Here is a 60948-nt window from a genome sequence, read left to right as displayed (position 1 = left end):
ATGGGAACAGGCGGTTCAGTGTTATAGATTTAAAGGATGCCCTTTTGGTCTTGTCCATTGGATCTGAAAGCAGAGACATATTTGCCTTTGAGTGGGAAGATCCTGAGCGTGGGCGGAAACAACAGTATTGGTGGACAGTTCTAGCCCAGGGGTTCACAGAGTCACCCAATTGGTTCGGGCAAACCTTGGAACAAATATTAGAACATTTTCGGCCACCAGAGGGAGCATAACTCCTACAAGATGTAGTTGACCTCGTGTTGTCAGGGTCAGAGAAGGTGGGAGTAAAAAGAGCCACAAATGAACTGCTAAACTTCCTGGGGAAACAAGGACTGAGAGTATCAAAGAATAAGCCACAGTCTGTGGAAAGAGAAGCCAAGTCTTTGGGACACCTGGTCTCTGAGGGAATGTATAAAATAACCCCAGGGAGGATTCAGGGAGTTATCGAGCTACCCATGCCCAGAACAAAGAGGAAACTGAGAAAATTCCTGGGGGTAGTAGGATATTGCAGACGCTGGATAGAGGCATATGCTCAGAATATCAAGGGCTGATACCTTAAGTTATTAGATGAAGAACCCAACATGCTTAAGTGGACTACTGAAGAGAAGGAACTAAGAAAAGAATTAAAACAAGGCCAAATTACAGCCCCAGTCCTAGCTCTTCCTGCCTTGAAGCCCTTCCAGCTTTTTGTTACTGTAGATCGAGGGGCAGCACTGGGAGTGCTAACCCAGGAATGGGGACATAAGCGTCAACCAGCGGCATACCTATCTAAATTGATAGATCCAGTATCACAAGGGTGGCCAGAGTACATCCAAGCCGTAGCAGCAACCGCCCTTTGGGTAGAAGAGAGCAGAAAATTGACCTTTGGAAGGCAATTGGTAGTCACAGCCCCAGACCAGGTTAGAACTATTCTAACTCAAAAACTCATCCTCGCGCTCCCCAGCTGCATGCATACATGCACCACCATTCTTGCACTCCCTGCCTGCACACACACACACACACACACACACGTACCACCCCGTCCCTGCACACACACACACACACACACACACACGTACCACCTCATCCTTGCACACCCTCCCACATGCATGCACAAATCTCTGCAGTGCATGGACACACCTGTGCACACCCACATGTGTGCAGCCCCAGCACTGTCCACAGCTCCGTGCACACTCATTTGTGCATGAAGAGGAACGTCTCAGTGGAAGCGTGGCTGTTCCTCCCCTCTGACGGGGCTGGTGTGGGACAGAAGAGGAAAGCAGAATGCGGCCACATTTTCCTTGTGGCTCCTAGTTCCTGTCTCACCATGGGAAACAAGATGAGCAACTCTCCCTCTCTGTGATGCTTAGCTCTGTACCTCTGCCATCATCTCTATACTCAGATGCTCCTGCATGTAATGCTGCACACAGTGAACCTGCAGGTCCCAAAGGAATCCTTGGCTGCTCTCCCTCACCTGGAGGTTGCAGGGTGCTGGGCCTCCTGCCTGTACCTCCTTCCAGGTGTCATTTGCCAGACCCTGTATGTCCAGCTGGTTGGAACTGCAGTCAACTAACACAAACAAGGTGTATGAAAGTAGTCTTTCCGTTCCCCAGGCATTCATCTTTATAAAAACATGTTGTGCTGTGAAGCACAGCAGGAAGCAACTCAACTGTGCAACAAATACTTGGAGCCTTGTTTCATCCCTCCCTAACCTCACTGAAAGGCTGACTGACACCTGCTTGCCAGCGGTGACTGTGGGTCTTCCCTCAGAGTCCAGAGCACATTAATCTCTTCTGAAACTCACACTCATTCGTGTTTCTTTTGTAGTTGCTGTTGCATTCATCAGGAAGGAAATGCACTGCGCTTATTCTGGTGCATGTGCAGGCTCACTCTGCAGTGCCCAAGATGCCTTCATGAGGAGGAAAGGCAGCAAAGCCCTCTGCCAGCAGGGCCATGGAATCGTATGTCTACGGCATGACATTTCGGCAGAGCACTCACTGCGCCTGCTCCTCCCTGCTGAAATACACGGCCACATCCACAAAGCTCGAGTCTCCTGCAAGCAAGCAAGAAACTCCAGTGCCAGTGGCTTTTCTGTCCCCGGCACACAAATGCTGCTGAGAGCATCTCGCTGTCTCCCTGCGCTCCCATCTCTTGCCCCTTGCCTTCTCCAAAACCTTCCCTGGAGAACCAGGCTGATCAAGTCCATGCTCATCAGCATCTCCCACAGGTACTGTTCCAGCTCTTGCTGTCTTTTTGGCCTTCTCATCCACCGGCATCCCTCTGTTTGAGTCTCACCAGCTTTGTCACCAGAAGAGATTTCAACACTCGAGAATGAAGAACGCACATCTGGCTCCAAGGAATGTAACTCTCCTGTCTCCCAGAGATCCACGCCCTCTGTGTGCCATCTCACCTGGTCGTGAGCATCCCTCACAGCCAGCCAGAAAAGCAAGCAGAGGCTGAGACCAAGGAACCCCTCCCTGATGTGCAGCTCTCTGACAGTTTCTCTTTACACAGAGTGCTGGCCGCAGCCGCGTGCATTATCACACGCACTTGTATGGGCAGTTGGTGTCTAGACGTGAAGGAGTCTTGCTAAGTGCTCTGCTGACATGTAGGGACAGAAAGAAAATTTCAAGGGGGAGCTGGAACATGTACATAAAGGATGTACGGACCTACAGTTAAGGATGTGGATTTGCATCTGAGTCCATGCCTGCAGACAATGCAAGCGCTATGCATTGTCACCCAGTGGAAATGATCAAACAGCTGCTTTGGGACAGACTGTCTGTAGGGCTCAGGAAGTGTGGCCTTCCAAGGTGCTTAAGGTGTCCCAAAGAACAGAGGCAAGCAGTGATGATTCCTTTCTCTCTTCATTCTAATACTTGTAGGTAGAGCGCTTGAGAAAGACTTTGGAGGCTTTCCTCAGCCTCTACCTTTCCTTGTACCTTTACAAAAGCAGACTGTCTAAAAACAAGAAGACTGGACACACTTTTTGGGTTTGGTTATTTTTATTAGTATTTTTTTAATATTATAATATATATAATATAATATTATTTATCATTGTATTTATTATATTATATATATTATGTATATAATGTATATTATGTATATTATAATATATATATTATATAATCATATATTATAATATATATAATATATAAATAACATATAATATATAAATTTTTTTAAATTGTTTTGGTGTTTTTGGTGTTTTTTGTTGTTTTTTGTTGTTTTATTAAAGTCCAATGTAATAAATTCTCAGTCTTACAAGGGATGAATTTTTAAGGCCTTCCTGCTGATGGACCACACTCCACTTGAACATCAAGTGGAGCATGAGGTAGCCTTCATCCAGAAAGGTGGAATCTTGATGGGATGTTGCTGTCTTATGGAGAGGAATCTCGGCGTCCCCCAGGCTGAGCCAACACACGGACACAGATTTCTGGATGGTGACCATCACTTTCTGCCCCTGCTCCTGCTGCCTGGTCTCTCTTCATCATCGGTATCCAGCAGGAGATCACGAAGCCCTGGAGGCACGGTGGTATCCAGGTCATCATCTGAAACTTCTTCCACCAGATTGGAAGGGACCAGTCCTCTTGTGCCGTCCGTCAGCTCTCCCAGAAACCAGCCATCCTCATCCATGTCTCCACAGATGTAAACGTATTGTCCAGCTGTCAGTGGAAGCTCGTTTTCTGGGTCCTCATTAGGGCCCTCATAAGGATTTTGTAGCTGTGACGAGCTAAGAATCTTCGTTTTGGTGGTGATGGTCTGCGAAAATGTAGATGCAGACTGCCACTGGCCACTCTTTTGACTCCCCCGGCTTTTCCTGGGGATTGGGGCATTCCTGTTTGGGATTTCTGTGTGGCCTCAGCTTTTTCCCCATCTCCTGGAGCTGTGTGCATTTTTCCTCCAGACGCTTGCTGAGCGCTCCAAGCTTGATGTCAGCCTGCTGGAGGTCTCTCAGCAGGTGGTTCTGGGCCTTCAGGGCCTGGCAGTGACTCTCCATGTTGCTCAGGGCTTGTTGGAGGTAGCTGCACTGCTCCAGCAGCTTGCTGCTTGTGCTGCCTGGGAACCCCGGGTCTTCCTTGGCCATCTCATTCTCCTTTTCCAGATGCTGTCCCTGCAGCTGGTTGATGTCCTCTGCCTTCTCTGTGGCCTCTTTGGATGTGGAAGAGGCCTCCTTGAGCTGCTGGACTATTTCCAGCAGCTGCTGGGTACGGAGGCAGAGCGTACGCATCTTGTCCTTGAGCCACTCCACCTCCTCCCACATCTGCTGAGAGCTTCTGCTCTTCTCTTCAAGGAGGCTGCACCGTCTCTGCAGCTCCTTCAGCTTACTCAGCAGATGGGTGTTCTGCTCCTGCTGCTCCCTGCGCTCAGGTGGGCAGGCCTCTTGTTGCTCTGTAGCCTGAACACCCACCTCTGCTACAGCCCGATGGCAGGCCCTGGCCCTGTTGAAGAAGACGCGTGGCTGCCCCTCCACGTGCTCCAGGATGTACTGCAGGAAGCGTCTTCTCTGCTCCTGCAGCTCACACTGGAGGCGCTTGCTCTCCACGGCCTGCTCTGCACGGGACTTCCAGCAGAGCTGCCGCTGGACTTCCTGCTGCATTCTGCGGTCCGCTCTGCTGCTGTCGCTCCTCAGCAGCGCCTCCGCCAGCTGCCGCTGCAGTTGCCATGCCTGGCAGATGGTGTCGTTGCGCCGCTTCTGCAGCAGCTCCTGCATCTGGCGCAGCTGGGCCTCCTTCTCCTGCAGCAGTTGGCAGATCTCTGCTTGCCACTGCCTCAGGCTCTGCTCCTGCAGGCGCTGCAGCTTTGACACCCGCACCCGCTCCCACTTGGAGCGCAGTTTGTCGGCCAGCAGCTGCCGCTCCCGCTCTGCCGCCTCCTGCCGCTCACGTCTCTCAGCAGCGCAGCGGCGCTGCAGCTCCTGGGAGCGGAGCCGCTCGCCCTCCAGCTGGGCCTGCAGTGCCTTCAGCTCCTGCCTCTTCTCCTCCCGCTGCGCAGGGCAGGTGGGGGGCTGTGCCGGGCCCCGGCGGGGAGACGGCCGGCTGCCCGGGAGCCCCAGGTCTTCCTTGGCTGTCTCTGGCACCTAGAACCAGAAAATCATAGAATAACAGAATGGTTTGTGTAGGAAGGGGCCTTCAAGACTCTCCCGTTCCAAGCCCATGCCAAGGGCAGGGACAACTTCCACTAGGTCAGGTTGCCCAAAGGGGTGTCCAGCCTGGCCTGGGGCACTGCCAGGCGTGTGGCAACCACAGCCTCTCTGGGCAGCCTGTGCCAGCGCCTCTGCCCCCTCATGGTGTCCTGTCTTCTTATATCTCATCCAGATCTCCCCTCTTCTACTTTCAGGGCATTGTCCTTTGTTGTATCACTACCCTCCCTTACAACCAGTACATCTCCAGCTTTCCCCAGTTCTCCTTCAGGCACTGGAGGGCCGCTCTGTGGTTTCTCCAGAGCCTCCCCTCCCCAGGCTGAACAATCCCCACTCTCTCAGTGTGTCATCTCACCTGGACATGAGCATCCTTCACGGCAAGTCGACTGGAGCCCTGCTCTGCACGGTGGCGGCGCAGAGCTCCCTCTTTTTCCTGGGAGCAGGACATTGCGTTACGGAGCACATCTGCCCAGCTCCCCACGATGTAAAAGGTGAAGAGCCTCCTCTCCAGCTCCAGCTGACGCTGGAGGTGGCGGATGCAGGCGGGCTGCTCACCATCCGTCTCCCAGCGCAGCTTGCTGAGGACGTCCTGCAGCTGGGCATGGGCCGCCTCGCTGCTGGGGGGGTTCCTCAGCACCTTGGCCAGCTGCTGCTGCAGCTCCCGAGCCTGGCGCAGGGCTGCATCGCAATCACGCTGCAGCAGCTCCTTTGTCGCGTGCAGCTCGGCCTCCTTCCAGAGCAGCAGCTGCCGGGTCCCCGTCACCCACTGCCGCTGCTCCCACTCCTTCAGCTGCTGCTCTTCCTGGGCCTGCTGCTTCTCCCAGGCACAGCGCAGTTGGTCGGTCAGCAGCTGCCGCTCCCGCTCTGCCGCCTTCTGCAGTTCACATCTCTCGGCAGCCCAGGGTCGCTGCAGCTCCTGGCAGTGGAGCCGCTCGCCCTCCAGCTGGGCCTGCAGCACCTCCAGCTCCCAGCTGTTCTCCTCCTGCTGCACAGGATGAGCTCACATAGTGGTGCAGATGAAGAGGTATTGTACAAGCCATTCACTGTGCGGGCTATATTCATCTCTATAGCCGAACCATGCCAAGTCAGTGAAAGAAATAACTTGCTGGATTCTAAAATAGTTTTGCTTGAGAATGGTGCTGTTGCCAACTCTAGTTGTTACAAAATGAACTACACCAGAGAGAGAAGGAAAGGGCAGCAAAGTTTTATATTTCTTTAGGCAGATCTGACTTCAGCTAACCCAGCACGAGGTACGATCCCAACAACTGAACAATGCAGGGCAGCAGCTGCTTTGAAAGTTGCTTTACCAATCTGCCGATTACTTTTTACGTCTAATTGCAGTCTTTATCTTCCGACCGAGAACTGAAGATCCGGAGGCAGAGAAAATATTTTTTCCATTAGTCCTATGAATAGAAACCGGTAGCACAGAGTTAGGACAACGCAGAGTTAGCGCAACGACACATCATCAGTAGGGTAAAACTAACCTGTCTCACGACGGTCTAAACCCAGCTGACGTTCCCTACTGTTAGCTGACAGTTCAGTAGCAGCACTGAGCAGATATTCCAGAACAACTGTTTTATCATCTGGCTGCTCACTGCTCAGCAGCTGGCAACAGAGAACGTATGATGAACGGGAAGAGAGTTCCAGAAACCAAAAGCAATGAAATCTCTCTCATTCAGCAGGTAAGCAGCAGCGTAACAGCTCAATTCAGATCTTATTTTTCAAGAACACTTCTCATGGCTGCATGATATTTCTGAGAGCTGTGCTGCTATAAAGCCATCGTTGCCTACTTAGCCAGTCACACTAACAGAGCGAGGAGAGATGCTGTCCTTAGACATAAATTCCGAAGTACATCTGAGCACCTCACAATTTAACATCAGTAGAGGCTGCCTGCGCTCCACAGATAGTACCAAAAGCTCAAGTGAAAATCTGATTTGGTCTCTTACCCCACTGTGAACGTTGCAGGTTGGCTGAATGAAAATCCTGAAGAGCCGGAAGGTTGTACTGATGCTGCCGGTGCAGGAGGATTTGCACCAAAAGTAAATACTTCTGGGTTACTCGTGAAGTTGAAATTAGAAGTACTACTCCCAAACTGGAATACGGGACCTGAGAAAGACAGGGTAGAAGGAGAAGGGAATAAGAAAGTTGAAATTTGAGTTTGTTCTTTCCAGGAAAGTCCTCCCCTCCTTCCTCCCACCACTTCTAACATACATTGCTTAGACCTTGCTCAAGGCGGCACAGCTTGGGGTGGGAGGGAGGTTTACCAGAAATGCTAAGTTACAACAGGAACAACACCTAGACAACATCATTTGTTTCAGTAGAGCATCATAAAGAGATTTTTAGACTGCTGGCAAATTGCTAAGGAACTGTCTGCTGCTACCTGTACTGCCATTAGTCTATGGCTGCATGCACACAATATACAACAATGTACAACCTATTGGTGAAGGTAGTGTACCTCTCCGGCAGTAAGGAATCAGATGCAAAATACTTAACCCTGTGTCTACTCCCTCTATGGAGGGCAATTCTTACAGTAGAGTATGTACAAAAGGCAGAAGTAATTTCATTCACTAAACTTCAGCTGCACTTCATGGAAACCAACTCACTGACTAACCAAGCTCTCTTTGAGACCTGAAACGAAAAGGATGGTCAACACTCACCAGCATTGGAGGCGCCGGAGCCAAAACCTGGCTGTTGGCTCGATTGCTGTCCAAACACAGTACTGCTTGTCACAGAGCCGAAGGCAGGAGGCGCAGGCTGAGAGCCAGATGAAAACAGTGAGTCGACAAAGATCCAAAGCTGGGAGCATTTGGCTGGCCAGGGCCCTGGCTCTGGCCAAATGCTGGTAGCTGACTGGCACCAAATGCTGGTCCAGCAGCAGGCTCTGAAGACCCAGACCCAAAGACAAATGTAGAGGATGACCCTAAAGGAAAAGAAGAGAAATTTCAGTATGTGCTGAGTTGTTTTGTTTGTTACAGAGCTTTATGTTTGCAGCCAAGTAGGTAAAACAACAAACAGCACCTCATTCATGATAGGAATCCTACCTTTTCTTGTAAGTTACATGAAAAACAGCATACTTAAAGGAGTCAGACAACGCACACCTCAAACACGGGTTGTCTAGACTCAAATTACTGTTAGCCATTCAGGCTCTAGAAGCAGGCTCCCACAAATAGCACAGGCTAATTTGTATTACTAAGATTATTTATACCACGGGTAAAGAACACTCACTCACTTATTTGTATTATTTTAAGCGTTCAAAACACAGCTCCTGATCTACTAGAATGAGGAGAACGCCAATCTTTCCTCTCATAAGCAACTGCACCCCTTCCTCATCCAAATGTTTACAATTATCAGTTTCTGGAGACCACATCAGGCTTGCAGGGACCTAACTGAGCTACCAGAATAATTCTGTCTCTCCATATAATAGCAAACAAGCTCATTCACTTAGCTGCTTTGGTTCTGCATGGCCAGCAGAAATAATGAGAAAAAAATACAGGACTGAGCTGTGACTTCAAACATACACACATCTGCTGAGCAAAAAGACCTTCTAAATAGCGCTATTAATCTAAATGCAATTTAAGCAGACGTCACGCAACATAAAAATACCAACTGCTGCAACGTAACTCGGAATGGCTGATTGTTTTTCCAGGAAGGAAAACAGAAGTTAAGACGGACTAAAAGGCATTCCAGTACTTTTATGAAGATTTGAAGATTATGAAGACCAAGAAAATGAAGGACTGGCTATCGTGCTCATTAGAAGTCACGCTTTACAAAGCAGCAGCTGCATATATCAATACTGTGTTTGTAATATACACCTGTGAAGGGTGGATAGTACAAATCTTGATGTTATTTACAACGCTTGAAGAGTTTTAGGTATGGGAGAGAAAAATTCAAGTTAAAACTAACTTTTAACCTTCAGCACTGGATGGATACTGAGAAGAGGGAAATTCATTCTCACAATGACAAGTTCCTATGCAAATGAAAGCCAGTAAAGAATTATCCAATGCACAAAATATCACCACAGCCAGTTGATCCCTAAACTGTATTTCCCAGACTGCCTCAAAACTTGACCTGAGCCCCAAGCAATAGCACTGTTTATATATTGTTGGATGTAAATATTCACTACTTTTCTCAATTTCCACGCATTTTCCCTACCTGTTCTCCAGGAAACACTCTTTCCCTGCTCCACTTTTGTGATCTAAGAGCAAAAACAAAAGCACCTGCTTAAATGTACCTGTTGAACTCGATGTGGCCGTGGCTCCAAAGGTAAAGCCAGAACTTGCTGCATTGCTACTGTTGGCTCCTGAACAGAAGACAAATGGATTAACTGCAGCACCAGTGGTGGAAGATGTGGTGGTGGGTTTGTTTTCTTGAGAGAAGCCAAATGACTGAGATGCTGTAGATTCTGCAGAATTGCCAAAAGCGGTGCTGCTCACAGTGTTGCTGGCTTGCCCAAACACAAAGGGAGTGGGAACTGGTGCAGGGTTGGAGGAAGAAGTGACGCTGCCAAACAGGCTGCTGCTGTTGGCTGAAGTGGCAGGTACGGCTGCGCTGGAGGAACTAGAGCTCAAGAAGCTGAAGGATGGCTTTGCTGCTCCTTGATCTGAGAGGGAGAACAGAACATAAAACGCTGCAAGACGGCAAACCAAGCGCAACAGAGAGACCCTGTTCCAGCCACTGTACAAGGAGAAATGCTGGACGATGTCTCAACTATTATCCAGCTACTGTGGATTACATAAAATCCAGGTTTAATACACTGATCGCTGCCATGTGCAATTAAAGGAATGGGAGAATTGTGAAGAATGATGACACCACCACAGTTCTAGGCTTTAGTAGTTACGGACACCAAGCACTGGCTATAACAACTGGAACCAGAATGAACCAGTACATCTCAGCTCCTCAAACAAAACTATTCTTCAGATGCTCTGAGAAGAACAACATGCATTACCTGCAACACTTCTGTAGTTTGCTAAATAACACAGCAAAAAAAAAACAACCCACAGTGGTACAGCTGCTTTTGTAGCCTCTCCTGAAATTACAGCCCTGTGCCTACAGCCCTAAAGCTGGCTAAGCCCATCATCCTGCAGCCTCACTCTTTTGGCTTAAGCTCACTGTAATTCAGTACTTTCAAGACCTGCTTTTGGGAGCCACAGAGAACAGCCCCCTGTTACAGAACTGTCACAAAGTACTGAGTGCAATTTTACATTTAAAGTTATCTTTTAAAGTATGCAGTTCTTCAGCTTTCCCTAAGCTTCTGCTCTCTCATTATTACACCTGACCCTGTTCTTGATTTCCCACTGCTGTTTTTCCAGAAGTTACGGACCCTTTTCATCTATGCCACTTTTAAGGGACTCTCTACTGTGCTGAAGAAGGCTCGTTAAAATCTCATTTTTACACAAGGTGTTTCATCAAATTTCCATGGTTAAATAAAACTCCAGAACTTCAACTCAATCATAAGAACCATAACCCCATGCGTTGCTTTTATTCTCTCTGTTCCTTCCCTTATAACTTCCAAAGTTAGTAGAAGTGAGTAATGAACGCTGTTCTGCAAACCATGGCTGATAAGTCATGAAATCAGAATCAGAATTCTTCCACATGGCAATTGTTACTAAAATCTTTCAGCCCGCTCTTTCAGAAGGTTAAAGATGCACAAAACTGTGTAGTACCTATTAAGCAATTTCCACACCTTCATGGCAGTAAATTGCAGCAGCACAGCTGCAAGAACACATGAATGAGACACCTCCTCACATCCCCTTTCACTATGAAAACCATCGCATGAGACCTCTGTCGCCATGCTAAAGACTGTACCACCAACTATGCTGCTAGCACAGAAACCATACAAACCATCCATGCTCATGTGGGATGCAATACAGGTTCCTTAATGTGTGACAATATGTATATATTTTTTGTCTAAACCTAGTCTTAAAACTCACTGAAATCAAAACAGGAATTCTACTAATTGTCTATACGTCAACAACTGGAACACAAATCACACTGCACAGAGTAATTAAGCTTTTTCTAAAGCTCCAGTACATGAACCCAGCAACTCCTACAGATTCTGTAACTTATGACTTCAGAGGTACCATCTGAGGGACTTAGACAACTGAAGACAAAAGATATTCTGCTTACCTGAAGTATTGGCTTGGGCCCCAAATGAAAAAGTTGGCTTTGCCTGCTCAGTTTCTTTCTCCGATGGTTTAACAAAGCTGAAGTTGAACATAGGTTTTGCTGTGCTTTCTTCTTTGGTACATTCAGGCTGCCCAACGGAAAAGACAGGTTGTGCCTTTGACTCTTCATTCTCAACTTTCTTCCCAAACAGTAACGGAGGAGCAGAACTGACAGAATCCTGTTTCTCTTCTGTCCTTCCCAAAACAAACTGCGAGGCAGGAGCCGACTCCGCGTTACCAAAAGAGAAGCCTCTCTTTGCTGCAGGAGTTTTGTCCTTTTTCTCATCTGATTTCTTAAATGCAAAAGAAGCTGATGCAACTTCATTTTCTGCCACAGTTCCAAAACCAAACCAGACATTTGCAAGTCTAAGACTGACAATCAAAAAACTGCATTTTTCTCTCCAAACTGCAATACAACTCTGACTTACTCAACTCAGTATGAACTAACACCAGTTAATTTCATGAGCACCACAGAAGTTAACTTGCAAAAGAGCAGATACAGACTCATACAGGAAAGCATTTATAGCATACAACATAGATTCAACTTGTTCATCACTGATGTTGAAACAGTGCTTGGTGACGATGAGACAGTACTGCTAGTCAGAAAACTAAAGTTGAATGGAGCCAGAGATGCAGTACTGATGGGTAGGGATATTTTTGGGAGTACCGGTTCCTCCACTTCCTAGAGTTGTAAAGTAAAATTTTTCTCTTTAAAAACATGCTACTTTCTCATCCTGCTCCGCTCTGATTCGCTACAACAGCGAATTTGGAACAAATATAACATTTAAAGTATTGTGTACTGAACCCACACAACAAAACAAAATACCTACAAAGAAAACTACAGATGAAAGAACATTTACTCTGGTAAATCCAGCCTATACCACATGTAAGGATGCAAATCATATATCAGTACGTCTTAAAAACAACAGCGTTTGTTCTTGCCTTTTAAGCTATTTGATAACCAAGACTGAATGAGTTAGGGTTTAAATGAGAACTGCCAATCTAATCACAGGCTGCACAGAAGCACCAAGATCTAAATAGAAATGAATGACTAAGCAGAGGGATAAATTGGTACTACAGACATTCAAGCGTATCCTACGACTTACAAGTGTTTCACTATTATGGTCTGAAAAGTTAATGGAACTTAGCTATTTTTATCTGCATCACTATTTTATTTGAATTACATAAACATACTCCATTGTTTATGATTTCTTTATATTGCATCAGCTAAAAGACCAACATAAAGACTGACACTAAAGATACAGTCATAGGCAGCTCAGATAACATCCAATCAGAAAAATAATCTTGAATATTTGTGGCTACAGTTTGATAAAATAGATCTTTTCCCCTTAAAACAGGAAAAAAAACCTTTCACTACAAGTTCAGTAAGTATCAGCAATCCTAAGTCATCATTAGCAGACATGCAGAACACCATTTTCTAATTCTCTTTTGGACTCCTGGCCCGTACAAGACTTAAACAGGAAAGAATAAATTCAATAAACTTTGTTTACATACTTGACACTTGTTTCAAGTATCGCTGCATTATAGAAACCATACAAACCTCCACCAAAACATTCCTACTCTTAGGATTCATTCATTTAACTGCTAGTGGGAAACTTCCTAGTACGAGGAATCTCCAGCGTAGCAGAACTACCAATTCAGAACTTCATAAGCAAGGTTCAGAGTAAGTAAATACGAGTTTGCTCTGAAATCCACAAGAAAAAATCCTAAGGCTGCATTCTTATCATTTACTATGAGGCAATAAAACTGATATACTTCAGTCATCTCAAAGACAACAATCAATGCAAGAGTCACCTACCTGTTCTTGTCCAGACTTTGACACGTAGTGCACTCCTCTTACCCTTCTCATCTTGCCAACACCACTTACTCCTGAAGACAGACCATTGGATGCAGGAGTACTGAATTTGGGGTAGGTCGAATTGCTAGCACTGAATAACAACACATGGGATGGGGTTTAAAAAAAAAAAAAAAAAAGGAAAGAAAAATAAGAAAAAATTGTCAATTTCTTTTTGAGCTATTGTAGCCATCATTAGTCCTTGAAATGAAACCTCTTCATCAGAATCAGAAGAAACAGTTAAGCTGCTTCAAAAGTTCCTAAATGCCGGTAAATACAATTACTGCTATATAGAAAATCAAGTTTTAAAAAAGAACAGGAAGGAAAATGACATACATAAAGTTGCAACATCCATATGGAAATAATGACTAAGCCAGAAGACCTGAAATAGAACAGCTGATTCATATCGATAATTTCTAATGTTTCTTTTAATTAGCCCAGACGTGGACTGGTTCTCCAGTTCTGTGATAAACATTAACTCTACAAGGATATAAAAAGAACAACTCATGAAAATACACAAAAAGTGCACATATGCACATAAGGGAAACACCGCCAACAGCAGAGCAAGCCTTTAAGATGGCAAGAAGTTTGAGAAGCAGCTCAGGCTTTTATGTGGCCATCAGCAGGAACAGCAGAGGTGTTTGGCTATGCCAACATTCCAGAAGTCTTTTCAGACACGAACACAGATCCCTTTTGTAATGCATACAAAGGCATTTCTCTGTTTATTATGAAAGCCTAGATCAAAACCAGAAAGATTTCCCAATGCAAGTGGTTAAGAGAAGAAAACGTACCCCAAACCAGAAGTGAAATAAGAAATAACATCTGAAGTACTGTGGCAACAAAATGAAATATCCCTGGGAAAAAAAAATAAATCATTATATCAATGCTTATCCCATCAGTTGTTAAAGTAATCTATTAGTTGACATTGGAAGATACCAGGTCCAGTTTCTGGAAGACTGAGGAAAAGAATCAGTCTAAACTTGTCAGACACTTGAAAGCAGCTTGATTAGCACTGTAACTATTGAGGGGAAGCCAGATCCCTAAGGCCATAAAGCTCAGGCTTTTCTCTAAACCAAACTGTCAGTCAATCAGAATTCTGAAAAAAGTCTTATGTCAAAATAGATATTTGTACAGACAACTATAGCCTGCATATAATAGTCTGTTTCCCTCTTTCTCTTAACACGTATCAGCTTCAAGGGGCAAAGACATTTGTCAGGCTTCAAGTAAATCCATCCCACAACCAGGCAAGTTTAAAGAACAAATAGCCCTTTGTAAGTTGAAAATAGTTTAACCAGTATGCCAGCTTATCTACTCTATGGACAAAAAGTAAGACACTGCAACATTGCAATAGTGCAATAAACATTGCGTACAAAATAAAATGCAGTATGTATTCTGAATCTCTACATGGAGGAGTAGAATGGATTTCAACAAAAGACGATTCAGAGCTGTTTGGAATGAAACCACAAGTCAAAGTGAACGCCTCTTTTCATTAAGACCAAAACCTTAAAGCCAACCTCTCACACCCCTGACAAGGCAGCTGCTGTGAAGTCATACTTTTAAATGCTAAATCAAAGCGTTGAGGTGTTGTTTTGTTGGTTGTTTTGTTTTGTTTTTTATTATGAGCCAAAGAATGCCCCAGGCCACACTGGAATTGCTTGGCAGATGAACAGAGCCCTGTTACTGTTGTTTGAAGAGAAAAATCCACACCCTAAAAGGTAACCTTAGAGTGCAAAGTGCCTTCAGTCAAGCTTTACAGAACAAACTATCAGTCCAGAAAGGAAAGCTATTGACGTTATCTGGAGAACTCATCCTACCTACCTAAACCAAGTAAGCAGTATAGCACAGATCAATCTCCTCTGGACAATTACAACTGTTAACTCCCTGAGAACTTCGTTTTAGGAACAAGCTGGCACTTGGCCTCAAAAGGTTCTGTAAAGCTCCGGGTTCTCATCCTAACTAAAACTAATAGGTCTTACTCCAGAGAATATCAAGATGGATAAATGGTTCCATTGCCAATAAGTAAACTGATAAACTACAGAATATCTGCCAAAGTGAAATTTCTTACACTGTAGACTTCATTGAAGTGAAAACTAAACTTTCTTTACTTCCTAAAGAAAAAAAGGCCTCCAATAGCAAATACTCTTTCTGCAGATACAGCATCGTAATTATAATGCTACAGTGCAACGGAAAACACAGCAATGACAGCAGGGTAGCTAAGTTCTAGGCTACAGAAAGTGAAGATAATCCCAAATGCAGCAGCCATGGATGTAGAAACAAAGTAAAAAAGCTGCTTGCCCTTGGAAGGCCTCAGGCAGGCAGGGATCTCCAGCAAGATACCCTCACCTCCACTGCCAACCCTTAAATAAGGTCTGGCTCCACACTCCTTCTGGTCACTGAGGTGCACTGCAGGTACCTGAGCTCACCTGGGTTGGCCCTGCCTCCCCCATCAGGTGCTCAATCACTGCTTCAGGCTGTGACTTAGCATTTCCACTACAATGACATACCTTGTTTCCAATCTTCCTATCCTACTAAGGATACAGACATGGGAAAGAAATCATTTCTGATACATCACTGATAATCTAATTTTCTTCTTGTTTATCTTCCTTCCAATCTTAAAAACAAATTTTTTTTCAAACTTATATTGATCTTCAAATGTGATTTAGACTTTACAGCTCTCAAAATACAGAATTCTTGTTCCCATTACTGAGAACTGTTACTGCGTTTTCTAAGAGACATACAGGCAGAACATAGTGACAAAGGAGACAGTTTTCTTCATACAAGTTAGTCTTTGTCATGGTTTTGTAATTTTGTAATTTTGCTATCAGTATTCCACATCATAACATCATGTCAAGTATGGATACTTCTGTTGAATGTGCAGTCCACAGAAGAAGACTACATATCCCAGAGAACAACAGGAGTAACAATAAGTCACGGGACCAGGACTCTATATAATCTCGTTCCCAGGCTGGAGTGCCCTCCTTCTTCTCTCGAACTTCTCGGAGAGTGGGAAGCGTTCCAGCCGTGTCGCCTAGAGTTCACAGTAGGCCTCTCGGTTTTCGGAGACTCTCTCTCTCTGTTTCGTTCGATTTTGTTAGCCTTAATTATATTATATTGTGTTATCTTGTATTTCGATATCATATTTAGTAAAATAAGTTTTTCCTCCTTAGATTGTCGCTGTTTTATCCCACTCCCCTTTTCCCCCTCCTTTCCGGACCCCGGGGGGGGGCGTGGGGTGGCTTCCCCTGTCACGGGCATAGGTAAATCTAAGTAACCCGTGACAGATTTTTTGGTGGAGGATGCGGGCATAGAGCTTTTTAGCTTTTAGAACGACTCTCTCTTTGCTCTTAAAGAGCTTCGTTACGGGAGTGTTGGGAGTGTTATCTTTCCGTAGCTGCTCACAGAGAACGTGACCTTGAAATACCAGACAAATTGTCAACATTAAGGGCCGCTGAACTATGGAAGGACATTGCTTCCCGAACAAAGAATATGGTTGTAAAGGTGCGTCATGTGGATGCACATGTGCCCAAAAGTCGGGCTACTGAAGAACAACAAAACAACCATCAGGTAGATAAAGCTGCCAAAATTGAGGTGGCTCAAATTGACTTGGACTGGCAGAATAAGGGTGAATTATTTCTAGCTCGATGGGCTCATGAGACCTCAGGTCATCAAGGAAGAGACGCGACATATAAGTGGGCCAGAGACCGAGGGGTGGACTTAACCATGGATGCTATTGCGCAGATTATTCATGATTGTGAAACATGTGCCATAATTAAACAAGCCAGAAGGATGAAACCTCTCTGGGAGGAAGGGCGATGGCAAAAGTATAAATATGGGGAGGCGTGGCAGGTTGATTATATCACCTTGCCACGATCTCGCAGTGGTAAGTGTTATGTACTCACTATGGTAGAGGCAACCACTGGGTGGCTTGAAACATACGCAGTACCCCATGCTACTGTTTGAAACACCATATTAGGTCTTGAGAAACAAGTCCTGTGGCGACATGGCACCCCAGAAAGAATTGAATCTGATAATGGGACACATTTCAAAAATTCTCTTATAAATACTTGGGCCAAAGATCATGGCATTGAGTGGATTTATCATATTCCCTACCATGCACCAGCTTCTGGTAAAATTGAACGATATAATGGGTTGTTGAAAACTATGTTGAAAGCAATGGGTGGTGGAACATTTAAGCACTGGGAGAAGAATCTGGCAGAAGCCACTTGGTTGGTCAATACTAGAGGATCTGTCAATCGTGATGGTCCTAGTCAATCTAGCCCCCTACACACTGTAGAAGGAGATAAGGTCCCTGTTATACATGTAAAGAACATGTTGGGAAAAGCTGTTTGGGTCCTTCCAGCTTCTGGAAAGGGCAAACCTATCCGTGGAACTGTCTTTGCCCAGGGACCTGGGTGCACTTGGTGGGTAATGCAGAAGGATGGGGATGTTCAATGTGTGCCACAAGGGAATTTGATGCTGGGGGAATGCAGTCAATAATTTTATGTATCTATATATATATATATATGTTTGCATGTGTAGTGTATTTTAGTTATTATAGTTGTACATTTAGTTATGTTACATGCAATTCTACTATTTAGCTATCACAATTTTACATACGTGTATATATATGTATATATATGTATATATTAACCATGATGTAATAATGTAGAATAAGGGGTGGAATGTCATGGTTTTGTAATTTTGTAATTTTGCTATCAGTATTCCACATCATAACATCATGTCAAGTATGGATACTTCTGTTGAATGTGCAGTCCACAGAAGAAGACTACATATCCCAGAGAACAACAGGAGTAACAATAAGTCACGGGACCAGGACTCTATATAATCTCGTTCCCAGGCTGGAGTGCCCTCCTTCTTCTCTCGAACTTCTCGGAGAGTGGGAAGCGTTCCAGCCGTGTCGCCTAGAGTTCACAGTAGGCCTCTCGGTTTTCGGAGACTCTCTCTCTCTGTTTCGTTCGATTTTGTTAGCCTTAATTATATTATATTGTGTTATCTTGTATTTCGATATCATATTTAGTAAAATAAGTTTTTCCTCCTTAGATTGTCACTGTTTTATCCCACTCCCCTTTTCCCCCTCCTTTCCGGACCCCGGGGGGGGGCGTGGGGTGGCTTCCCCTGTCACGGGCATAGGTAAATCTAAGTAACCCGTGACAGTCTTAAATTAATAGATCTGTCATACCTTTCAGATGGTTCTACACGCTGTTCTAAAGGCAAACTCTTCTCTTTCATTTCCTGCAAATTATTTCAAGATTTAGCTGAAGATATATACTATATGCAAAGTAAAGACAATGACTCGTATTTTTTTTTGTATTTTTGTTTGCTAGCTTTTTAATTTATACCACTAAATACACCTCTAGCTAATAAATCTCGTTGCCTAATTCAGTATTCTAGGTACAGCTCAGCTACATTTGGGGGCTAAAACAAGTACTGCTGCTTCTCTTTGCATCGAGGATGAACTGACAGAACAGTTAACCACATCTGTCAAACTCTCTACCAAAGAACATAATTAAACAAAACATAACGATAATAGTATTGCATGGTAGGGAATCAAATCAAGTTGTTAATAAAGCTAGTGCTAGTTTACCGACCCTTAAAAAGGGCTTCAGTTATATCATTTATCAAAGAAGAAAACAGAACAGTACAACCTTCCCTCCCCAAAAAAACCCAAGCAGTTCCAGCTATGCTCTTTTTTAGAACTCTTCTAAAGAAAGATTATGCTGGCTAAATGATACAGAGATTGAGAGGTTTCAAAGCAGTAATTAATCAGAAATGACCGTCCACTTTCATCTCTTCCCTATAAGGTCCACAGATTTAACACCGGGCCATTTTTACACTCAGACCAATACTGGGAATGCGGTGGTTTTTCAGAAAGAAAAACATAAAGAAAACTTTGTGTACAGGAGGATACAAAAGGAAAATGTCGCTTCTGTCTTTTAATATTCTTTCACTGAAAACAACCTGATCCTACAGTACATCATTACACTGTGAAACAACCACAAGCCACTTAATCATTCCAAAAATGTAATTTAATCCAGAAAAACTCAACCTATTTCTCAGTAGTTCCCACAGTTTTAATGCATATCCCAAATGTACTAGCAGTACACTCTGCAAAGAAAGAACATCTCGGTATAGGAATTGGTCAGAAACATTCCAGGCAGGTAAGGGCTGCAAAATTTACTTACTTTGTGCTTTGTATCTACTCTCTGGTGAATTTTGCTAGAATCAGCAGATGGAGTCAGAGATGGCTTGACATAACGGGCCAGAACTCCTGACAGAGAGATTGCCTTTGGTGTCACCACTCTTTGAACAGGTGGATGCTGAGATTCCATCTTAGAAAGGGAAGCGGTAATCAATTTATTCTTTCATGCACCAAAACTAACTGCAGTATTTATGGATGAAAACATTTACAGAACTATAAACATCCTATTAGTATTGGAACTCAACTCTAAATGCATTCAACTCACAGAGGGAAATCACCAGAAAACCAGAGATCAAGTCCAGAAAGCTACACAGAAGCTACATAGAAGTAGCCAAAGCTTGACTAAATCTCATTTCAAACTTTGGCACTTAGTTTCATAGACAAAACAATTCACACTACCATAACCAAAATAACTCATGTTCCTACAATACTCCCCTCTTTTCCTCTGCCTACACTGTGATAGTTTTTACTAGCTTAACCCATTGATTTATCATTCAAAGCATTAAGCAACTGATAGGGCCTTCTGAGCTACATACTACATAGATTTTCCTCCTACAGAGCCAAACAAACAGTAGAGCAAAAAGTAAAAAATGTTGTCAAATAATATTAAATTAATCTCATTCACTAATATGTCATCTAACATTTTAGATTTGTACTAGATAGATTTAAAGTACTTTAACTTCCCTGTTCAAAGTATTGCCCAGTTAGCTGTTCAGTACACCAAGAGCTATTCTGTCTGGTGCAGATCCTTGAAATAAGTGAAATGCCACATACATCACTGCTACCCACTGCAAAAGTTTTGCCTGAGCGTACAAGAGCTCTGTCAACCACACGCTCACTTCAGCAGGAAAACGGAGAGCCATGTCCTTCACAAATAATTGTTTTCATCACGGGCCACCCTTCTCCTGCCAATTATGAATCCTAGTATTGTGAACAGACAGTCTATCTCCTTTTACCCAGTGACAGCTGTGTGCAACATTCGTTTACTGCCTGACAACTTCAAGCTCCCTGTTGCAAATTTGGCAGATCTTTCTTAATGCCTTATCACAGGTGTGGTTCTACAATTTGACTGAGAATTCACACCAGATTTGCTTGCAGTTAATTGGGTAACAAGCTGTACTTTATTTTCAATAATCTTGCAATTTAGCACACGGCAAAAAGAAGGTGCAGGAAGTCTCAGATGTTTGGAAACTCTGAAGTGATTGTAAACTTAATTTTACACCGATCAAGGGATTGTATAAAGGACAGAAATTAACAGTTTTCTTTCTCGTTATCTGGATGGTGATAGTAAACAGAAGTATTCTTTTTCTGTGCTTGAATCAACACAGAAGCCTGCACAAAATCTGTATGACCACTCAATCATTACTTTGCTATCTGTGATAATTTCTTTAAGATCAAGCTTTCCTAAATAGGAATTTTAACACACAGTTTCACTCCAAGATGCAGAACAAGACAAAACCACTTTATGCACTCTAGGAAAGTTGTTTCTTCATTTGACATATCAAGACACCACCACACAAAGATCACATAAATGTTTAACCTGAGTAATCTTCACAGCTCCTCATTTAGTGCAGGCAGAATGGCACTTTTTAGCTACACAACCCAGACATGAATTTATAACTGTAATGCTAACATTAACTTGTACTCATGCATACATTGCCACCGAGGTTTGTGAAATTTCTTGTGATAGCACTGAAGCAAAGACAATTTCTCAGCTTAAGACGTTCCTGGTTCTTACCTGTTTTCGTGGGGAATGGAAACCCGTGATACACAGCACGCTTCTGTCCACAGGCTAAGGGAAAAAAAGAAAGCCCAAATATTAGAGTTGTTTTTTTTTCCCTGAGAGAGGGTTTCATGCAATAGGTTTGGTGGTCAACTTACAGAAGACAGTGGACTGGTAACAGAAGATGGAATTCTTTTAGCATCCTGTGGAAAAAATAATGCAATAAATTAAACAGGGCTCAACATAGGGAAGACTTTCATTCTTTACTGGCACATCTACTAAGTTTTACTAATATATTAAAAGGAGTGCTGCTTACTGCCAGAGGACTTGACATCTTCTCTAGTGACTGCAGGATGCGCCGTGCTGTGGAACTCGTCACACCATAGGATTGCACGTTTGCTTGTTTAGCTTTCATTTGCCTTACTGGTGTCTGAAAAAACAACATTGTAATTGTCATGCTGTTCAATTCTGAGTTAAACACACGTGTATTTTATGGCCCCAGGCTACACGAACAATATAACCAATATTCTCCGATGACAGAGAAAAACGCATTTGCTGGGAGCTCAAGACAATGAAAAAACATTCTGAGTTATAGCAGTTTAACTGGGTCTCCAATACATCTTGCACACGGGATAAAACAAAAACAAGAAGCCCATATGTGTAGAAAGTAAAGATGGAAGATGTTATGACTGCCGGTGTCTCTGAAGCAGTAATTAGGAAAACTGAACTGAAGCAAAGGCTTGTGATCCAGACAGCGCTTTCACTAACAACACAGACCTCAGGAGTTTCATGATGGTACAATACCATCTTTAAATCAGTGTATATAACCACAACCAGGAGTTTTTAGTTCTACTTCTCTCTTGCCTGCATCCAGACATCTTAGGGAGACCTCCAAGGAAGAGACTCGACAGCCTCTGAATAGCCTGTATCAATGTTCCATCACCTGCACAGCACAGAAGTGCTTCCTGGTATCTACATGGAACCTCCAGTGTTCCAGTTTGTGCCCAATGACTCCTGTCCCAGCACTAGGCAACACTGAAAAGAGACCAGTGCTTCACCCTTTTGGCATCCACTCGTCAAGGATTTACAGACACTGATGAGATCTCCCTAAACAGGCCCGGCTCTCTCAGCCTCTTCCCACAAGAGAGGTGTTCCAAACCCCTCATCACCTTGGTGGCCTTCTGGACTCTCCTCAGTATGTTGCTGTAATCCACAGCATACAGGAATAAGTAAGCTACTGTCTCCTTTTAAAGCCTAATATTTTGGTTCCTATTTTCAGTATAACCTACAGTTACACTGCAAAAAGTTTAAATAACTGATCATAGAGGGCTCCCAGCTTTCAGGAAGTTTTAAAAACAAGTTTTCAAGGTTTCCCATACATCAGAAACTTGCACTCTAGCTATTAAGAGTTGTCAGCATTCATTTACAGCTTCATTTCAGAACACCAAGAACTCTTATGGGCAAATAACTCTCTTCAAGAACAGTGCGAAACATTAAAAGAAAAAAGAATGCTACTGTTCACCTCGAGATTGGCATTTAGTCCTGCATGCTCCTCTCAGTATTAGAACAAAGGATCTGTAATGCTAATTCTAGATACAGTAAAGAGCAAACAGCCTCATACAATTTATTCATAGCATGAGCACAGATACGATTGTGTAATTTCTACAGATAAATATCAGACAGGTCTGACCACTGCAGCTTTTGCTACTATAAGCACAAGTTTTCAGTGTTGTGCTGTCATTGTTCTAATTGCATGACGTTATTTTAACGTGATACAGTTAGAGGTATACAACAGCACTCAAATGGAATATTTTTAAAGACTTAACAGAGGAAATCCCAAGTACAAACATCTAGCTTTAACAGTCATTCTCCTTCATTCCAACAAATACTTACATAATAACCATTAAAATAATTTGAATAACAATTGCCATTTAAACTTCTACTCTTGTAGGCAAAGAGGGAAGAATAGGAGCTGTTGCCACATTCTTGGCTCCCCTCTCAAAGCTACAGTGCTACTTTAATATTTCAACCACAATTTCTTACCACACTGTTTTTCTCTTACCTGATAAGGAGCAGCTCGCACTTTTGTCTGCCTTGCAGCTGCAGCCCTTCCACCATAAGTGGTCTTTCCAGGGTAAAATGGAGAGTCTCCAAGCTGGCTTGTCTTAAAGACAGAAGTGTTTCCAAGCGTCTATAGAAATATAGCATGGTAACTGATCAGTAAAATGGGTATGCATTTCAAATGATTAAAACAAATACTGTGCAGTACTTACAGGAGAGAGAGCTCCAAAAGCAGATAAATTGAATGCAGGTTTCTTTGAACTAGACGCAGAATGTTGGGTGAGGGAATGAGATCTTTCAGCTTCTGCGGACCAGAGCAGTGGTGCTGAATTATTTTTTGAAAGTGCGGTATCTGCCAAAAAGACAAACACTGGATATAAAAGCCTCGAGGACAAAAAGAACTCCCGTTATTAAGGATCACACTGACCTAAGCTCTTTAATACAAAAATCATTCCTTAGTGAACTCGGCATAAAACACGGCAGCACTGACAGCTGAAGCCTTCTTTCAAGAAAGGCCAGAAAAGCAGCTCAAAACTTGCACAGTCAGAATAGTTCCTTTATCTGCTCTTTGTGAAACACAAGAAAACAACCTGCATTGCCATTTGTCACCTGTAGTTACTCACTAGCTGTCTGTTGGACAGTAGCTCTTCCTTCTAAGCAATAAACCTAGTTGTTGAGCTAAAGCAATTCACTTTCACTTGCTACCATCCCAGTTCAATATTTACATACAACTAGCTGAGAGTGGGTAAATCAGAACTGATTTTTTTTGTAATACCAAGGTCTCATAATGCACTTCTGAACACAGTTACATTAAAACGTTGACTGAAACAAATACTTCTAAAACACTAAAAATAAAATGCAATTCTCACTTCCAAAGTTGACATTCACTTATTTACTAAGTTGATGAGGAATATGAATGGATGCAAAGTATTTAACATGATGTAAAAATTACACTAAAGCCTAAAAAAAATATGAAAATTACCTTTCTCAGATGCTCTACAGGAGAAGCCACTAGTTGTTGCGATGTTATCATCATCGTGCTGAGAGGTAGAATCTTTTATTTCTTTTACTAGAGACAGTCCAGGATTGCCAATGCCAAGTGAAGAAGATGTAGAGGGCTGACAGGGTGGCACAGTGGAATCTGACACGTTACAGTTCAAATGGCCCCGATGAAGAGAGGGCCTCGTTAATACAGATGAACAGTTCAATGCTGATCTACTCGTGGATGGTTCTAAATACAAACAGGGAGACGATTAGCTTTCCTATAGACGAGCTCATAGAAGCCAAAATCTGTTTTCTATCAACAGTCAAGCTATTGCCAAGATCTAAGCACAAAAATAGAGAAGCCAAATTTAACTTCTTCCTCATCCAGATAGAGTTTCAACTGTGTGACTATAACAGCAACACTACTTGCAATTCTGAGTATTAATATCACATTAAGAAGAAGTTAATTACGGGGCTTTACAACACCGGGCCCTGACTTCATGCTCAAGTACTTCAACACTGGATCTTTAACTAAATCAAACATACAGACTCCTTCCTCTTGCATGAAAAGCTTGCAATAAACTTTCCAAAATTTGAGACCATGCAGCAAATTGCAGACAACACTGCCGTTTACATAATCTCAGTACATTAGTTTGAATACAACATGAAAATGAATGTTTGCAGTACTTTTTATTTTTCCTTCCCAAACAAATCTACAAATCAGGTCATGCCACATGTAAACATTATCTCCTATCCATAAACTTTGGAGATTTTAAGTCAAGAAACAAGTAAGCATGTTTTCCTCTGGAACCAAAGGGTCAACAAACACTGCCAGTGGCATGGAGGGGGTGGCCTCACAGCTCCAAGTTGCTGAATGAACAGGACTACTAATAAATATCTTGCCTGATGAAAGTTCACTCTCTCAGGAATCCTGAAAATTCAAAAGATTCTGAGCCGCTCTCCCCTTGATACTTGCACTGAAGCTTAAACTAGCTAGTTCAATCCTCATTACCACTGCTGTAGCACTAATCAGTTCTCTGAAACATTAGCAGATTATGAGGACAGTATTGCTTGACAGTTTATTGGCCAAGCAAGGAATACATGCTGTAGCACGTAGGTATCTCAGAGCTGAAGAAATACATATTTCTAAAATTGCAGTAATAACTAATCTTAAACAAAAAACTGAAATATAGCAAGTAACATACACAGACAGCAACATAAGCTAGCAGAGGTCCCACACGGTCCACCTGCTTCCGATATTCTGGACTTAATAAGTTTGCTGTGCAGCTGTTCTTACTAAAAGGTCCTTTCACACAGTCCTGTAGAAAAGCCAACACACGCTCCTCAGCCATGAAGACATTATCTATTCCTTTATTCATACTTATTTCCTCAGGTCCTGTTTGTCGCCTGGGAGAAGAGGCCAAACCCCTCCTCATCACAACCTCCCTTCAGGAAGTTGTAGAGTGCAATGAGGTCTCCCCTGAACCTCCTCTTCTCCAGGCTAAACAATCCCAGCTCCCTGAGCTGCTCCACATAAAACTTGTGCTCCAGACCCCTCACCAGTTTTGTTGCCCTTCTCTGGATGTGTTCCAGGGCCTTGATGTCTTTCTTGTAGCGAGGAGCCCAAAACTGAACACAGTATCAAGATGTGGCCTCACCAGTGCTGAGTACCATTGTTTACAATTACATGGCATTGGAGGCAAAGATACTTCCTCATTGTTTTTGACTCTGACAACAGAAGCAACCGACTTTCCACATTATCTACGATTACCTTTACATGCTCAGACTAAACTACTTTCCTTATTAAAAGATAAGTTCCCCCAACAGCTATCAAAGAGGAACCCAACTGAAAGCACACGCAAATTCACACAGCACGACTACAGAACCAGTGGGAGGAACCTGATTTAAAACAAAGATGAATTTTTAACATAGTACAGAGGCTGCAAGTCTCTGCCAAGAGTCCAAATATCTTTTCAAAGACAACAGCCTAGATACTAACACATATCTTAATTTTACTGAATATTCTAAAAATAATGTAATATATCACATGCATGAGTTCCCCAGCTCGCTATTAAGCTAACAAGGAGCTTTACTAAATCGATCAAAGTCCAAAAAGTAATAAACAAATAAAAAAATAAATAAAATTTTAAAAATCAAGACATGAGAAGAAATGTTTCCTCTGCCATTCTGGAATCTACTTTTTGTTTTCAGGACTTCAAAACAAATTAATGTTTTTAACTGCCTAAGGCAGTTAGACAAAGTCTAACAGGTCTTCTAAAAAATAAAACAGAAAATACAATTTAGCACACTTGTGAGTATTTTCAACGTTTCCTCCCTGACTAATAGAGTACATGAAGTCAACGGACGGCTTCCAAGAGTTGTAAGTTCTGTGCTTTACAACTCTATTTACAGTTTAAAGCTAAGAGACAGTTTCACAAACTGTTGTTTTGAGGTTTGGGTGGTTTTTTTGTTAACTTGCGGAGGAGGGGCTGATTTTAATTACATCAAAAACCCTCTTAGCAAATTCCTTTGGTTATTTAGATTTGAAACCAGAAATCTGTGAGGAAATAGAGATAACCAGAACACTACATGATTTTTCACATACCTTCCAGGTTAATTCCTGCTGGTTCAGGCGTGACTCTCCCATCAGTCATTATGGTATCTTCATCTCCACAATCGTGATGATAATTTACTGGATTCTCTTCCTGGTTTGTAGATTCATTTGTATCTGCACATTCATCTTCACTTTTATTAAAATACTTCTGTAGCCATCCTGGTACAATGTTTTTCACCGACTCCGTCATTCTGCTAATGATTCCCTGCTTGAAAGAAGAAATGCTTCTTTAATTACAGAAACAGACAACAGCATATGCTGGGATACAATCTTCCACAAACCTCAAAGACAAGAGTAAGATGCAAGAGTTTGATCCTAAGTGTAGGATTGCTATGCTTCTGGGATGCCTAAAATTTCCCTAATATTAATTTCTGACTAACTATTAATATTCAAAGTTCCGAAGCTTCCATCAGAGTCAATTCACAAGGCCACCAGGAAACTATTTCTACATAACTCCTCATCTACATACTTGTTTCACAACTCTTCCTCCACACACTCCATTGGAAACCACCTAAAACAGAAGCTCAGCAGTTATCTGCAGTGATAGTGAGGATCATTGTATCTGCTATCATTCCCTGAAAACTTTAGCATCCCTTTCTGTCAAATCTCAACCACAGGCAGACAATCACTTGCAGCACTCCTTCTCGCACTGCTGACAACCATGGAGCTGCTTGGCTCCTTACACTACAAGCAAACATGAAGGCTGACTCAGCAACTCCAACACTGAAAACCAAGAAGTGACACAAGCAATTCAGCAAAAAAAATCTGTTGCTAACGGGCACATCCAGGTTTTGGCTGGTTCTGTACCAACAGGCCTGCTCTACCACTTTTCTGGGTTTGGGAAATAGAATTCCCCAGCTGAACTTGTTATTTGGGTGTAGAAAATTGATAATATACTTTGAACGTGCTGAAGCTAGCTACAGTCTAACAAAATTCTGAGATAACAACCATGCACACACATAACAACAACAACAAAAAACCCAAATAACCAAAATAAAACCCTGTATCATTGAAGTATTCCACAGAAGACAGTGCAAAAACCGAGATACAAGAATTATAAACACCGATACATCCTTGAATCCAGAGCTGAGAGGGAGGTAAGAGAAGAGGAAAAAGTAGAAAACAAAAAGCCTTTTCGCAGGAAGAAAGTCATCCTAATTCACAATTAGACATTTTTCCTAATGATCTGTAATTCTATTGTTTATTTGCACAAGGACAGAATAAATACCCGTGGACAGTTTGAACCACACAGGATACCATGGAATGAACACATCCATCACAATTACTACCTTAAAATGCACACGACTACGAAATGCTCAGAATGATGCTATTCTCTTATATGCTAAGCCTCAGCTTCCCTGCAGAAACCACAAATGCAGATGATGCCAGAGTTCACAAGCAGTTCAACGCAAGGTGTCAGCAGAGCGGCTCCTTCTAATCCCCCAGCCCCTTATTTACACCCTTTTCCCTGACACACTTCACTTTTTACCAGGGCTACCAATGAAAGAGCATTGGGACAAATCAGACGGGATAATATTTGCAAAAAAGAGCAAATGCAAACAGCACAAACAGCACCCAGGGCTGCGTTCCTTCACAAAAGGCACTGCTTCATGTAGTCAGTAGAAACTGACTCAACAACTTGAGTTCAAGAAAGAGAAGAACTGGGTCCTGCAGAGGCAGGGCAATGAGCAGGTTTACCCGCTTCCCTTCATGGCATCTTACTGAGGAGAGGGTGCACAACCACCAGAGGCCGTTGTCAAATACTCTGTTATCTTCTAGAACTCCCTTGCTGAACAGATGTGAGGGACCTGCCACCTCAACGGCATCCTCTAAACGACTGGAATACTTGATGGTGAACACACACATTTTGTTGTTGGTTGAGTCTCCACCCACAGAGCAAGGCTCCAACTCAGGACAACACTGGATCCAAGAATGTGGTGGAAAATCTCTTTCACCTTTGTTTCGTCTATTCTTTCACTGTTTCTCCCCTCGATCTCTTTCCATTTGTTTCCATCACCTCCAGGGATAATGACTCCACCACCTTCATGGACAGCCTGTTCCAATGCCTCATCACTATTTTAGAGGAGAAATTTTTCTTAATATCCAACCTGAACTTCCCCAGGTGCAACTTAAGACCATTACCTCTCATTCTATCACTAGTTACCTGGGAGAAGAGCCCAACTCCCACCTGGCTACAACGTCCACTCAGGTCACTGTAGAGAGAAATGAGGTCTCTCCTGAGTAGCCTTCTCCAGACAGAACAATACCCAAGTTCCCACAGACATTCCCCATAAGACCTGTGCTCCAAATCCTTCACAGCTTTGTTGCCCTTCTCCGGATGTGCTCCAGGGCCTCAACATCTCTCTTGTAGTGAGGGGCCCAAAGCCAAACACAGTATTTGAGGTGCGGCCTCATCAGAGAGATGATCACTCCCCTACTCCTGCTGGCAACGCTAGTTCTGATACAAGCTGGGATGCCATTTGCCTTCTTGGCCACCTGGAGACACTGCTGGCTCACATTCAGCCAGCTGTTGACTAGCACTTCCAGATCATTTTCTTCCTTACAGCTTGCCAGCCATACTGCCCCAAGCCTGTAGCACTGCATGGGGCTGTTGTGAGCAAAATTGGTCTCAATGAACCTCATACAACTGGCCTGAGCCCATCAATCCACGTGGTGACCAATGCATATGGTGAAGTAAATCAAATACAAGTAAAACGCTACCTGTGTTTATTTCACTTACAACTTCCAAGCTGATTTCATTACAAAAAAAATACATAATGAATCTTACAATTCCTGGAATATACTGGGCAATGCATGCAAAGCAGAAAAAAGGAAACAACCCAAGAAACAGACGTGCTTCATTTTATAACAAGACTTACTTGTGAAATGCTCACCCCTCACCTCTTCACACCACAGTTACTTACCAGGCCCTCCCTCGTCACCTGAACTCACTAGACATACGCCCAATGTGTTGCCGCACAAAAACTCTTCTGGTGCCAGCCCTGTGCTCAGAGGAAGGGCAGCTCTGTAGTTCCTCATTGCTACTGGCCTGGGAGGCTCTGAAACGTGATACGGTGACAGGGAGAATCCAAACCGTGAGTAGCAGCAATTTGGTCAGTGAATACGTTTTGGTCCTTCAGCAGATTCAGAATTAACTCACTGATTTCAGCAGTTTGAAAGCTGCTCTCAGTTCCAGCAGTTGTCTGCTGATGTTAAATGCACTCACACGCTAAGCTCATCTGAAAACAGCAGCGGCAGGAAAGCAGAACAAAACACAGAACGTGGAGAAGAGATCCAATAGCTTATGAACAGGTATTTACAACAGCTCCTCGAACATGGTACCCCCCAAGCACCTGCAGCACTGCTGGGTATGTCTCCACCAACACATACATGCACCACCACAGCAACAGTAACTACAGCTGCAGCTCAGAGGCTCGCTGCCTTGGGATGCGACTCCAAACAAATGATGTGCTGTAGGCACCCAAGAGTAAGCAAGCAGGTGGCCTAATTTACTACTTTGAAACACCATTTTCTGAAATGGTTGATATAAAGAAATAAAAGCCAATAGCCAACAGAACTCAGGCTCCTTCCATCCCCCACATTACCCGGTGCCAGCTCTGGCGCAGCAGGCTGCTCTCCTTACTAGCTGAATTTGTTAATCTGGCAAAAAGCGCATGTTTCTCTGCTGGACTAATGAGTTCAGCTGGCGCAGTGCAACGAAAATGGCTCAGGAGAAAGAGAAATATCGGGCAGCAGGACAAGATAAAGAAGCAGCAAGACCTTCCTTTGAGCAAATATCCACAGATACACAACCATGAACAGCCGTACCAGGCCTGCTTCAAACCAACTCAGCCAGAATTTCACCTTCAGCTTGCAACAGCTCACTATTTAGTTACAGTGGTGATAATGCAAAAGCAAGGACAGAAATGGAAATGTGACATGGTTGTCTCCTGCAGCAGCACAGATGCAGAATGGCTCCGAACTCGCCGTGCTCTTTTTCTTTAGGGAGTGGTTTAAATCTGGATGTAGGACAGCAGAGTTTGATATTTCATTTAGAAAACAGACAATAAAACTTATGACTTAATAAGAACAATATTTCATAGTTTCATAGTTTCGTGCGGGTTGGAAGGGACCTTAGAGATCATCGAGTCCAGCCCCCGGAATTCGAGCCTCTGTGTAGCAGAGCGGCACTTCTACCACTTGCGCCACAGGGGGGATTCGAACTCCGGGCCCCAGTGTTGCAAGGCGGCATCTTTAACCACTGCGCCACCGGGGCACACATATGTAACAATATGTTACAGGAATGTCATCAATTATACGACAGTGGAAAAAAACAACTATTTAAGGCAACCGGACTAGTACAACTTTACTTCCAAAGACCACGAAGAAGGGTTTACACTTTCAGATGCCAGTACTTCCTTCTTATAGTGATAAACGAGCCTTTCTTAGTCCAGCTCTAGAATGAACACCCAGGGACACTGGTGCTGTTCTGCATTCTGGCACTGCCTGCAGATTTCCAGCAGGAAGACGACAGCCCATCATCATCACTTCCATCCAAGTGCAAAAAGCCAGTGTATGGTGTGCTCCTGTATGTAAACCAGCATGTAACTATAGCTTAAATCCTAGTGACACCACGGATGCCCCGTCCTTGGAGGTGTTCAAGACCAGGTTGGACGGGGCCCTGGGCAACATATTTCTGGCCACGTGCCTTCTCCACAGTTCATCTGACAGAATCAAGAGCATCTCTCAAACGTAAGTGGATCTCTAAATACCATTATCTTACCACTACCAAACAAAAAAGATTGTCACTGCACAGAGATTTACTCAGTGGCTGTAGATAACAGCATACAGTTCTACAAATCTGTATGTATTCTGCAGCTTTGCATACTATCATAGTGAATACTTAAGGCTGATATTACAGCAGCTGTGATATTAGAATGACCACATGCCCGGTGCAGATGAAGAGTTTTAATCTTTGGTTGATACCTTAGAGACAAGCAGAGGTAGAGCACTAAGAGGGGAAGGAGCCACGAGACCCAATTCACACAGAAAAAAGTTTGTCTCAAAGCAGAGCTACAGCTTCAAAGCAAAGTCAGCTATTTTTTCAGGACACACTTGCACAACTCCTTCCAACAGCAGCGTTATGGAGACAATAATAAACAACCTTACCAAGGAGAAAGAAAATTTTCTGCTGGCACAGGTATTTGCAAAGCAAGCGTGTGTGTTAAAACTGTAGCTTTAAGCCTAGTTCCAGAGGTATAAATGTTAACACACACATTTTTTTCTGCAACAAAAGTAGAGATTATCATGAGCCTATGCTTACTTTAAAAAAGATCACAGAATCACAGAGTTGTAGGGGTTGGAAGGGACCTCTAGAGATCATCGAGTCCAACCCCCCTGCCAAAGCAGGCTCCCTACACCACATCACACAGGTAGGCATCCAGGCAGGTCTTGAATATCTCCAGAGAAGGAGACTCCACCACCTCCCTGGGCAGCCTGTTCCAGTGCTCCGTCACCCTCACCGTAAAGAAGTTCTTGCGCACATTCGTGCAGAACTTCCTATGCTGTAGTTTCAACCCATTACCCCTAGTCCTATCCCCATGCACTAGATGGCAATCACAACCATGCCAAGCACGCACAGAGACACTATAATTAAATGCCAAGTGCAATTAGAAGATGAGTTACAGAATCTCAAAAGGAACTGCCGCCCTGAAAACGTCAGTGCTACCGCCCCACCACAATAGCTTTAGTGCTGTGCCACTTCCTAGACAGCAGAAAAATGACTTCAGGTCTTCTCTTGTCAAAAGAAGGGGAATATATCTGTATTCCCTCCAATAACAACAAAGAAAAGCAAACGTTATAGTTGAGAGGATCTTTTAATTAATGAGTGTTTTTTGTAAAATAATCTAGAATACCACTATGACAAACACTGCATCAGCAAGTTGCAAAATGACTTACGCTTCAGGCAGTCAAACAAGCTAGTTCCTGCTCGCCTTGGCCCCATTTTCAGATGACCCATCTGCCTTGGCTTTAAAGGGCTCTGTAATCTTCCAGTCCCTTTCACTAACAGAGGTGAGGGAGTAACAACCTGAAGTGGTGACGCATAGAAGTGAGTACGAAGCTTATGCAGACCAGGATGTCATTGGTGTCCTTGGCCACACTGATGGCTCATGTTCATCTGCCCGTTGACTAACACCTCCAGTTCCTTTTCTGCTGGACAGCTTTACAGCCACACTTTCCCCAACCTGTACCACTGCATGGGGTTGTTATACCCCAACAAAACAAGGTTCCTGTCAGCCCACTACTGTCAAGAAACACTGCAGCCTTGCCCTTCAGCATTCGGACATTGCCCCCTTAAGTTTGCTGTCACCCAGGAGCCAGCTGGGGCTGCATGCCCTTCTCTTGTCCCTGTTGCTTCCTAAAGACCTAAAACAGAATTAGTCCAAATATCAACCCCCAGGAGATTCTTAACAATTGGCTGTCAGTGTCCCTCAGCAGCACAGATCACAACCCTTTAAGGCCAATGGTCCAGCTAGTCTGGCCCAACCACCTGGCAGTCTACTTGATGAGCATGTATTTCACCAATCTGTCTACACAAATAATAGAGAAGACCATGCTGAGGTCCTTGCTGATCTCCGGGTGAGCCATGCTGACTGAGCCAGCCATCCATCCTGCTTATGTTAAATTTGTTACACAGTGCTGCCGTAGCAGTCGTGCTGATCCAAAATAGCTCCGCTCAAACTTCTTCAGGTAAGCAGAAGAAATGTGGTGCTCTACCCTCAGTCTTCTGAATCAGCAGCTCAGTTCCCACACAGCAGGGAAGCAAGAAGCAATGCTAATTACCGACTGGAGGAATAAACAACACGGAGGAAATGATGAGCCGCTGGCAAATGAAGGCCGTGTCAGTGTCCCAGCTAAGGGACCATTCTTTCATCTACTTTAAAATCTTCTGTCTGAAGACACCGCTCACTAAGATTGCTCTCCTCCAACACTTAGCCCCCAAGGCTGTCGTGAAAACACTTTGCAAGACAGAAATCAAAATATTCATAAAATGGGACAGCAATCAGATTCTACTGCTTGTCGTACCACTGACAGCACTGCCAGCTTCAGTGAGGGAAAACTGTCAGCATCTCAGCTAAGGTCTTCCCAACCAGGATACGACGCCGCTCCAAAGCCAAGTATTAGCTTTAAACACCTGTTTTGCTAATACAATTTGATATTGTTGGAACAGAGACAAAACATCATTTAAGGATGATGATTCAATTAGTTCTGGAAGTTCACAAACATTGAGCCCGATGTGCTCACCTGCTACTAAATCAAAACCAGCAGAGAGACATACAAGTGTAAACACAACCACTTCAGCACACTTTGCGGTATAATCCTATTGGTAAGAATGAAACCGATAGCCATACTTGCTTAGCTCTCCATGGACATTCTTAATAGATTAAGTATTTTTATAGATTAAGATTTTCCCTCCTAAGATTTACAAGAACTAACTTACATTACTCAACAGGATATTCTAGGAACTTTCTGCATGATTTCAAGATCTCATCCCCAAATAAACCCAGCAGTTTATAAAACTCCTGCCCACTGCTTGCAGGCACTGCACACCACGGAAATCCCAGACATAAATCAAGTGCGAGTTTATAACTGGCCCATGTTCATTATAGAATCTAGTGATAATGCAATGATTCAGGCATTGCTGCAGACAGTGGAAGTTCCCAATCCCATAACTACTCTGTCCTTACGTGACATTGCATGTGACACTAAACTTCATCCATCCAAGCAGAGCTGCTTTACAATCAGCACACACAGAAAATGCACCTCTCATCTTTCTGGTATCATCCCAAGGACGTCAGAATCAGACTGATCACAAATATGTAGCAACTCCTGCTGTTTTCTTCCACGCTAATCAGTACATCTACACAAAACAGCAAAGCTAAACCTAAAACTAACAATAAGAACACAGAGATATCATATAGATATTTAATAAGTTAATAATGTCAACAGATATCCCATTAACACACCCACCCTAGTAATTGCAGTCATCATCCTACTTAAATGACCAGGACAACCCAGCATTTAAAGCACTTCCAGCCACATCCAGGAGATGAAACCCACATGCCAGGAACAACAGGTCCCTTGCTGTACCATACTGAGCCCTCAGAGCAAATACATGACTTTAGGCCAAGTGTCCACACTCTTCAGGTAGTGCTGAATGAGGATGGATGTTTCAGCACGAGGCAGCTGACTGAACAGGTCGTTTGCCAAGTATGGCGTTACCAAAAGTCAACACAAACAGCATGGAGCTGTCGTCATTCAGCCATTAGGAAAACCCAGTCGCTGAGAGGAACTCCTAAATGTTACCTGCAGAATGCCTCACCTAGAAATACAGAAGGGCCCTTTTGGCTCTGAGGACTGCCAACCAGGAATCATTCACAGTGGAAGAGTCTGTATCCCCTTTACTTAGTAAGGCTGCTACTTCTCATTTGTTTGATAACAAAGCCACTGACGGTGCCCTTTGTTGTAAGGCAGGAGGGAAAGCACCATGGTTTAAGTTCCTTCACTTCTGGGACAATCAGCATCCGTATCTCCATCCCCCAGGACAGCACATGAATTGCAAGTCACCAGCGTTCTTCTCCAGACTGCATCTGCTCACCTTTCCTATTACGGCTGATTTTAAAAAGGCACTAGACTTTAAAACAAACAAATAAAAGCATAATGAAGCATGGTTCGAAAGATTAATCATCAAGCATATGGGCAGGAAATACTAGGCTTTGGATGCTCGCTGCAGGAACATCTAATGTAAAATGAGTAACAAGTTCTGAAACCGTGGACCAGAGCCTGCACACCTCCATTCTTGGAGGGCAGCATTTTCTCATATATCCTCTTTCTGGCTCAGTGAATCACGCTTTCTTTTTCTGGATAGCAGCACAGCTTCAACCAGGAGAGCTGAAGCTAACGCGCAGCTTGACGGCTGGGATATCTGCCTGCAAAGTGGAAGATGTGGGTTGATTGCTCCAGGCAAAAAAAGGAAACTGAAGCGGGGTCTACCACATTTTGAACAAACGCTATAACTAATAGCCTTTAAAAAGCATCAGCACCTCCTCTTGCAAACGCCTTCCTAAGCTGTCACTGTGTTTTGTAGAAGACTGACTGCAGCGTATATTGGAGACAATCGGAGAATTCCCACCTGACTAAAATCCCCAAGAACAACAGTTAAATTACAACACCCAGAAAGTAGATGGTGATGAGCTTGGCATCCCGCTAATCATCCCCCTAATCATCCCCATACAAGTGGGGAAAAAAGAAGGAATTGGATTTCCCAGAGATTCAAAGCTGCCGGCTATGCTGCCCAGAGTGCCCAGTCACCCTCAGAGCTTGACAGTAAGAGACCAAGGGTTTTTGGGGCCACTATTTTGACCGTGAGCATCTCAAGCAGGTCTACTCAAGTGAATCTACTTAATGATAAAAGCTGGAAGGGGAATGATCAGAATCAGAGGTATGACTTCAAGATAAAATTGCGCTGATCGCTTTCGAGTCCTCCTGAATTCATCACTGAGACTAATAAATCACAGATCCCCTGTGGAGAGCAAACCTTATATTGAAAACAGGAACATATGTTCATTAATTTCAATTTCAACTTCGTTGTCAGTTAGCTACCTACCTAGAGCTCATTCTTTTATGTAATATGAGTTTACACTACTCATACGGTTAAAAAGCTATTCACTATAATAAGAGCATCTCTCAGTCCATCATTTACTAACCCACTACAGCTTCCCATTCCAACAAGCTACTCTTGATCTAGTCTACACGTTGGCTCTGCAGCACCCACTACCAGGGCAGAACCCACAGACATAGAATCACAGAATCATAGAATGGCCTGGGTTGAAAAGGACCACAATGATCATGTAGTTTCAACCCCCCTGCTATGTGCATCCAGCTTGGCCTTGAATGCCTCCAGGGATGGGGCATCCACAGCCTCCTTGGGCAACCTGTTCCAGTGTGGCACAAACCCTCTGCGTGAAAATCTTCCTCCTAATATCTAACCTAAACCTCCCCTGTCTCAGTTTAAAACCATTCCCCTTTATCCTATCGCTATCCACCCTTGTAAACAGCCATTAAACATCCATCCCTCAGCACAGGTTTATGCTTAAACAAACCTACTGAGAAATTCCTCTAGATATCAGACAACAGCAGAGCTAGGAAGCCACCTCTGCCGATTACTTTAAACACAAGCACGAAGCTTATCAGACGCACTATCAGTGCAGGAAATACACAGCAACTTCAACACTGATTCAGTCAGAGCTTTCAGCACTGTCAGCGCGGCGATGCTCCACACAGAGTGCTGCCAGCCTCACGTGGACAGCATCGCTCAGTCAATGGAGCACGCGAGACTCAGCGCTCCTTTAAAGAACAGGACGCAGATCGGGCACAACCATACGAAGCCAGCGGGCACTGGGCACCCACAGGCACTGGGTACCAACATACTCCCCTCCCGCTCCTCGGGCCGCTCAGAGGGGCTGTAACCTCCCGGCCTTTGTTCCCCGCCCCCTCCGTTCCCGGGCCGCACGCGGAGCGCGGGGCGGGCGAAGATGAGGGAAGGGCCGCTCCCGTCCCCGCTCCCTCCCGCCGGGCGGTGAGGCCTCTTCCCCGCCGGTCCCGCCGCTGGCACCGAGGGGAACAAAAGGGGCCACCCTCCCGCCCCTCACCCGCCGCCTCGCACGTGGGGACCGAGAGAGGGTCGGCCCCGCTCCGCCGCTCCTCACCTGCCTGCTCCTGCGGTACGGAGGATTCGCGGTGCCCAGGTGGTACCGCCGGGTCCGGATCTTGCCGCCGCCGCCGGCTCCTCCTCCCGGTCCTCCGCTGCCACCCGAGGCCATGCTGGGACGCGGCCCCTCGGCTGCCCTCCTTTCCGCCGGGCCGCTCCCTCGCTCTGCGCCTTCACCGCCCGCCAAGCCACGCGCCGCGCGGCCTGGAAGGCGCGGGGGCCCCTGTCGGCCTGCCCTTGCTCCTCCCCTCCACCCCACTCTCCAAAGCTCCGCTCCGCCGGCCTTTCCGCTCCGCCTCTCCTCAGCCATGCGCGCCTCAACCCCAAGCCCCGCTGCCTCGCGACCTTCGCCCGCTGCCGCCTCGCGCTCTGGGCGCCGGCCGGCCCCGCGCTGCCCGCCCGCCCGCTTGCCCCTACCCCCCTCCGGGCTCCGGCTCCGACCAACCACACCAAGCCGCCCGCTTGTCACCGGGAAGCGCCGAAGCGTCAGCAACCGCGACGGACCGGCGTGCACAGCGAACACGGGTGGAGGCGGGGCTGCGCGGGAAAGCACGGCGAGAACGTGGGCGAGTGGGCCGCAAACACGCAGAAATTGAAGCGCCTCAGAAAACGCGTCCGGCACGGGACTCGGCCTGAAGTGCACCTTTCCCCTGTGAAGTGGGAAAGAATAGAACGTTCGATTGTGCCGTTGTGTTCCCATGGTGTTGGAAGGGCAACGGTGCGGCTCTACCGCCCGTTTAGAACGCTGCTTTGGGGAGTGGGCACAGCAGGGAGGCACGGCGCCTACAGTGCACAGAATTCAACACAGAATCAACAAGGTTGGAAAAGATTCTTCTAGGTCTTTTCCAACCATTCCCAATACTTCCCAGCTAAATCATATTCCTCAACACCACATCCAAACGTTTCTTGAACACTCTCATGGTCGGTGACTCCACCACCTCCCTGGGCAGTGCATTCCAATGCCTGACTACCCTTTATGAGAACTAATATTTCCTAATGTCCAGCCTGGCACAGCAGGGGAAGCAGAGGAAGCACTAAAATGTGCTTCCTCGTGCACAGAACACACTCAAAGTTGTGTGGAATAGAAAGTTGCATAGAATATCTTCATGTGGAAGGGACACAGAAGGTGACTGAGGCCATCACAGGGAGCCCTTGGATTGCTCGCAGCCCTCCCACCTTTCCCCAGTCAAAGTCCACACAAAGTGAGCACTGAAGGAACTGCTGCAGGAGTCTCAGTCCAAAGCTTTGCAATAAATCCTCGCTTGTAGTTGCATGCTTTTTTGTTGCTGTCATTTTAAACCCCCCTCCGGTGTTTTCAGAGCCATCCTCCAGGATCTGTTAGCTCTCAGTTCTCGTGTACTGCCATACAAAGCACTTTTGAAACCCCTGGTGAGCAGAATTACACCCTGCACTTTCAGAGCTTCCCCCCCACACACACTGTCAATACACGCTGAGCAGCAGCAGGATAGCTCCTATCAACACCCTCCCTGCAGAACATGGAAGGCCTCATCTTTAGTCAATAGTCAAGAACACGACTATCATGCTCAACTCTAATTTCCTCTGTAAATTCAAACGCTGCTTTATTTATTTCACTTCCGTTTTTCCCATTTAGAACAATTTCTAAACAAGGCCTTGAATGACACTCACGACTCCGAAATATCTGCAGGTGTAGTCAGTGCCCATTAACACGTGTCACTTCAGTTAATTGTTGCTAAAAGTGAGCCGAAACAACAACAAAAAAAAAGGCAAATATATATATGCATCCAGCAGAATGATAGTGATCATCGCCATTTGATCAGTCTTCCCTGTGAGTTATATCTGCACGTTACTTTGAGGTAGCGCTAGAAAGAAGCGGTTGGTCCAGAGCATCCCTGCAAAAAGAAACATTCATGGCTTAAGTACCATTTACTATTCATGCATCCTCTTAAGAACCCTTTAACCTTTCTCCATAGCTGTTTTTTCTTCTCCCATTGACTTAGAGATTAATAGTAGCCCCTCAAACCTTCCTGATCAGAGAAGAGATAGGAAACACCCCACTACTATTCTTGAAGAAACTAGCAGGTTTTGTGTAAAGGTACCCCCTGCTGCAGCTGTATCCAATGGAAAGAGTTTACGAAACCATTACTGTATACTCCTATAGGAAACCTCAAACAATGGGGCGGCCACAGACTTTTTCTCTGAGGCTCACATGCTTTGGTCATAGGCCACAACTGCACCAGACTAAGTGAAATCACATACACATAAAGTGGCAAACCTTGTAAGCTTTTGAAGCTGTAACACTGCCATCCAAATTCAAGAGGCCTACACCTACTGTCTTGAGTTTCTCCCCTTCAGCAACTCCATATATACACACAAGCAAGTTATTTCCCTCTAGATTCTCTCTGCTTTATCTCTCACCTCTAGCTCAAGTCATGCTCCTGTTACTAAATCCCCTCAACCTAATCCTTTAAAGATCACCAGCTCACACAAGGGAATGGCCCAACAAATTCCTGTGCCCAGCTCCAGTGCTTCTCTGCTTTAGAGAGAGCCAGCTGCAATTGCTGAAACTGATGCCCCTACCCCACCTCCATATATGTATACCTACATCACACATAGTAGTAGGGAACTGCCTCACCTGGCATTAGCAGCTTCCACAGCTACTGCCACAGCAATTTCTGCTCTTAGAATATTCTGTTTCCAACCTGACCTATTTATCATTATATATATTGTGAAGTAACAAGTAATCCAATACACAGAGGGTTAACTAGATCCAAGGCCTAGAAAATCATTGATACCTTCCAAGATGAGTAGTTTAAAGGCACAAGATTGCTAGCTCAAAGCTAAGTTTTCCTCCCTTCTCTCACTTGCTTTGAATACAGTCATCACTTAAGGTTTTGTAACTTCATAACTAAAACACCTAGTCATCAGGGATACCACAGAAATAATCAAGGACAGGCAGGAAATTAAAGCACTGTTATTAGGATATTAGTGTTTATGGTTGCCTCCTTTAAGTCAACAAGTTATCTCCAATAATTTCCAGGTTGAAAAGCATATTGTATACATGCGTATACAATATGTATATTGTAAATGTACAAAGTGTGAGCTGAGAAGTCTAACACTAAGGAGGGTAAGCAAAAGCTGAATGCTGAGGCTGAGATTGACAGCGGGGATCATCCTTAGTCCACAGAACTTTTACAGCTATGGCAGCTGAAGCCTGCACTTCTGTATGCTTAAAATATCATATTTATAAACCAATTTGAACTGACTTTCACATTAATAATGGTGCCAGACTCCTGCAGGAGGAAGGGAACACAAGGATTTTCATGACAAAACCCAGGAACAATCTCCCACCTTATGCTGTTACGCTAAACAAGTAGTCTACAAGTGAGTGTTAGGTTTTGCCAGTGTCCTAACACACTCATAAAAAAATAAAGATGAATGAGATGTCTTTACTACCCCAATTAAATGCCATAAGCCAGAAGAGAACGTCCTACACATACATAAGAGTGAAGTCCCTTGCTGGCAGGTTTGCAGAAACAAAAGTTTATTTACACAGGCAAGTCTATCTTTAGACCTCAATTAACTCTTTACATTTCTAGAATATTTACATGATTTCATGAGGCTCCAAGAATTGAGTGATTAACAACAACAACAAAGAAATGATTACAGAAACTGTCAAAAGCAGAGCCAAAAAAGAAAATCCAACCTATCGTTGTGCTTTAAAACTTATGATCTAGATGAATGTAGAAGAAGTGTAGTTTTAGCACCTTGGTCATAACGGCCATGCTATATAAGACACTTAAATAGCAGAGGGGATTTTGGAAGTGACCGTATCCAGAGGTTGCCAGTGATAATTCATAAGCGAATCATAGAGTTCTTCACTTGTCTCCATAAATTGTCTGTTCATTTCATCAACATCCAAATACAATTGCGGATCTGAAAATAAAAGCCCCAAGAAGTACAAGCATCAGCATTGAGGTACACACACAAATCTCAAGTGAAATGCCTAGTAAAGCATTTTGGCTTAACAAAATAGATATTAAAATTGTATGAAGATTTTATTTCCCTAAAACTTTAAACAAACCTGACAACTCCCAATTCTCCTCCACGGATTTGTGTATTAGAAGGCTAGGACTCTTATTTCTATTTCAAGATAAAATCATGTTTAGGGATAATCGACCACAAAACCGTCACAAAAATCATTTATTCAGCCCTGCTATACTGTGTATTCCATGTAATAAAGCTTTGAACACTAGAACAAGATGCCTCCATATGAGGAGCTGTCTGAAAAGGTTCCCAAGACAAAGAACTATATTTGGTACCAAATGTTTAAGCACAAGCTAAAACCTCCCTTTAGAACCTGCAATGTAAAGCTTTTAGCTCATGGCACAGAAAACAAAGCTCTTGCATATGGAGTTTACCATATAGAACCTGCTTAGTGGAATCAATACAAGGAAAATAAATCCTATATTAGACCTTTTCAAAACAGACTGAAGGCATCATTACAGGAACCCTACTGTAGATGCCTCATTTTATTTCATATAGTGTAACCATATTAGCTTTAAAACTCCTAAGTAATAGATGAGCCACACAGAGGGCTGACTCCTGTATCAGCTGAATTTCCAAGATGATCTTACAGCTCATCCAGCCTTGTATCGTTTAAGGACACCGGTATGGCTAAACACAAAACAATGACAGAACCATCGTTACCTTCAGTAAGTAGGTCTTCATTGATTTCAGCCATAGCCGTAGATTCCTGCAAGACAAAGTTTAACCATAATCAATTTCAGAAAGCTTCCTAAATTCAAAATAATGTTGTTACCCTGAGACATTCTTTCTTTCCACAGACACATAAAGTGCCATTTGCCCTTGTAACTTTCAAAAGAAGGACAGTATTACAGTGCAGGTTAGAAGGGACTTCTGCAGGTCATAATTGACTAAGTGACCAAGATAAGACCATTTACAACAGCTATTTAATTTGCTCTAAGCAAAGCACATTGGGGGTAAGAAAGGAGGACAAAAACATACATAATTATGTTGTCAAAACAGTTATTTGATATACATAAATAATGTATAAACTGCTAATTCTATGCATAAACTATAAGCACTATAAGCATAGATACCTCTGAATGTAGTGTGATATCCTAATCTCCATGCTAAGCAAAAAACATAACTTCAGTTTTAGAACATATTTGCTCCAATTCACACAATTTGTACAGCTATCCACAGGTGTTTTCTTTTATTTAAGGCAAGTGTGTAGTATGCTTTACCTCAAAAACAGCTGGTGCCATAACAGCATCTCCTAAAGAGCAGTCTCCTATGATAGCTTGCATGCTATCATAGGCAGCATAGGAGTTGTAGTTGTTATACTCGGCACATGCATCATAATTCCACTGTGAGTAGTAGTTCTGATAATCTTGGTAATAATCATTATAGTTGTATGACTGGTACCGCTGGAATTCTGCTTTCAGTCTGAAACATGAGAAGTTATAAAGAGTTTGAGAACCACAAACTGTAAACTCAGTTCTCCAGTTCAACAACATGCCAGCTCACACATTTCAAAGCTTAAATGAAAGCTTTATGAACAGTTGCTTTAAGTGACAGCTTAAGGCACATCACAAGATCTTGTATTTAAACAGAAGCAGATGTCCTCACCTTCACCAATATCAAAAGCAATTGTTTCCATTGATTAAATCCAGAGCTTTGACATTGTTACCATAGAGCATTCTTAGCACTGGCACAAGCAAGCTACTCACAAGCCTTTGTGCTCTGCAAAGATTAATTCAAGACCAAAGACATTCATCAAGCACAGCTGCTTTGAAGATGCAGTCTTAACCCTTTCATAGTTTGATTAATTACTAGATCTTTCTTCCAGAAAGACATGAATGATGTCAGATTATCCATCTCAGAGAAGCATCTTACACTGCCTGCTAGTTTGCCATGTCTACCTCTACTTGCACAGTTTTTTAGTTCATTAAGCATTCAACAGTTGCCAAGTACAGCTGTCAGGTGAAGCCAGTCTTGTTTAACTCCACTCTTCTAATTGTCCATTAAGATGACCAAATCAATGGGAAACTTCCCCTTCCCTGAGATTTTCTCTGGGGCAGCTATAAGTGGCAAGAATCAAGACAAGAGTTATCTAATCTAAAACTAATGCATGCTACATGAAGTGCATTCAGATAAACATGCTATGTATCCCAGAAAATCCTGCTTAGTCATGTCCTCACCAATTCTGTACAGGCAGATCTCCTCTTACTTAAAGTGGGGAATCGCAGAACGACCCGGGTTGGAAAGGACCTCGAGGATCATGTAGTTCCAACCCCCCTGCCTGGCAGGGCCACCAAACATACACCTTTACTAGATCAGGTTGCCCAGGGCCCCGTCCAACCTGGTCTTGAACACCTCCAAGGACGGGGCATCCATAACCTCCCTGGGCAGCCTGTTCCAGGGCCTAACCACTCTCCTAGTGAAGAACTTCCCCCTAACATCCAACCTAAATCTTCCCTCTTTTAACTTAAAACCATTTCCCCGTGTCCTGCTATTGTCAGCCCTTTCAAAGAGTTTCCTCCCTTCCTGGGTGTAAGTTCTCTTCAGGTATTAAAAGGTTGCAATGAGGTCACCCCGCAACCTTCTCTTCTCCAGGAAGCAGAGAAATCAGTTGAATACTTTTCTGTGTGTTGAACACAAACTGAAGGAGTTGAGAAACACTCACCAAAATGAACAAACAATGTCAGACTGTTTAATTTGATGACTGGATATTCTGACACTGAGACAGCATGGTACTCTGCCCTTCAGAAACACACTAATGATGCATATTTTAACACCTACGTTGTATGTTTCACTACCATAAGTGTATGCAAGTCATAATACAGACATTCTATTGTCCTGCTACTGGAGTAAACAATCGCCGTGAGACTTCTACTTCCAACTGCATTCCCCCTAAAAGCACTGTTGACATTCTTCTGGATGGCAAAAGTAAGGAAATGTGTTTTTGAGACCTATTCTTGTTTCCAAAATAATTATGGTCAAGGCAGTTTTGGATAGTGCTTTCTCAGGCAAGAGCACTTCCATTCTAAGGCAAAAAGAGGCAACATCTGCAGAGTTATGCTAGGTAAACAGAAACAAAAGTGTTACTTGTTTTTTCACTATTTATCAGAATATACAAGCTAACCTCACGTACATACTGAAATTCTTCATATGAAGGATTTTTTTAAGCATCCTGGATCAAAGTCTATCAAATTAAGTATCAATTCCTTTCAATTTTCAGAGTTGAACTGCTGTAAGTGACTGACAGAAGTGAGATGTAAAGAGTAAAATCCCTCTCAAAAAGTGCTACACTCCCCACTGCCCTAACCTATTGAAAAGCTAAGAATAGCACTTTGAAAACTGTTCTAGTAAAGTTTCCTTTGTCTTTCTCCCTATATTCCTATATTTTCCCCCACTTAAGAATTCTTTTTCCAGCCAGCCTACTGTAAAACTAGCAATGTGCTTCTTTCCTCACCTAGAGGGAAAGGCTCAAGAACAAAAGCTCTCTAACATATAAAAACCACTTGTCCCTTCTACTTTACTCAGGCCCAAACCTGGAAAATATTTACAAATGCATTTGGCTTTGCTACTTGAGAAATAAAGCAGGCTGCAAGAGCAGCTAAGCCCAAGCTACACTGTATGGTTAGACTTGAGTTGGATGCCCCCAGCAATCCTGAAACAGGCTGATAAATCCAGGGAGTCAAAACAATCTCTATATTTTTGATTTTGTAGACTGCATCCTACAGCCAGTGTTACAGCCGTTACAGCAAGGGCCACAGACTTTACAAAGGCGAAGCTACAAGAATCTGATTATTTAGAAGAACTGTATCAATGCACAACTCATTGGTTACCTTTTAGAAATTCCTATGCTCAGCCGGATTCGTTTTCCCCCCAGACCTGGCGCATTCTGGCAGTCTTGCAGTGCCCTCATCTGATCACCTTGCTCACCAAATCTGACATAGGCATACCCTCTACAATTTTCAAAAGGGAGAGAACAAATTCTAGTATGCATAACAGTTACAAAGCTAATTAATTCAATTGCTGTCTTTTACAAAAACAGAAGGTAGCAGCTACTATCGCTTCTATTATTTAAGCAACCTCTCTGGCATATGTGCATGCACAGAAGAGGCTTTCACCAAATTAAAGACTTGGGCCATAAGCAAAAAGCCTGTTCTTTGGTAGCAATAAGATCACATTTGCCGAGAGACAGCAAGACAATACATTTAATTTAATTACTATCTGCATAAGTAATCAGATTCTACATTTCTGCATATACAGAGTTGATTTATCAGTTACGAACACACTCCTAGAACACTGGTATTCTTTTTATCTGCCTTCTCTCAAGCTTCTTGAATTAGTCTGTTACAGGCAGCATTGTCTGAACAGCAAAATCCCTCACTCACATGGCCAACACAGTTTGAGCTAGGCTTTATTTACTAGCAATGAAACTGTATTCAAACTTCCACAACCCTCAGATTTGCCTGGTCTGATGCTTTCCCTCCCCCACATATAATGGGAATTTTGACCTCAGTATTGCAGGTGACAGAAAGCAGCACCAATTTCAGTGCACAGCTCTCCCCTCTCCCAGCACCTGATTTGATTTTTTTTTACATGTAAATATGCACGTGACACAATTAAACCTCAAAGTTAACTGTTAAAACCAGTTTTAGAAACTCAAGGACCTGTGCTGTTAAGAAAAGCAGTGCTTATAGACTAACCTCATTCCTCTTCCCTCAGAAGAAAAGCAGAGAAGTTCTGACATGAGTTCTTACACAGCACTCCAGAAGCAAACACAACCAATGGCATTACAAAGTAGCACTGAATTACCTGGAATATCCCAGCAGGTCTGTTGCTATTTTGCAGTCGAGACACGAGGGTTTCCTCTTTAGGAAATAGTCATAGAGCTGGAAATCATCCACTTCTGGAGTAAGCTCCCCAACAAATATTGAATAATCTGGTCTTTAAGAAGATAAAGAAAACAGTTTTAAAACTTTGAGACCAAAATACTAATTCCGGTATTAAAACACTTACTATATTACAGCTAGTTAAAACCAGACAAATTAGTGTAGAGTACTGCAGTGCAAAAACACACTGAAGTGTACAGAACTGCCACCACACCAACATACAGTTCTCTAGTGCTGTGTGTCTATTCTACTACTTGAACAAGGATCCATTTTCTGAGAACTTTCAGAAACTTGTTTTAAAGACACATTTATATGGAGGAAGGTGTTCCCGCCCACAGCAGGGAGTTGGAACTACATGATCTTAGGGGTGCCTTCCAACCCAAACCATTCTATGATTGACCAAACAAGAGGCACAGAAATACCACGAAGAATTAACTTGTACCACAACTGTGACTATTTTGCCACCACCCGTCACTGATAACGGGAGGGAAACTACAAACAACATTGTTTGTGAAAACATATTACCAATACAACACTTGCATATACGTATCACACCAGCCATCACAGAGTTTTTCAAGTGAGTGATGACATCCTGTGGTCACCACCAACCTCAGCAGATAAAAAGAAGCAGAGCATTTCATGTTAGAAGGACTTTACCTGACTATACTACTGGTGGTAGTAGTAGCGCTGACAAACTCTATTCTTCCTGGTTTTATTTTGTTCTTTTTCTTCCGTTTCTTCTGCGGTGTTCTCCACCAGCTGTAGGCCTGGAGACATTCTCGCTTTTTCCCAAGTAAATCCTGTTGGGATAAAAACCACCTCTATAGTATTTAGCCTCATTTACATTCCTCCCTCCCACTCCCCATCACCACAGGTGATTTCCCCATATTCACCTTGCCCTTGAAAGAAGCCTGGGGTCCCATTTCTCCCTCCACCTCCCATGAGGGAAAGCAGCCTCTGGGGAAAATGCCTGGCAGAAATAACAGAGCCAAAGGATTGTATGAACAGCCACATTCCCCTGACTTGTCAAGCTGGCTAATGGATTGACAGCTTCCTCTTGGAATTGGGAAGAAAGCAGTTAGTCCTTCGATGCTGGTCAATCCTAAATGTTAATTAGCTTCGGGACTGGACTGTGCTCCACCTGAGCTCTAAGACTCTCAAATTAAAAAAAAAAAAAAAAAGCCTTCAGTGGCAAAATGAGCCAAAAAAAATATAGAGATAGATATATCTATCTCTATTCCACTCTTGCTCAAAAAGGGATTTCAGCTGTCCCTATCTCCCCTCTCTTAGGGATTCTTCTTTGCTTCTAAGAGATGCCTCTCCTCACTACCTAACACTAGGCCAGGTATATTCCCAGGCCAGGAATAACAGGAGGCCCATTAATGGGATGGAAGAAGAAAGCAGACCAGAAACAGGCACCAACTTGGCTGAGGAAAAATACTAAACCCAGATGCAAGGCCAGGAAAAAAAGAGGCAGAAAAAGCACCTCAAGAAACAAAACTAAAAAGCCAAAAAAATAACAAAAAACTGTAAACCCCAAAAGGCAGAGTTTAAAAAATGTGGGGTAACTATGCACACAAAAAAGGAAACAGCCATATTAACAGGTTGCCTCCCTCTTTTAATATTCTGAAGAACAGTTTCTAAAATTAAGAATGGTATTTTTTCAGTAGCTTTACTTACGCAGTGCTTAATGTTCTTCCTCTAAAACACCTCTACATAACTTTATATAGAGAGAGTGTTATTTGCAAGATCCTTCAGAAGAATTCATGCTCAAATAATCCAAACTGCAAAGTTTAATATCATGCTCCCAACCTGTTTCGGTTGCTTTGATCAAGCATACAGAGGACAACCACCAATTACCAAATTACCAGAGGAAATGATGGGACTAGAAGAATATCCCACTCAGAGTGAGCTAGCTATTTCAGCTTCACATTTACTGGGGATTTTGAATGTTTTGGAACCCATTTTAGACGCTACAAACCTGAATTTCTCACCGAATTATCTTACCTGGCTCGCCATGGCTGAAAAAATAGCTGTCTTCTGCCTTCTTCAAGGGATACAGGTGCACAAGTTGAGTTTATCGCAATCCTTCAGCTGGACAAAAAAGCGTAAAGGAGGACCAAGAAACTTAATTCTGAAATCAACTACTTTCAAAGACATTCACCCTGTCTAACATTTTTAACATTCTTAATTCACAGCTTGGGAATTTAAGTTCTGACTTGTCATTGCCAAAGAAATGGAGATAAGAATTACATATTACTATGGGGATTACAAGCAGAAGTTATCTTAAGGTTCAAGTAGATCACAGATTTTTCCTGTTGCCCAAAGAACTACAAAATTCCATAAACAAGACAAAAAGGGAAAAGAGGCAGTGAAAGGGAAAAGCAGCAATGAAAGGGAAAAGCAGCAGTGAAAGGGAAAAGCAGCAGTGAAAGGGAACAGCAAGACTAAAAGGTAAAAGCAGAAGTGAAAGGGAACAGCAAAACTAAAAGGGAAAAGCAGCAGTGAAAGGGAAAAGCAGCAGTGAAACAGAAAAGCAGCAGTGAAAGGGAAAAGCAGCAGTGAAAGGGAAATGCTACAGTGAAAGGGAAATGCTACAGTGAAAGGGAAATGCTACAGTGAAAGGGAAAAGCAGCAGTGAAAAGGAAAAGCAAGACTAAAAGGAAAAGCAAGACTAAAAGGAAAAGCAGCAGTGAAAGGGAAAAGCAAGGCTAAAAGGGAAAAGCAAGGCTAAAAGGGAAAAGCAAGGCTAAAAGGGAAAAGCAAGGCTAAAAGGGAAAAGCAAGGCTAAAAGGGAAAAGCAAGGCTAAAAGGGAAAAGCAAGGCTAAAAGGGAAAAGCAAGGCTAAAAGGGAAAAGCAAGGCTAAAAGGGAAAAGCAAGGCTAAAAGGGAAAAGCAAGGCTAAAAGGGAAAAGCAAGGCCAAAAGGGAAAAGCAGCAGTGAAAGGGAAAAGCAGCAGTGAAAGGGAAAAGCAGCAGTGAAAGGGAAAAGCAGCAGTGAAAGGGAAAAGCAGAAGTGAAAGGGAAAAGCAGCAGTGAAAGGGAAAAGCAGCAGTGAAAGGGAAAAGCAGCAGTGAAAGGGAAAAGCAGCAGTGAAAGGGAAAACAAGAAAAAAAAGGAAAAGCAAGACTAAAAGGGAACAGCAGCAGTGAAAGGTAAAAGGAGCAGTGAAATGGAAAAGCAGCAGTGAAAGGGAAAAGCAGCAGTGAAAGGGAAAAGCAAGACTAAAAAGGAAAAGCAAGACTAAAAGGGAAAAGCAAGACTAAAAGGGAAAAGCAGTAGTGAAAAGGAAAAGCAGCAGTGAAATGGAAAAGCAAGACTGAAAGGAAAAAGCAAGACTGAAAGGGAAAAGCAAGACTGAAAGGGAAAAGCAAGACTGAAAGGGAAAAGCAGCAGTGAAAGGGAAGAGCAGCAGTGAAAGGGAAAAGCAGCAGTGAAAGGGAAAAGCAGCAGTGAAAGGGAAAAGCAAGACTAAAAGGGAAAAGCAAGACTAAAAGGGAAAAGAAAGACTAAAAGGGAAAAGAAAGACTAAAAGGGAAAAGAAAGACTAAAAGGGAAAAGAAAGACTAAAAGGGAAAAGCAGCAGTGAAAGGGAAAACCAAGACTAAAAAGGAAAAGCAGAAGTGAAAGGGAAAACAAGACTAAAAGGAAAAAGCAGCAGTGACAGGGAAAAGCAGCAGTGACAGGGAAAAGCAGCAGTGACAGGGAAAAGCAGCAGTGACAGGGAAAAGCAAGGCTAAAAGTGAAAATCAGCAGTGAAAGGGAAAAACAGCAGTGAAAGGGAAAAACAGCAGTGAAAGGGAAAATAAGCAGTGAAAGGGAAAAGCAAGGCTCAAAGGGAAAAGCAAGGCTCAAAGGGAAAAGCAAGGCTCAAAGGGAAAAGCAAGGCTCAAAGGGAAAAGCAAGGCTCAAAGGGAAAAGCAAGGCTCAAAGGGAAAAGCAAGGCTCAAAGGGAAAAGCAAGGCTCAAAGGGAAAAGCAAGGCTCAAAGGGAAAAGCAAGGCTCAAAGGGAAAAGCAAGGCTCAAAGGGAAAAGCAGCAGTGAAAGGGAAAAGCGGCAGTGAAAGGGAAAAGCGGCAGTGAAAGGGAAAAGTGGCAGTGAAAGGGAAAAGCGGCAGTGAAAGGGAAAAGCGGCAGTGAAAGGGAAAAGCGGCAGTGAAAGGGAAAAGCGGCAGTGAAAGGGAAAAGCAGCAGTGAAAGGGAAAAGGAAGACTAAAAGGAAAAAGCAGCAGTGAAAGGGAAAAGCAGCAATGAAAGGGAAAAGCAGCAATGAAAGGGAAAAGCAGCAGTGAAAGGGAAAAGGAAGACTAAAAGGGAAAAGCAGCAGTGAAAGGGAAAAGCAGCAATGAAAGGGAAAAGCAGCAGTGAAAGGGAAAAGCAGCAGTGAAAGGGAAAAGCAGCAGTGAAAGGGAAAAGCAGCAGTGAAAGGGAAAACAAGAAAAAAAGGGAAAAGCAAGACTAAAAGGGAACAGCAGCAGTGAAAGGTAAAAGGAGCAGTGAAATGGAAAAGCAGCAGTGAAAGGGAAAAGCAGCAGTGAAAGGGAAAAGCAAGACTAAAAAGGAAAAGCAAGACTAAAAGGGAAAAGCAAGACTAAAAGGGAAAAGCAGTAGTGAAAAGGAAAAGCAGCAGTGAAATGGAAAAGCAAGACTGAAAGGAAAAAGCAAGACTGAAAGGGAAAAGCAAGACTGAAAGGGAAAAGCAAGACTGAAAGGGAAAAGCAAGACTGAAAGGGAAAAGCAAGACTGAAAGGGAAAAGCAGCAGTGAAAGGGAAAAGCAGCAGTGAAAGGGAAAAGCAGCAGTGAAAGGGAAAAGCAGCAGTGAAAGGGAAAAGCAGCAGTGAAAGGGAAAAGCAGCAGTGAAAGGGAAAAGCAAGACTAAAAGGGAAAAGCAAGACTAAAAGGGAAAAGCAAGACTAAAAGGGAAAAGAAAGACTAAAAGGGAAAAGAAAGACTAAAAGGGAAAAGAAAGACTAAAAGGGAAAAGAAAGACTAAAAGGGAAAAGAAAGACTAAAAGGGAAAAGAAAGACTAAAAGGGAAAAGAAAGACTAAAAGGGAAAAGAAAGACTAAAAGGGAAAAGCAGCAGTGAAAGGGAAAACCAAGACTAAAAAGGAAAAGCAGAAGTGAAAGGGAAAACAAGACTAAAAGGAAAAAGCAGCAGTGAAAGGGAAAAGCAGCAGTGACAGGGAAAAGCAGCAGTGACAGGGAAAAGCAGCAGTGACAGGGAAAAGCAGCAGTGACAGGGAAAAGCAGCAGTGACAGGGAAAAGCAGCAGTGACAGGGAAAAGCAAGGCTAAAAGTGAAAATCAGCAGTGAAGGGGAAAAACAGCAGTGAAAGGGAAAAGAAGCAGTGAAAGGGAAAAGCAAGACTAATAGGGAAAAGCAGCAGTGAAAGGGAAAAGCAAGGCTCAAAGGGAAAAGCAAGGCTCAAAGGGAAAAGCAAGGCTCAAAGGGAAAAGCAAGGCTCAAAGGGAAAAGCAAGGCTCAAAGGGAAAAGCAAGGCTCAAAGGGAAAAGCAAGGCTCAAAGGGACAAGCAAGGCTCAAAGGGACAAGCAAGGCTCAAAGGGACAAGCAAGGCTCAAAGGGAAAAGCAAGGCTCAAAGGGAAAAGCAAGGCTCAAAGGGAAAAGCAAGGCTCAAAGGGAAAAGCAAGGCTCAAAGGGAAAAGCAGCAGTGAAAGGGAAAAGCAGCAGTGAAAGGGAAAAGCAGCAGTGAAAGGGAAAAGCAGCTGTGAAAGGGAAAAGCAGCTGTGAAAGGGAAAAGCGGCAGTGAAAGGGAAAAGCAGCAGTGAAAGGGAAAAGGAAGACTAAAAGGGAAAAGCAGCAGTGAAAGGGAAAAGCAGCAATGAAAGGGAAAAGCAGCAGTGAAAGGGAAAAGCAGCAGTGAAAGGGAAAACAAGAAAAAAAGGGAAAAGCAAGACTAAAAGGGAACAGCAGCAGTGAAAGGTAAAAGGAGCAGTGAAATGGAAAAGCAGCAGTGAAAGGGAAAAGCAGCAGTGAAAGGGAAAAGCAAGACTAAAAAGGAAAAGCAAGACTAAAAGGGAAAAGCAAGACTAAAAGGGAAAAGCAGTAGTGAAAAGGAAAAGCAGCAGTGAAAAGGAAAAGCAGCAGTGAAATGGAAAAGCAAGACTGAAAGGAAAAAGCAAGACTGAAAGGGAAAAGCAAGACTGAAAGGGAAAAGCAAGACTGAAAGGGAAAAGCAAGACTGAAAGGGAAAAGCAAGACTGAAAGGGAAAAGCAAGACTGAAAGGGAAAAGCAGCAGTGAAAGGGAAAAGCAGCAGTGAAAGGGAAAAGCAGCAGTGAAAGGGAAAAGCAGCAGTGAAAGGGAAAAGCAAGACTAAAAGGGAAAAGCAAGACTAAAAGGGAAAAGAAAGACTAAAAGGGAAAAGAAAGACTAAAAGGGAAAAGAAAGACTAAAAGGGAAAAGAAAGACTAAAAGGGAAAAGAAAGACTAAAAGGGAAAAGAAAGACTAAAAGGGAAAAGCAGCAGTGAAAGGGAAAACCAAGACTAAAAAGGAAAAGCAGAAGTGAAAGGGAAAACAAGACTAAAAGGAAAAAGCAGCAGTGACAGGGAAAAGCAGCAGTGACAGGGAAAAGCAGCAGTGACAGGGAAAAGCAGCAGTGACAGGGAAAAGCAGCAGTGACAGGGAAAAGCAAGGCTAAAAGTGAAAATCAGCAGTGAAGGGGAAAAACAGCAGTGAAAGGGAAAAGAAGCAGTGAAAGGGAAAAGCAAGACTAATAGGGAAAAGCAGCAGTGAAAGGGAAAAGAAGCAGTGAAAGGGAAAAGCAAGACTAATAGGGAAAAGCAGCAGTGAAAGGGAAAAGCAAGGCTCAAAGGGAAAAGCAAGGCTCAAAGGGAAAAGCAAGGCTCAAAGGGAAAAGCAAGGCTCAAAGGGAAAAGCAAGGCTCAAAGGGAAAAGCAAGGCTCAAAGGGAAAAGCAAGGCTCAAAGGGACAAGCAAGGCTCAAAGGGAAAAGCAAGGCTCAAAGGGAAAAGCAAGGCTCAAAGGGAAAAGCAGCAGTGAAAGGGAAAAGCAGCAGTGAAAGGGAAAAGCAGCAGTGAAAGGGAAAAGCAGCAGTGAAAGGGAAAAGCAGCAGTGAAAGGGAAAAGCAGCAGTGAAAGGGAAAAGCAGCAGTGAAAGGGAAAAGCAGCAGTGAAAGGGAAAAGCAGCAGTGAAAGGGAAAAGCAGCAGTGAAAGGGAAAAGCAAGACTAAAAGGGAAAAGCAAGATTAAAGGGAAAAGCAAGATTAAAGGGAAAAGCAGCAGTGAAAGGGAAAAGCAGCAGTGAAAGGGAAAAGCAGCAGTGAAAGGGAAAAGCAGCAGTGAAAGGGAAAAGCTGCAGTGAAAGGGAAAAGCTGCAGTGAAAGGGTGAAGCTGCAGTGAAAGGGAAAAGCAGCAGTGAAAGGGAAAAGCAGATGTGAAAGGGAAAAGCAGCAGTGAAAGGGAAAAGCAGCAGTGAATGGGAAAAGCAAGACTAAAAGGGAAAAGCAGCAGTGAAAGGGAAAAACAGCAGTGAAAGGGAAAATCAAGACTAATAGGGAAAAGCAGCAGTGAAAGGGAAAAGCAAGGCTAAAAGGGAAAAGCAAGGCTAAAAGGGAAAAGCAGCAGTGAAAGGGAAAAGCAGCAGTGAATGGGAAAAGCAAGACTAAATGGGAAAAGCAAGACTGAAAGGGAAAAGCAAGACTGAAAGGGAAAAGCAGCAGTGAAAGGGAAAAGCAGCAGTGAAAGGGAAAAGCAGCAGTGAAAGGGAAAAGCAGCAGTGAAAGGGAAAAGCAGCAGTGAAAGGGAAAAGCAGCAGTGAAAGGGAAAAGCAAGACTGAAAGGGAAAAGGAACAAGAAAATGCAGCCCTGAAAGGGAGAAGCAGAACTAATAAAGAAAAGCAGCCCTGAAAGGCAAAATCAGCCCTGAAAAATAAAATAAGCAAAAAAAGCAGCCCTGAAAGGGAAAAGCAGCTCCGAAAGGGAAAGGAACAGCATAAAGTAACACTGATAGGGAAAAGGAGTACATAAAGGGCAAAGGCAGCACTGAAAGAGAAAAGGAGCCCTGAAAGGGAAAAGCATCAAAGCAAGGGAAAAGAAGCACTGAAAGGTAAAAGGAACAAGCACAGGGAGCAGGCAGGTAGGCACAGCAAAGCAGCAAGCAAAGACCAGTCTCTCAGAGGGGGCTCGCTAACAGGAAGCCCAGCTATTGCCCTCCCAAAGGAACTCCACCATTTTGACAGCCAAAACAGAAACTACGGTTTTGGTTCTCATGACTCTTCCCTGCGCTCCCAAATAAATGGTTTCGTGACATCCTCTACCACACTGCAACTGCTCTGAATAATCAAAATTATATCATTCATGACATAAGAAACTCACTTTTGCCTGGTGGCAACGACAGTCCATTCCCATCCTGTCCCTCCATGTAATGAACATTGCATTTGGCCTTCTAACAGCCTCCTGGATGAATCCACCAAAAGCAAGGAAGCACCCTGCCCTTACTCTGAAGAGAGAAAGAAAGCAAGGTTCATGGAAACAGGCACACAAGGCTCGCAACAAGACATGGTGCTCCAGATCATGACAGAGATAGGACTACCACAGAGCCAGAACATGATTTACCACTAAAGGAAACATCTGGGAGCACATTCACAACTTCAGCACAAGCTGTAACGGCTCAACATGTTTAGCTTTATTGTTCAGCTGGAGAACGAGATACTCCCAAGTATCAGTCAGCAAGCACTCGGATGAGCCTGCCCTCTGGTTTTAACGATGACAGACATCATTACTGCCACCTCTGACACCTTACCAGGAGATGCTTCCATTTATTAGCCTGGTTTTGATTCCTTCCATCAGCAGCTGCTCCTAAACTGACCTCCATTCATACAGTGATACCACTGACTTCTAGCACGAACTGACCTGCAAGACAGAGAAGAAAATGCAGGATGGCAACAAACACTGACATAACATGTTCTAATATTCTTGAACAGCCACAAAAGAGACAAAACAGGAGACAAACGTATCCGCAGCAACACCCCAGTTCATAAAGAAACGCAACTCCAGCCTGGCCTCAGCAGCCCTTATATATTTCTTACACATTTGATTAAGCCAACTGCAGTTTGAACCAGGAGAATTCACAATCTCTTGCAAATGAGCAATACAAAGAAATATAAAAAAAAAACCAAACAAGGAAAACACACAAACACACCTCCCTGACATGACATCTTGCCTCCTGAGCAGGTCACAGTGTCCCTCACTCAGATGTAGAGCAGGGAGGAAGATGAGACCCCATGTGTTCCTTGCTGTGCACTCCCATCTAAAAGGTCCATATGCTCCTTGGGAAGCACAATGCCACCTGAGGAAAAGAGAAAGCAGGAACAGGACATGCAGGCGGCTATCACCCAGCAGAAGGCCAGATCCTTCCGTCTGTTATCCGCTCCTCTTTTTAGTCCTAATAGGGCCCCGAGGATACAGAAATAGCAGTGCTTAGCAGAAGGACTCGGAGAAGGACCGGTAGAAACTGTCAGGAGGACAACTGGCATCGTGTGGACACAAACAGGCTGTTGGTGCAAGGAAGGAAACAGCACCTGAGCATTTCACCAAACAGGTTCCCTCCTCTCTGTCTTCCTGCAAAGATACAAGGATAAAAACCTCATTTCCTCTGAGCAACAATTGGAAACAAGACCAGAAAATTATTCATTCAAAGGCACTTTTAGGAGATGTATAACAGAGTCCTTCCCAGTTACATGAGCTTACGCTGTGGCCTTTGGAGAAACAAGCTGCCTTTGTGGTCCTGAGGGTTCCTTTTTGTCATCTGTTGGGCACAGCAAGAGAGCTTTTCTTGTACAAATCTATGCCCTGTGTACCTTTCTCCATCCCAAAACCTAGAGTTGCGGTGCAGACACTGGATGCTGACCAGAGCAGTAAAAGAACAGAAGAGGGGAAAAGCAGATACAGGTAAGACACCTAAAAGAAAGGAAAAGAGCAGAAGAGAAGGAAGGATACGGTTAAGAACAAAGGACAGAAGATGGAAAGTGCTATAGAGGATTGGACTGGACATGAGCAGATCAGAGCTACACCAAGGTGTGGCTTCTCCCTGTGTCCCTGTCCACCACTGGCAACATCCCCCAATGACAGGGATGCTGCTGCTCCAGCAGCTGATGGGGTTGTGGTCTGGGGTTACGTTCTATGCAGAGCCTCCACAACCTGCTACAGACCCCCAGTTCCCTGCCACTTCTTTTTTTTCCAGGTGTCTGCACACAAGGAACAGGTGTTCTCTATGCCCTGCATGCTGGTAATTAGTGTGGGCAATTACTGTGTGGGAATTGGGGGAGGGAAATTCAGGGGTGGGATAGTGAGGAGGAATTGGAGGGGGCTGGGAAATTGTTTGGGTGGGATTGTAGAGATCAGATATGACTGTGAGGATGGGGGATATTTGGTTGGAAATACTGTCATTTCTATTACTCATTGCTTTGTATGATAAGTTATTAAATGCTTTATGTTCCCTCTGCTACATCTCTGCTTGCAGTCATTTGTGCAGTGTCAAAGGTCCTCAGCTCTACATGCCCACCTCCAGGGCAGGATGGAGCACCACAGATGGCAGTGTTCCACAGCTGCCACCAGCAGCCCCAGCTCGTCCCTCCACACCTGAGGTGTGAGTGGCTGTGAGAGGAATGTCTCTGTGGAAGTGCAGCTCATTCCTCCCCTCTGATGGGGGCAGAAGGCATCTGCATTTCCCTCATGGCTCTTATTTCCTGCGTTACTGTGGGAAATGAGCTGAGCCACTGTGCCTCCCTACTATGGCAAGCTCTGCAGCTCTGCCACTGTCTTTATACTCAGCTGTTCCTGTGTGTAATGCTCCACACTTGGACCCTGCAGAGCCCAAAGGCCTCCTTGGCTGCTGTTACTCACCTGGACATTGAGGGTGCTGTGTCTCCAGTCTGTACCTGCTTCCAGGTGGCACTTGCAAGACACTGCGAGTCCACCTGGTTGGAACTGCAGTCAACAAACACAAATGTGAAAGAAATAAGAAAGGATTCTTTCATTTCACAGGCTTTCATCTCCATTGAAAGATGTTCTGCTGTGCAGCACAGCTGGGAGCATTTCATATGTGCAAAAAAGGGGGATAGGCCCTGGCTGTGCCGGGCCCCCTTCGGGCCCAGGCCCCAAAGCAGCCCCGACTGTGCTGGGTTCCCCTCTCACCTGGGCCCTGCAGTGGCCTCAGCTGTGCCTGGTCCCCCTCTGCTCTGGGCCCTGAGCTGGCCCCAGCTGTGCCTGGTCCTCCTCCATCCTGGGCCCCAAGGCCCTGCCTCTGCCTGCTCCCCCTCTGAGCTGGCCCTAACTGTGCCAGGCCCCCCTCTGGCACAGGCCCTGCCTCAAGCCCCGCCCCCTGTGGGCAGCAGTGCTAGTGCCTGTTGGTTTTGCTCTCTTCCCTCTTCTTTCCCTGTTCTCTTCACAAATGCTTTCAGATCCCCCAGGATGACGTGCACTGACACTGCTGCCTTCTTCCTGCACAAACTTTCTGGGCAGCTCAGCTTTTTCTACAGAGCAGCGTGCCTTTGGAAGTGCTTGGAGGATGTAAACTAACAGCAAGAGAACACTGAGCTCTTCTGGGTCTTTCTAGGCATGGCAAAGAGACAGGAGTGTGCTCAGCCTCGAGTGGTTGCTTGTATGCAGAAATCACAGTTGTCAACATCTGTGCTGTTTTGCTGTAGGCAGTAGTGTGTGACAAGAAGCCTACAATTATCAATTTAGTGAACGTAATTATTTGTAACAGTTCCCCTTTCTTCTTCCCTTGACACTTGGGTTATGGAGTTCTCCTATGCTATGTGCCGGTGTAATACCTCTGAGCCACAGCACTGTTGCGTTTAGCAAAGCTCATGGCAACAGGCTTTGGCCAACCTCAGAGCTACGTAGATGATGAGAAGATATCCAATGATAGGAGAGAAAATGAACAAGCTCCAAGGTAAGTGTTTTTTTTTCCTTCTAGTGAACACGCCATCGCTAAATCTTCCATGCTATCACTTTTATCGTGACAGTGATGATCCCTTAACCTCACACCTTTAGCACAGCACTTTCTGTGGAGATTCCCACCAGTGACAAAGTATTAGTGCCGCTTTTCTGCCTGTTTCTTTTTTGTCTGTATTTTCCAGACTGTGGGTATTTCTTTCATTGCCCACAAACACTGCCCAGTGCAGGAGGAGGCAGGGACAAGAGTCAGGAGCAAGGGCAGAATAGTTTCTCTGTTAGTGAATGGAATGCCAATGTTTTCTGCATATGGACTTGCCATAGTGCTTCTTACAAGGCCTAACAGTGGGATGAAATGTGCCCTGAAGCAGGTGTGCTTTTTAGGAAGGCAAAAGAGAAATGCAGATAATGCTAAGGGGGGCCAGTAAGATGATCAGAGGGCTGGAGCACCTTTCCTGTGAGAACAGGTTGAGGGAACTGGGCTTGTTGTGCTTGGAGATGAGAAGGTTCCAGGGAAACCTCACTGTGGCCTTCTAGTATTTGAAAGGAGTGTATAAACAGGCGGGGGAATGGCTGTTTACAAGGGTGGATAGTGATAGAACAAGGGGGAATGGTTTTAAAGTTATACGGGGACGTTTAGGTTGGATATTAGGTTGATGTTTTTCACACAGAGTGTGGTAACGCACTGGAACAGGTTGCCCATGGAGGTTGTGGATGCTCCATCCCTGGAGGCATTCCAGGCCAGGCTGGATGTGGCTCTGGGCAGCCTGGTCTGCTGGTTGGAGACCCTGCACACTGTGGTCCTTTTCAACCCAGGCTATTCTATGAGTCTATGGCTGTACAATTGTATCAGACCTCAGGGAAGTCACGTGGAAGAGACAAGCCTTTGAAATTAAGCTTGATTCACTTTGCCCCTCATACACCTGATCGCTGCATCCCTTACTTGGCAAATGGTCTTTCTGTGGGGTGTAGATGAGGAAAGGGGAGGAGGAAAATAAAGCAGCTGCTTTGTCTTAGAGCTCTTGTTTCGTTGGGGTCTGGCCATATTTTCTGAAACTAAAAGACGATGTGTGAAAGAAGGACAGGGAAAGGCACAAGGAGGTTTTGGTTTTGGTGCTGACTCCAGCTCGCTGCTTGCTGCTGGGAAAGGCACACTTAGCTCCAAGGAAGGATGCATGCGTGGAAATCCAGTGGCCAGGGGCAAGGGGTACCCAGCAATAGAGGGCAACGAGAGCTGGAGTGATTTGCTTTAAACTGCAGCCAGTGAAGTCCTGTCCCATTGGATCTGACATATGTCTCCCCATTCCCTTCCAGTTTGTGCAGAGATGGCATGAGACAGAGGGCATTGCTTTCTGCCAGACTGCAGGAGCAGAAGCATTTCAGGTGCCTAAATGGTTTGGTTTCCTCACAAAATCACACAGAATCACAGAATTACCCGGGTTGGAAGGGACCTCAAGGATCATGTAGTTCCAACCCCCCTGCCTAGCAGGGCCACCAAACATACGCCTTTACTAGATCAGGTTGCCCAGGGTCCCGTCCAACCTGGTCTTGAACACCTCCAAGGACGGGGCATTCACAACCTCACTGGGCAGCCTGTTCCAGGACCTAACCACTCTTCTAGTAAAGAACTTTCCCCTAACATCCAACCTAAATCTTCCCTCTTTCAACTTAAAACCATTTCCCCTAGTCCTGCTATTATCAGCCCTTTCCAAGAGTTTACTCCCCTCCTGGCAGTAAGTTCCCTTCAGGTACTGAAAGGCTGCAATGAGGTCACCCCGCAACCTTCTCTTCTCCAGGCTGAACAAACCCAACTCCCTCAGCCTGTCCTCATAGGGGAGGTGCTCCAGCCCCCTGATCATCTTCGTGACCCTCTTCTGGGCCCCTTCCAACAGCTCCATGTCTTTTTTGTACTGAGGGCTCCACACCTGGACACGGTACAACAGATGGGGCCTCACAAGAGCAGAGTAGAGAGGGACGATCACCTCCCTATCCCTGCTGACCACCCCTCTCCTGATGGAGCCCAGGATCCCATTTGCTTTCCGGGCTGCCAGAGCGCACTGCTGGCTCATGTTAAGTTTCTCATCCATCAGGACCCCCAGGTCCTTCTCTGCCGAGCTGTTCTCAAGGACCACTCCTCCCAGCCTGTACAGGTGCCTGGGGTTCTTCCAACCTAAGTGCAAAACCTTGCACTTTGCCGTGTTGAACCTCATTAGGTTCACTCAGGCCCACCTTTCAAGCCTGTCAAGGTCCCTCTGAATGGCATTCCTTCAACTGCACCACTCAGCTTAGTGTCATCATGCACACACACCCATGTGGACAAATTCTGTATAATCATCTCCTCACTCTGGTGATAAAATCTCCCCGAAGAAGGATCCTGCAGCTCCACCATGGCACCTTCTAACTGAGGAAGAGGACCTTTGGTGAAGAAAAGAGCACTTGGGCAGTATGAGTCTCCAAGCACATGTGCTTCGTGTCTCCAGGCTGCTGCTGAGACCCAAAGGTGCTGTAAATCCATATAACTACCTTCACTTTTGCAGTATGACTGAATTAGGCACAGAAATATGGATAAAAGAGGCATTAAAATCAGAGC

General features: G+C 44.1%; 1 protein-coding gene, 1 long non-coding RNA gene and 2 pseudogenes across 6 annotated transcripts; all 4 read right to left on the bottom strand.

Moving 5' to 3' along the window:
* Positions 1-2623: 2623 nt before the first annotated feature.
* On the bottom strand, positions 2624-6954 carry LOC146755945 (uncharacterized; annotated as a pseudogene).
* A 104-nt stretch (positions 6955-7058) lies between these two features.
* On the bottom strand, positions 7059-37761 carry LOC146755944 (nuclear pore complex protein Nup153-like; annotated as a pseudogene). The gene is made up of 16 exons (XR_014937827.1): positions 37507-37761; positions 26729-26945; positions 24122-24370; positions 23352-23491; positions 23141-23269; positions 21395-21508; positions 21237-21281; positions 21094-21147; positions 19339-19485; positions 18336-18388; positions 13100-13229; positions 12796-12817; positions 11243-11707; positions 9348-9716; positions 7774-8036; positions 7059-7222 (listed from the first exon to the last, which is right to left on the bottom strand). The product of XR_014937827.1 is annotated as a nuclear pore complex protein Nup153-like (transcript).
* A 1307-nt stretch (positions 37762-39068) lies between these two features.
* On the bottom strand, positions 39069-48704 carry LOC107309689 (tRNA selenocysteine 1-associated protein 1). 4 transcript variants are annotated; one of them, XM_085525185.1, is made up of 9 exons: positions 48425-48662; positions 47311-47387; positions 47075-47217; positions 46341-46472; positions 45365-45484; positions 42758-42959; positions 42198-42243; positions 41255-41423; positions 39069-39379 (listed from the first exon to the last, which is right to left on the bottom strand). In XM_085525185.1, exons 2-8 carry the CDS (start codon positions 47338-47340, stop codon positions 41287-41289), a joined length of 810 nt encoding a protein of 269 aa, XP_085381311.1. In that variant the 5' UTR covers positions 47341-47387; positions 48425-48662; the 3' UTR covers positions 39069-39379; positions 41255-41286. The 4 variants fall into 4 exon arrangements, with proteins under 4 accessions (XP_085381311.1, XP_085381314.1, XP_085381313.1 ...); XM_085525188.1 differs by lacking the exon at positions 45365-45484 and having other exon boundaries at positions 48425-48704; XM_085525187.1 differs by lacking the exon at positions 47311-47387 and having other exon boundaries at positions 48425-48644.
* Positions 48705-54628: 5924 nt separating this feature from the next.
* Positions 54629-57256, bottom strand: LOC146755943 (uncharacterized). The gene is made up of 3 exons (XR_014937825.1): positions 55600-57256; positions 55201-55310; positions 54629-54897 (listed from the first exon to the last, which is right to left on the bottom strand). It is a non-coding gene; the product is annotated as an uncharacterized LOC146755943 (long non-coding RNA).
* Positions 57257-60948: the final 3692 nt, after the last annotated feature.

The sequence above is a fragment of the Coturnix japonica genome, chromosome 29, assembly GCF_054131305.1.
Source record: "Coturnix japonica strain WE chromosome 29, WE-NBRP24, whole genome shotgun sequence".
Taxonomy (NCBI): domain Eukaryota; kingdom Metazoa; phylum Chordata; class Aves; order Galliformes; family Phasianidae; genus Coturnix; species Coturnix japonica.
The sequence above is the reverse complement of the archived record's forward strand: the minus strand, read 5'-3'. Positions and strand labels throughout refer to the sequence as shown.

Coding starts and splice junctions, on each gene's coding strand:
- LOC107309689 (XM_085525185.1), bottom strand. CDS start 47,340: ATGGGACCCCAGGCTTCTTTCAAGGGCAAG. Junction 47,218..47,310: donor AGGCTTCTTTCAAGGGCAAG/GTGAATATGGGG, acceptor TTATCCCAACAG/GATTTACTTGGGAAAAAGCG. Junction 42,244..42,757: donor TGGCACCAGCTGTTTTTGAG/GTAAAGCATACT, acceptor TTTGTCTTGCAG/GAATCTACGGCTATGGCTGA.